Here is a 72089-nt window from a genome sequence, read left to right as displayed (position 1 = left end):
TCATGCACCAAATCAAGATAGGGAACGTCCTGAAGAGCCGCATTCTCAGCACCGGAGCACAAGATGACAAACTGCGGACCAGGTCCTTCGTATCCCCTAGGAGATTGATATCCGACGAGATCTCAAGAATACGGGACGGACCTTCTGCATGAACCACCGAACGGGTAAGACCCTCTTCAAACATCGAACATCATCAGGATCAAGGTCAGATTCAGATTCGTAGTCATCGACCACGTCATCCTTTCCCCTCTCTGCGGCCTACAAGGAAGCACGACCCGGCACTAAAGATGAAGGCCCGTCCAAAACAGTAACTACGGTCTCAGGGGTATGACCCCCAATCGCGGCAGGTTGCCAGTCAATCACAACAGCGAGGATCTCTGCCAGTGGAGCAGACACAACGGCTGGCTCTATCTCCACGGGTGGAATGACACCAACTCCCACCTTAGACCCCGTCAAGGGAAGGTCTTCCTCTAGATTTATCACAACCGCATGAGCCGCTTCAGTCCACTTGCCGCCTCTTTGATAGCCCCTCCGCTTCCACGGCATGGGAAGGTCCCTCCACTGGGTAAATGACAGGGGTCGGAGTCCTAGCTCAAGAGGTAGCCGCCGTGCGTACAACCGTAGCTGTAGATTCAACTGAGGCAGCCCTTGATGAAGGTCGGACAGTAGACGCTGAAATAGGGCGTGCAGACAATGAAGGCTAACGAATGGCTAATGAGGGAGCCCTCTCTCTCTCTCCGCACTCTCCCTGGCATCGATGAACAATACATAAGAAATAAGAAAAAAGAGGAAGGAAGAAGAGCAGCGAACGAAAATGATATTACTCACCAATAAGGGGCTTGCTTCCATATCTCTCATAGAAGGACGACCATGTGCGGACCCCCGCAGTATGAGGAAGGATGGCGTTCACCCACTCATGGATACCATCAATGGGTGTAGGAGGCAGTTTCGCAGCTGTAAAAAACATAAACAGTTTTAGTACTACTCAAAGGAAAAGTAGTCGGGTGTTATTCTGACCCAAAGTATAGGGACTTACGTGCAAAATTCCATTTCTCAGGGAATCCTGTAGGATCCGCCAAGAGATGCTCGGTCCGCACATAAAAGTAGTTCTCATAGAAGCGACGGTTGGCTCTGTCGTCCATCTTTACCACCAAGCTCTTCGACCCTCGATGGTGCATATGAACCATTGTGCCACAAATGAGTTGAGAGGAGAAGATATTGAGCATGTTCCTCAAAGTGATCTCACGACCGGCAAGCTTCGCAAAATACAAGTACGGTGTATGTTGAGCCGGGCATACCTCGTAAAAGCAGCAGAAATCTACCACCAAGAGAGGGAGATGAAGCGTGTACCCAACAATAAAGGGGTAGACGTAGAATGCACAATACCATGGGCGGTCAAAATGGACTATATTGTCCCCCACCGTCGGCAATATTTCGACATAGAGAGGAATTCCCCACTTATCCCTCAAGTCTGCAATCCCCTCCTCATTTATGACGGAGGGAGAAGTTTCTGGTTCTTCTCCGGCGGGACTTTGGAAGTCAGTCCATGCCTTCCCAGGGCGAGGTAAGATCTCAGCAACCGATGGAACTTCCTCATCTTCTGCCACTTCTACCCCACCATTGGCCGGAACATCATCTTTCTGTGCAAAGTTCGCAAAGTTAAAAATTCGAAGTATCAAGAGAAAGGAGAATTCACAAAGTTCTTTCAAGCAAAGGTAAGTAAGTGTGTCGCTCGAATGATGCACTCCTCCTATTTATAAAAGACATAAATTCCCCAAGCTCGAAACCCAAGAGTCGCCAATCGAATTTGAGGGGGCACGAAACGGTTCAATCCCTTGGGAACGTGTGTCATTATGGCGGCAACCACGAACAACGTTTCAAGATTAAATGATGTTCCGGTTCCAAAACGGCCGTAACGATTCAAAGATATCGAAAGGGTGCCAATATGCTACTTGATTCTGAAAATCATACCCAAGGGGCAGACAGTCAGATTTCTCCTATACAAGCGGAAATCATCATACTACCAGGCACGGCAAGGGACGATCCCGGTAGACGGAGGGACTAACTGTATTGGTCAAAATCTGACCGCTGTGGTCGACCCAATTGGGACCACGTCCAAACAATGGGATAAGGAAAGGCGACATCATTTACGCCAAACCACGTATTCACCGAATGACGAAAACGGATTCGGAGTGAAGGGGGCTATGGCCCAAATACATGGCAATGACTTCATGACTATATATAGGGATGAGACCTTCCCATAAAGGGGGGCTTTTTTCTCTCTCTTTTCCCCGTTAATCCCCTTAGTGAACAAAAAGTAAATCAATTTCGAATCTTCCATTGAATATGTACAACAATCATTTTCACTGATTGGGGAAAGAAGAGATGAAAGGCTTCGGTAATTTATCGCTTCTACTTCATTTTATGTATCATTTTCCGGTTTGTCTGTAGATCTGGAATTTACTATGTTTGGCTAAGATTTACCTCTTCAATTTTCTTAATTAATTTAATCAAAAAAATTTAAATATCTTTTGGTTAAACAATGATCATGTTCTTTTAGATTAAAGGCCAAATATATACATAAAGTGAAATAGGTTTACCAATTGTTGAGTTGGAACTTGGAACATAATTTTATGTATGAAAATCTTCATATATTGCCAAGACGTTCATGCGAAATCATCAAGAAACAAATTACTCCCTCCCTCATTTTTACTTGTCCATTATTGATTTTGTACATCCCTTAAAAAATAATAAATGAAGAATATAATTTACCATGATATTCATATTAATTGATGCATATTTTTAATAAATTTGAGAAAATGATTTGAAATAAATAATTAATAATATGGGTATAACAAAAAAAAAATTATGTTCTCTTGATATGTTAAAATTGGCAAATAAATCGAAAAACAAGCTTGCAATTAGGTGAAATTCATCGGTTTTGTGGACATTCTTGAGTTCCCAAATAACACGTATTTGAGTTTTATTAGTAATATTTTTCTTTTCTCACGGGGATATCGAAAAAGAAACATACCAAACGATTTGCGAACCAAAACTTCACTTATAATCGACAATAATTCCTTTATTCTGATTTAGTCCATCATAAGTTAAAAATTAACCATCAAGATATAATATACACATCAAAGTCCATTTTTTGTGAGATAACTCAAACTCATTTATCTTTGTGCGTTATTAATTAGATAGCTTTTTGAATTGGATCATTAAAGTTTTTATGATGACAAATGTACGCCATGCAATTGTTATATATACACATATATGTGTCGCCCAAGAAACCTACCATTTTCCTTCTCCTTTTTATCATCCATCAAAATTCATCCTGCCTATTTCCTCTAGTTCCTTTCTTCTACTTCTTCCTCTCCTCGAATCACTAATTTTACTATAAAATTAGTTTGGTGATTAAAGAAATAGTCTCCATTGAGGTGTTTGGGGTGATCAAGAATAGTGATGAAAATGGGGAATGATTTGTTGGCATTTGTAGTAATGGTGATTGTGCAATTAGCGTTTGCTGGAATGATTATAATAACAAAGCTAGTTATGAACGGTGGAATGAATCCTTTCGTTCAGTCAGCATATAGGCCTATTTTTGCCACCATCTCCATTGCTCCCTTTGCTTTCTTCTTGGAGAGGTATCCCTTCTTGTTACCTACAACTTTAAACTTCTTTTTTTTTTATTTAATTTTTTTTATTACATATGTGGAAAAGAAAGAGGAAGCTGGAGAAAGATGATAGTGAGAAACTCTTACTAATACTAGTAATTAAACTATGAGTTGCGGTGAATATTATCAATTAGTAAAATGACTTTTTCATCCTATTTCTGACCAAGACATGAATAATCAATTAAAACTTCCCTTTTTAATCCTACTCACGCGAACTATTCCTTGGATTAATTTTGGCTCAATTGTAGTTTGAAAAATATCTGACATAAAGCATGAACATTTGTCGAAATGCACGATTGAAGTACGTACAATAACAAAAAAGACTTATTTAGAGTCCGTTTGGACATAAGAAATTTTTTCTTTTTTTGGAAAAATCATTTGTTCATACAATTTTTAATTTTTATTTAAAGATGCATTTTGCAATTTTTCGAAAAATTGAAAAACTCCAAAAAGTTATTTCTTAAAATTTTCACTCAGATCACTCACAAAACTTCAAAAACAACCCAAAATTATATTTATGTCCAAATTAATTTTCAAATATTATTTTCACTGAAAAGTTTTTTCATTTATTTTTGAATTTTTTCGAAACTTGAAAAACTTCAAAAAAAGGCTATTTTTCAAAATTTTCACTTAGATCATTCACAAAACTTCAAAAACAACCCGAAAATATGGTCACGTCCAAACACAATTCTAATTTTCAAATACCATTTTCACTCTTTTTTTTTTTTTGGAATTTTACAATTCCACTTAGTCAATCATTTATTCAGTTCCGAGAATTGTTTCTCGGATGACGATCAAATTAAATTAGAGATGTTTTCCGAGAATTGTTTCTCGGATGACGATCAAATTAAATTAGTGCTCAAAAAAGACAGCAGCTTTTGCTTTTTCTCCTATTATCTGTTTTCTTGTTGATCAGCAATACATTTTCTAGTGGCATTTTATGGTACTAAAATATCATCTCCTATTTTTTTTGAGCCGAGGGTCTCCTGGAAACAGCCTCTCTACCCTTCGGGGTAGGGGTAAGGTCTGCGTACATATTACCCTCCCCAGACCCCACTTGTGGGATTATACTGGGTTGTTGTTGTTGTTGTATTCCTTCTGTTATTTCTGTCCTTTCTTTGTCCCCATACGTTCAGCGGCTGCATATTTATTTAGTGGATGCTCATGTTACATTCATTTATTATATTTTTAGGATGTGTCTTTTTTTATGTTGATTTATTTGACACCATTTTTTGGTCTATAAAAAAAGATTGACAGATTTTATATTGAGAAACTAATTACCTTTTGCATTATCATTTCCTACTAAATGATTATTATAGGTCCGTTGGATTCAAAGCAAATTGTTTGGTGCAGAGGGTATTTTTAGTTGTATTTAATTTATTCATAGGATTTTTTTTAATTTTATAAACGTCGAATTGAATTATACTTTGCCAAATAATTTGGGAAGAATGAAGCTCTTTTATGGAGGAACTGAGAATTAGGACATGCATGAAAGCTGAACAAACACATCTATCTGATAGACTTTCATTAATGCCATTACACTAAATTCTTCTATTGATTTCGACCTTTGAGCGTGCATATTTCTCTTCTTGTTAATTTTGTTTCGTAATTAGTTGCAGTAATTCTAAACTTGATGAGCTCACGTGACTAATGTTATGGGCAAAGGAAATACACAAATTAAAGCAAGTGGATGTTAAGATACGAGATCATTTCTCGATGAAATGAACGTTCATTTTTCAGTTCTTGGCAAATTATAGTGATGTCTATACCTTATTTGTCCCTCCAATTGGAGATAATATAGTATTTCATTATTGTCACTTGTTTCAATATATTTTTTTTGTTAATTATTTTATTTCTTCATCTTGACAGGAAATCAAGACCCAAATTGACTCGCTCTATTCTTTTCCAGATCTTTTTGTGTTCTATTTTCGGGTAAGCATTTTCTTTTTAAGTCGAAAAACATATATAATTGCATTCAACCAAAAGTTTTCTTTAAGATTAGAACTGTATATATAATTCTGTTGTTTTGCTCCTTTGTTTTTGCTCTGTTTGTCTTTATTGTTAGAAGAATACGTCGCTACGTACATGATTGAGTTACATTAGTGAAAAGTGAGAAACACATTATTTTCTCCATAGGTCAGTACTAGTATGATTTATAATTTAGGCAAAGGCAACTTTAATATTAAACTCAAACAAGCGAAATTAAATTTATATATTCTCTGATAATGTGAAGCGGTCTCTGTTCGATTTTCAAATTTGCTAAGGGTCTACATAAATGTAAATATGTAATATCTCTTGTGGCAAATTGTGTGTCATCATTCATCAAGGGCTAAGATCAGCCAACTCTGGAGATTTACTAGTCCATATAGTGTTAGGTTTGGCTATAAATCTCATGATTCCCGTTCGCCTATTATTGTTATAATAAAATATAATCTAACGGTAGACTGTAGTGCTTAATTTAGTTAGGATTGCGACGTACTTAAATAAAGTGATATGAACAATGAAAATCATATAACTGACTTCAACTTCTATAAGATTGAGCCGTAATGGTTGTAATTATACTGTCCTATTCTAGCTTGCTTTTAATTTCCTTTTTTTTTACCGTGCCATAATATGCAGGATAACAGTGAACCAATATGTATATTTCATTGGACTAAAGAATTCTACTCCAACAGTTGTTTCCGCAATTGATAATCTAATCCCAGCTTTCACGTTTCTCATAGCCGTACCCATGGGGTAATTTCAATACAACTTTAAGTACAATTCAAAAGTAAATATATATCAAATTGGAACAAGATAAATTAATAGCTGTAAATTAAAACTTTGTGGCAGGGCTGAAAAATTGGGGTTGAGAAATATAGCAGGACAAGCCAAGTTATTGGGGACGATAATATGTGTTGGAGGTGCCATGTTATTGTCATTATATCATGGAAAAGTGGTGATTGGTCAATTAGGGTTTCACTGGAAATATGCAGAAAGTACGGGCAAAGATGTTAATTCTTCTGGCCATGGCAACTTTTTTTCTGGACCTTTTCTAGTCATAATGAGCAGTCTCACTTATGCTATTTGGTTAATCATTCAGGTAATACTCATCTTCTAAAAATTGTAAATTTTTACCCCTAGCTAGTGAAGTTCTAAAAGGGCAGCCTGGTGCACTAAACTCCTGTTATGTCCGGGGTTCCCGGACCACAAGGGTCTATTGTTTGTAGCCTTACCTGCATTTCTGCAGAAGGTTATTTTGTACGGCTTAAACTCGTAGCCTCCTGGTCACATGACAATAACTTTACCAGCAGACTCCCTTTTTAACTAGTGAAGTTTTATAGTATATCTTATTTTCTTATTATTGCAAAAGAAAAAGTGCAAGTTCTTACTTTTCCCTATTTGTTCTTTTTGTGGCTTAACTAGGGAAAGGTAAACGAGAAGTATGCAGCTCCATATACATGCATAACATTGATGTGCTTAATGGCAAGTGTGGAGAGCGTGATCATTGGCTTTTGCGTTGTCCCAAAACTTTCTGAATGGGCTTTAAACCCCATTAGAGCTATCTCAGTTGTTTATAACGTATGAACTCTTATCAACTTTATAAATAATTCTTAACTTTAAAATCAGAACAAATTTTAACCTTTTATATACTAAGCCAATGCCTTATTTTCCAAGTCTCTTTTAAAAAAATCATCATTTTCTTCATTGTTGAATTAAAGAAAGACTAGAAAGTATCCTATTTATTTAATGTGTTTATGCTAATGAGTTTCATGGATTTTGACTATAGGGAGTTGTGTGCACGTCATTTGCATATTTTCTGAGCTCGTGGTGCATTGAAAGAAAAGGTCCTTTATATGTCTCGATGTTCAACCCATTGCTGTTGGTTATTTCTGCATTTCTCAGTTGGACTTTGCTCCGTGAGAAATTGTACCTTGGAGTGTAAGCAAACCCATATCCTTTTCTTTCATATCCCAAGCTAATTTCTTTAAATATTTTGCATTTAATTTTTTTGTTCATTCGATGAGATCATTTATGTATTTATTTATCTATTTATCAGAGTTGTAGGGTCTATCATAATTGTGCTTGGGCTTTACGGCTTTCTCTGGGGCCAAAAAATGGAGACACGTACAGACGACGATATTGAGGTGATGGTAAATAAAGAGAAGAATCACTCCACTAAATTTGATTTGGAATTGCAATTACCTCAAAATCCCAGCTTCAACGGTCATCCTTCAGCTGCCAAAACTGAACTATGACGGGGCAAATATGTATTTATAACTAGAAGTATTGGACTTATAATATGAAATTAATCTCTTGCAATTTGTGCATAAGATTAGTTATATCATACAATATATGAAAACCATTTACCTTTCACATGTGTAGTATTTGAGACAATTACACACTTAATGTCCTAAGTAAGATAATTTTTAAATTGAACTTGAGATCTATAATTAAATGAAGATGAATTCCCACCATCTTTACACACATATTACTTGTCTATTTAATTTAACACCAAAACGTTCGTATTCTCTGTTAAATGAAACTTTATATGTATCTCCAATAATTCTAAATATTTTTTATAATCCAATTAATTTATATGATATTGTTGGGATTCATAGCTTAGAAAATAGCTAGTATGTGTAGTCCACGCTGTAGTAGTCCAACATGTATTTAGTATTTGGGCCTCAATTTGTATTAATGGTATTTGGGCTTCTGGGTCCTATAAAGAGGCACAACTTCTAAGACTAAAATACAATAAGGAAAACAGTTTCATTTTGTAAATTGATTGAATAATGTAAGTCAGATTTTCCTCTCTCTTCGTATCTTAGAATCCTAATTGGTGTCTTCTAATTTCCTTCGATCCCTGCATCTAACATGGTATCAGAGCAACGGTGTTTAAGATCTGTTTCTCCATCGATGTGCGATGATATTGGTGAAGTTTCTCTGCAAAATTTCATTCCGATTTGGTGATCGCCGGAGATCAAAATCTAGGTTTTTGCGAAAGGGAAATTGTTGATGAAAAGGAATTTTTTCTTTCAAATTGCCGTTGTGATTTCTTGATTTGGACTGAGTCGATCTTGTTTCAACTCATCCTTTCCAAAATTTCCGTCTATTTCTTCATTTTGTCAAGGCCGTCCCCTTCCGGTAGCGAACGATGCTTTTGGTAACATCGTTTCATCTCCTTAGCTATTTGTTAGCTCGTTGCTGTTATTCCTTGTTCTGCATGTACAATTTTTTTATTTTTTTTTAGAAATTTCAAGTTCTGAATTTCACTATTGTTAGTAGTCTGGTCCAATTTTGTTGTTGTAATTGATTGTCAATATGACAAATAATTCTGAGACTCTAGTCGATGCTGTAGGGACTTCATCCCGTTCTGCTTTTTATCCGGATGATTACACCCATCCATGTCACCCACTTTATGTTCATCCCTTTGATGTTTTGGGTGCTTCTCTAGTTTCTGTTCTGCTGGGGTGTCTGGTGATGTACATATGAATAAAGTGAATAAAAATGATGTTGTTTGGCACTATAGACTAGGGCATCTACCTTTCTCTAAAATGAAGCATTTACCTGATCTTGGAACCAAATTGTCATCTAAGCAATCTTTTGTTTGCCCCATTTGTCCCTTGGCTAAACAAACCAGATTACCTTTTCCTAATAGTTCTATACAGTCAACCACACCATTTCAATTACTTCACATTGACACCTGGGGACCTTATCACACCATCACATATTCTGGTTCCAAATATTTTTTAACTATTGTTGATGATCATACTAGAGCTACTTGGACTCGCCTTTTGGGAGCCAAGAGCAATGCTTTTGAAATTCTAAAGGCCTTTATTGCTATGGTTGAAACTTAATTCCACACTAAAGTCCAAACTATTAGAAGTGACAAAGCTCTAGAATTAGGGTCCAGCTTGTCTGGATGTCAATATTTTGCTGAAAAAGGTATTGTACATCAGACTTCTTGCCCTCATACCCCTCAATAAAATGGCGTAGTGGAAAGGAAACATAGACATTTACTTGAGACTACCAGGGCTCTACTGTTTCAATCTCACCTTCCTCTTAAATTCTGGGGAGATTGTATTCTCACTGCTACCTATTTGCTAAACAAATTTCCATCCCCTTTGCTAAATCACAAAAGCCCCTATGAATTACTCTATGGCAAATTTCCTGTTTATACTCATCTTATAGCTTTTGTTTGTCTTTGCTATTCTACTATTCCCAAGCATCTTAGAGACAAATTTCAACCTAGAGTTGTACCTTGTGTGTTTGTGGGGGTATCCCTTTGCTAAGAAAGGATACAAGTTATATAATCTGGATACTCACTCCTGTTTTATGTCTAGAGATGTTGTCTTTCAAAAACATATTTTTCCATTTCTTAAACCACCCACAAGTTCCTCCAGCTTATGTCCCTTTCCCTTTTCTGTATGCTTTGATGATTTCCTTCCTACTACTAGTCCTTCTGCTCCTATCTCCCCTACTTCCACTTCTTCCACTCCCTTTCCTACTAGTCCTGCCTCTTCTCCTCCTGCTCCTTCATCGAATCTCTTCCTCTACTCTCACAGCCTTCTGCATCTCTTTCTCCTCCTCTTGTTCCTTTCCCCTCCAACTCTTCTTCTACTCATGCTCTCAGGAGGTTTTCTAGAGTTTACAAGCAACCTGAATATCTTAAAAGCTATGTCTGTCACTGTCACACCTCCTTTTTACCTACACGCCCAAAGAGATGTATATAAGGGAGTTTTTCCAATTTAAAGTGACAATCGAAACGAGATTAATTTATTTAAAGATTCAGAGTCGCCACTTGGGAGATTTATGGTGTCCCAAGTCACCGATTTTAAATTCCAAATCGAGGAAAAATTGACTCTGTTTAACAGTCCGCGAACCAGAAATCCAGGTAAGGAATTATGTTAACCCGGGAGAAGGTGTTAGGCATTTCCGAGTTCCGTGGTTCTAGCATGGTCGCTCAACTGTTATATTCGGCTTAATTATCTAATTTAAAACAATTATGAACCTATGTGCAGATTTTAACTTTTAACCGCTTTTATTTAATTTTTAAAGAAGATTAAACGTCGTTTAAAACACGTCTTTGGATCGCACCACATGAAATGCACCCGCGATCCTAAACATATTTTATTTCAACATTTTAAGAAATGATTTGGCTCACATGAACTGCACACCCGAGTTTAGGAAGGTAAATTATTAGAATAACGCGCCTAAAATAACTACGCATTTTTAACTTTGCGAGGGTTATGGAAAATTCGCTAAATGGCACAACTCGATTTCTAAATTCCAAACACATTAATTAAATGAGGGCCATGCATTTAAAGTTTATTTGGAACGTCGCACCTCAACCCCAATTTAAAAGGATGTTCAAACTAGATGTTTGAGGGCCAAAAGCTATTTCCGTTATCTAATATTGGCTCACCTCCAGTAACTAAAATAATGAAATAAGGCTTATAACTATTCCTAAACTGATGCTCAAATTCAGATTATTAATCACAACGTCAGCATTAGGCGAAACTTAATCCGTCATCATTTCCTCAAAGCTTGGGCCTGGCTTGAGGCCCAATGTCCGATTGCAAAGAAATTTCAACACCCAACGGAAAGCTAGGCATATGCGGTCCTGGGGAGAACCACATTGATGCCAGATTGACGCAACAGGGATTCGTTCATACAACTTCTGACTTTTAAACAAATATCAAATTACATTCAAAGGTCAAGACATGCTTTAAAATTTTCAATTATGATACTAAAATATGTGTATAAGTTGCCCACCATTTAATAAGACTACATGACCTTAAGCTTTCTAAAGAAAACGAGTGCGAGTATTAAAACCAAACTCACAAGTTTCAAATATGATTTTAAACTCAAGTCCTGCTTACAACCCTTTTAAAACATTTAAGAACTTATGTGTGAATATGGACAACACTAAACTTATGTACCCCTGAAATCAGTAAACCAAGTCCCAGGTTTGTGCATAAATGAATTTGAAGATGTGAGGCATAAAAGCCAGACCTAATCCAGACTTAAGAGCCCAGATATTGCCCAGGCCCAAATCAGGGAGTCAGACTCGAGTTCGAGTCCATACCAGGAGCAAACCTGCTGCATTTTAACATGATCAATCTCCCCATTCTCACTTCACATGCATGCTCAATTTAACTATAGCAACTTTACAATTAACAACATACTCTTGCAATTTGAACTCACAAACACATCATGGATCTAAAATCAATTGACACTTCTATCAATAACAAAACCTAGAGAACTGAACAAATGGAAATCAATAACTCTAACAGTAGCCCTGTTACAATTCCAACATAAGACTCAAAGTCCTCAAGCATAACTTCACGTTAAACATGCCGAGATAAGAAATTGACACTACAAGCTAAGAAAGAAACTAAAGAAGAAGAACATCTGATAACAGGAAAACATAATCTTCATCTCCCATCAACAAAATACTTCATAAGCTATTCTTTACATGCTTAAATCAGGGACATGTACCTGAAGATGGAAGGAAACAGGGATTAAGGATTAGCGGCAATAGCAAAGATCAACATCAGGAAGCAACCAGTGAACCAATTTTAAACCAAAACGATGCTCAGCCTGTCCACAAAAATAGTTTCAATCGAGTAGTAACTTAGCTGGTTTCAGTCCAAACTTAAAATAGCTAAATTCAATCCATCTCAACACCAGATGAATCAGAAATGGCTTCAGCAAATTAAAAAATCAGAGAAGGAGTTCAATAGAACAGTAGTTTTCTGAAATTCTTAGCCGTGTTTTTAATTTTCTGGATTTTTTCTCCTAGGTATCTTGGGTATGCCTTGAAAGGCAAGAAATGATGCCTTTATAGGCAAGAGAGTAGGGCAGCCTCAGCTTGCACTTTGCCCCTTTTCTAATTTTTGTTTTAGCTTAGGTGCCCTTAGTTAAATTTTCAGAATTCAAGATAGCTCCCACCCCATCTTCCTAGAAGCTTCCCCAGGCAGTTACAAAGAGATTCCCAAGACTTGACTGCCCAAACTACCCTCCACAGACCTTGAAATTACCCTTAAATCCTATCCAGGTCAAGTTGACCCAAGACCCAAACCCTGGCTTGCCAATTGTGCTAACCCTTCTTCTTTGGGCCTCTGAACTTTCAAGACCCATCAGTAAACCCAACCCTTACCAAAACAATTTGGCAAACCAGAATTGCCTTGGCATCCAAAACTAAAATTTCAACTAAACAGCAAATAAAGGATTCCGCAAACAAAAATGGAAAACAAACAAACACTAAACCAAACTCTAACTAATAGAAGAAGAAAAATGGACTAAGAACAAAATGAATGAAAAAATCTGAGAGAGAGAAGAAATAGATGAAGCTTTAAAGGAAATTGCAGAGTAAGCAATAAGGGTCCAAAATACTTGAACGGAAAAACAAACGGTGAATTTGCATGGACTAACCGGCTGTTTCAACTTGGACCCGAAATAAGTGTTATTTGGGTCTTTCTTATGAGAACAACCCACTTAACACTTGTTTCTAGTCCAAAAAGTCTTCAAGCTTGGGGAACAAACATACCAGACCTCAATGGACGAGACAGAGGTGAAGAGGGAGTTAGGGTCCCGGATTTTGATTCCAGATTCGAGGAGATTGGGACTGATTCGAGGAAAACCATATTGATATTTAGATGGAGGGGAGTGGGAGGGTCCAAGGGTGTTGATTTGGGAGTGATTGACGATAGCGCCACCGGAAAAAATGTTGAGTTTGAAAGGCGGTGTTAGGGTTCATTCTGTGATTTAAAATTCGAGAAGATCGGGCAACATTCGAGGGAAACTGACTCGGGATTTGGGAAGAGGGGGTCGTGGAGGTCCCGGGGTGTAACTTTGGTGAGGATTGGAGCCGGCGCCGCCACCGGATGGTGGTTGGATTTAAGGGCGGTTGATTAATTACTAAACACCATCCGGAAAGATTAATTACTTAGCCCAAAATTCCAATCCAATCCACTGATCTAAATTAATTCCTAATCAAATTATTCTATCCAATTTAATTGACTAGCTCTAACTAATAATTACCACAACTAATTAAATACCAAGTTAAAGAAAAACCACCAAAATTCAAAACTAAAATTAAAGAATGCATGATAAACTATTTTTTGTGATTTTTCCATTTTTATAAAACAACTAAATTACTTAATTAATACAAAATTAGATCCTAAATGCAAAGCAGAGTATTTTGTATTTTCATGAATTAAATAAAATAAATATGCACATACAAATGCAGACAATTATCAGGAAATGCCACGAAATCCACAAGAATTGCAAATAATGAAAGAAGTTATTTTGTTTTGAATTTATGGGAGTAATTCATATAGGGCAAAAATCACGTGCTCACAACTGCCCCTCTTTGCCCGAAAACACGAAGAGTTTTCGTTCAAAGACAGTGAGCGGATACGAGCGATTTTCGCCCATTTGAATACTCCATGGGAAGCATTTTTGAAAGATTTGACCGCACTCTGCTTCCGAGGTTGCCTACATATCCTTGGCTAAAAAGGAATCAGGTCAGTCTAGTTCAGGAATGTTTGGTAGCTGGGACTACCATGGAGCTGTGATTTCACTGTTGTTGTTGTTGCTGCTACTGCTTACTGCATCCCCTTATTATACCATGATAAAATAAAAAGAAGCTAGACTATGCTATGATCTATGCATTACAAAATCCTATCTGTAACATCAAACTTGCTCTTGTGGTTCTTGTTGCCTTGTTGACTTGTACTCTCCCGGTGGAATCCCCTTGTTGCCGCTTTGAATTGTAATTTGAGATGTTTTCCGCTTCTCCAAATGGATGCCTGACTGCCAACTACACTTTGAGATGTTTTTCCTTTCTCCGAGTGGACACTTGATTACTGAACTTGAATATATTTCCTGCTCTCCAGGCGGGCTCCTGACTTCAACGAAATGACAAAAACAGAGGAAATTTTATGCCCCAGTTTGGGTATCTGGGAACATATGTAAGTGTAAAACGAATCACATTACCAACTATCAATAAGAACTTGAAAGCTAAAATTTGAATTGTACTCCCTTGTTCTCCGGGTGGGCTCCTGACTTCTAACTTGTAATGTATTCCCTGCTCTCCAAGCGGGCTCCTGACTTCAACAACATAGACAAAACAAAGAAATTTTTTTGCCCCAGTTTGGATATCTGGGCACAGATGTGAGGGTAAAACTAAATCGTATCATCAAATATTACTAAGAATTTGAAAGCTAGGTCCCATTATTCAGGGGGGTCTTGACAACTCTTGACTAAATAACAATTTTAAATCTACATTATATTTTCTACAGGTGTGACTTCTGCTAAATCTTGCTATCTAAGAGGATCTTTAAACTACTCCTCATTATCCAGGAGGGTCTTAAAAATCAAAGGTCAAATTTTATCTCAAGGGTGACAACTTTCATGGCTGAATTATATTACCCTACAGCAGAGTTTACGCTACATGTTGTTATCTAATCAAAATCTTAAAGATAAGTCCCATTATTCAAGAGGGTCCTGGAAACTCCTAATTGAATCCTATCTCGAACATGCGAATTTTTAAGCTAACGTATATTCCTTTGGGATACATTATGCTAGATTATGCTATTTCTGAACTTTAAACTAGGTCCCATTTTCCAGGAGGGTCCTGAAAATCAAAAATCAAACCTGTTTGGTGACTGCCTTTCTCCGCGGAGGGTTTCTCCGAGACAACCGAAATTTCCTGCCCCTGTTTTAATCAAAGAAAATTTTTGTCAGTTTAAAATGTGGTGGTTAGTTGATGGCATTCTTGCTGAAGGTCTCTCCGCTGCATTGTTTTGTTTTGACTGGCTTCCTTGAACTGGCCCTGAACCGCTTGACTTTCCGATTAACTTTCAAAAGCCTATGACCCAGAATGACCCGAGTTTTCTATACTAGAACCGTTATTTCACACCTCTAACCCCTTTAACGGAACCTCTACATCTCCCATGAAATTACCAAATCATTTTGCCGATGGAACTCTTGCTGGCACTTTACCCCACTTTACATCATGCTATCTTTGGTATGCTCTAGCCACACTATACTTTGCAATCTTGAAGCTGGTAGTGAGCTTTGAAATTCCTTCTTATTTGCTTAAACAGAACTGACATCGGGAACATCTTAGAGAAATAAACCCAAAAGAAATGAAATGCAATGACTTTCAGAGTTAAGGATAAGAAAATCCAAAATTGGAAGACTATCTGAAGAGGAAAAGGAAAAGAGACTTATCTGAGTGGAGCAGCTGACACCAATGATCATGACATGCAATTTGGATTAATCAGCCCAATCTGTCCAACCAATCCACTTTCCATTGCCATACTTTGTTGCTCTGGAATTTCCATAACCTGACTTATTCACCCAAATCCTGACCTTGTTCATCCTGCGGTGCCTTGAAAGGTTTTCACCAATAAGACTCTCGTTTTTTGATTTCTCTCAGCTCACGTTGCCTTATGGTGCCCGTGGGGGTTTTCACCAATAAGACTCTCTCATTTTTATTTCTCTCAACTCTCATCACCTTACGATGCCCGCGAGGGTTTTCAATAAGACTTTCTCATTTTTTATTTCTTTTTCCTATTTGGACCAGAGTGTTGCCCCTGATATGAATCACCTCTACCTGCTTGACTTGGCATTTCTCGAAGACTGCTCGGAAGATCTTTCTTTGGACCGTAATGTGGCTTTTGGATGGGTTTAGAAAGAAAGAGTATAAAAAGCTCAAAACAATTCAAATGGGTTCAAAATTACAACTTTCGGAATCAGATTTCTGATAACAACCACAACTTCTGCCCCAGTTTCTTGTTTGGGGACTTTTGGATTTTTACTTTGATGGGACCGAACTGTGAGGCTGCCTACGTATCCTTAAAAGGAATCAGGTCGAACGTAGTTCATGTCATAAAAATTACTTCGTTGTTATGATTTTCTCTTTTCTCTTTCTTTTCTTTCTCTTTTTGCTTTCTTTTCTCTTTTTGTTGTTTTTTCTTCTCTCTTTTTTCTTTCTCTTTTCATTTTTTCTTTAGCTTTTGATTCTTTTGATTCTCTTTTTTCTTTTCTTTCCCTTTTTTTCTTCCTTTACTTATCTTTTGCGCTTGCATTTCTGAACTTTGCTACTGATTCCAAAAGAGGGGTACGAAAGAAAATAAATGAGGCTCAAAGGGGTAACGAGGGATAAAGTGTTTAGATAGCAGAACAAAATGCTTTCATCATTTCAATATTCGAGACATGCCAAATACAAACAAGTACAATCAAAGAAAGAAATCATACATAGTATCTCTTGACTGCATCAGAATTGATAGCCATTTCTACACATTTGCCTTCTACATCTGTCAAATGCAATGCACCATTGGACAACACTCTAGTTACAATGAACGACCCCTGTCAATTTGGGGTGAATTTTCCTTTTGCTTCAACCTAATGAGGAAGCATGCGTTTCAATACTAACTGACTCACTTCAAACTTTCGTGTACGCACCTTTTTATTGTATGTTTTTGCCATTTTCTATTGATACAACTGTCCATGACACACTGCTGCCAGTCTCTTCTCATCGATCAAACTCAATTGTTCCAAGCGGGTTTTGACCCACTCATCATCATCGATCTCAGCCTCTGCGACAATTCGAAGGGATGGAATTTCCACTTCTGCGGGTATCACTGCTTCGGTGCCATACACCAACAAATAAGGAGTCGCCCCTACTGAAGTACGGACAGTAGTGCGATAACCCAGCAATGCAAACGACAGTTTTTCATGCCACTACTAGAACCTTCCACCATTTTTCGAAGTATCTTCTTTATATTCTTGTTGGCCGCCTCAACTGCTCTGTTTTCCTTAGGGAGGTATGGGGTAGAATTGCGATGTGTAATCTTGAACTACTGACATACCTCTTTCATCTGATGACTATTAAGATTAGCCCCATTGTTTGTAATGATCACCTTTGGTATCCCAAATCGGCAAATGATATTTGAGTGCACAAAATCAATCACCGCCTTCTTGGTTACATACTTGAATGTTTTAGCCTCTACCCACTTGGTGAAATAATCAATGGCTACAAGAATAAACTTATGCTCGTTGGATGCTGCTAGCTCGATTGGTCTAATGACGTCCATTCCTCAAGCAACAAAGGGCCACAGTGCAGACATCGTGTGTAATTCAGATGGTGGAGAATGAATCAAATCTCCATGCACTTGGCACTGATGACATTTACGCACGAAACTGATACAATCTCGCTCTATAGTGAGTCAATAATAACCTGCTCGGAGAATCTTCTTTGCCAATATGTACCCACTCATGTGCGGTCCACAGACTCCAGAATGTACTTCGGTCATGATAGTTGTAGCCTGCCTAGCATTTATGCACCTCAGCAGCCCAAGATCTAGAGTCCTTTTGTACAGAACCCCTCCACTGAAGAAAAAACTGCTTGCCAACCGCCTAATTGTTCTTTTTGGATCACCTGTGGCTTGTACTGGATACACCCCTCTCCTGATGTATTCCTTGATATCGTGAAACCAAGGCTTCCCATCAAGCTCTTCCTCCACCACATTGCAATAAGCATGCTGATCGTGGACCTGAATATGCAAAGGGTCCACATAAGCCTTATCTGGATGATGTAACACTGATGCCAGAGTAGCCAAGGCATCAGCGACCTCATTATGAATCCTCGGAATATGTCTGAACTCTATTGATTGAAACCGCTGACAAAGATCATGTAAACATTGTCGATACGGTATAAGTTTTAAATCCCGTGTTTCTCACTCTCCTTGAATCTGGTGCACCAGAAGGTCCGAGTCACCCAAGACCAAGACCTCCTGGACACCCATATCCACAACCATCCTCAAACCCAAAATGCATGCCTCGTACTCAGTCATGTTGTTAGTACAGTAGAACCGAAGCTAAGCCGTAACAGGGTAATGATGCTCGGTTTCAGAAACAAGTACCGCTCATATCCCAACACCTTTCATGTTGGCGGCCCCATCAAAGAAACATTTCCATCCTAGCCTTCCACTATGTTCCAACTCTTTAATGTGCATTACCTCTTCATCAGGGAAATACGCCTTCAAAGGTTCGTATTCTTCATCCACCGGATTCTCAGCCAAATGGTCGGCCAACGCTTGTGATTTCATCGCAGTCCGGGTCACGTAGACAATGTCAAATTCTATGAGCAAGATTTACCACTTTGCGAGCCTTCCCGTGGGCATAGGCTTCTAGAAGATATACTTCAACGGATCCAAGCGAGAGATGAGGTAACTAGTATAAGATGACAAATAATGTTTCACCTTCTAGGCTTCCCAAGTTAGGGTGCAACACGTCCTCTCAAGATGAGTGTACTTAACCTCGTAAGATGTGAACTTCTTGCTGAGATAATATATGGCTTGCTCCTTCCTGCCAGTGATGTTATGCTGTCCCAACACACATCCAAATGAATTGTTGAAAACCGTCAAATACAAAATCAAAGGTCTCCCTGGTTCTGGTGGGACCAACACAGGTGGGTTTGAGAAGTACCCTTTTATCTTATCAAATGCTTCTTGACATTCATCTGTCCACTTAACCGCAACATCTTTCTTTAACAGTTTGAAGATGGGCTCACAAGTTGTCGTGAGCTGACCAATAAACCGGCTGATGTAATTCAATCTCCCCAACAGACTCATCACCTCGGTCTTGTTCTTTGGAGGTGACAACTCCTGGATAGCTTTGATCTTTGACGGGTCTAATTCAATACCTCGGCGGCTGACTATGAATCCCAACAACTTTTCAGAAGGAACACCGAACACGCATTTCGCAGGATTGAGCTTGAGATTGTACCTGCAAAGCCTTTGGAAGAACTTTCTCAGATCTCTGACATGGTCAAACTGCTTTCTAGACTTAACAATTACATCATCCATATAAACCTCGATCTCCCTGTGTATCATGTCATGGAATATGGTCGTCATTGCCCTCATGTAGGTTGCCCCAGCATTTTTCAAACCAAATGGCATGACCCGATAACAATACGTTCCCCATGGCATGATGAATATTGTCTTTTCTGCGTCTTCCTCATCCATTAAGATCTGGTGGTAACCCGCATAACAATCCACAAAAGAACCAATCTCATTTTTGGCATAATTATCGATCAATATATGGATGTTTGGCAGTGGGAAGTTATCCTTGGGACTTGCCTTGTTGAGATCTCGATAATCAATACACACCCTGGTCTTGCCATCCTTCTTTGGCACAGGCACAACATTGGCTAACCAGGTGGGATACCGGATGACCCGAATGACCTTGGCCTCAAACTTTTTGGTGACCTCTTCCTTAATCTTCACACTCATATTAGTTTTAAACTTCCTCAGCTTCTGCTTGACAAGGGGAAATGCCGGGTCAGCGGGCAATTTGTGAACCACCAAGTTAGTGCTTAGACCTGGCATATCGTCATAGGACCATGCAAAAACATCTTTATACTCAAATAGTGCTTTAATTATCTCCTCTCTGAGTTGTGGTTCAAGATGGACACTTATTTTAGTTTCCCGGACATTATCTTGGTCCCCTAAATTGATTGCTTCTGTATCACTCAGGTTAGGCTTGGATTTTTCTTCAAAATGGCTTAATTCTTTACTAATCTCTTCAAAGGCTTCATCCTCGTCATATTCCGATTCAACATTACACTCTATTTCTTGAATTGCTATTTCAGAATTAAATTGGCTTTTAAGACTGGGCCGGAGATTCCGCATGCATGTCATATCATTGAAGCCAACATAAAAAGAACTGTACAAGGAAGAAAAGAAAAACAAAAATAAAACTATCAAGAATGGAGAAAAAGGGAAATTGCATTTCATTGAATTTAAAGATAACAAGGCTTATACATCCAAACAGACGGAACATAGAATCTGAACTACAACCCTGGGATAATCCAGATAAACTGAAAAAAAATCAAAGCAAACTACCAAAACTCCTTCCTTTGGGGAGAGGAGTAGCTTCCCAATTGTTAATCTTTGCAGCGGGCCCAAAAAATTTCATATCCGCCTTGCTAGAACCCTATCCAGCTTCCACAATGTTCACTTAGTGGAATATCCTCTCGAACTTTTCCATCAAATCTCCATCCATATCAACCACCGAACTGGGAACCGTCGTCACTGGGCGCTTTCTAGTACCAGGGCTGACGAATGATCTGGAAAGACGTAGGACTGGCTTTGGAAGGGCCCATGCTCTTTGTTTCATTTTTTTGGCTCTTCTCACATCTGCGAATGTAGGCTTGAACCCCAGACCATATGTATCCAAGTTTTTGGGAAGAGAAACTGGCTGTACGATACCTTGCAGAGATGCACCCAAACCCTTGCTCGGTACAAAACCATTTTTCAACATTTCAACGGCTACCATGACTGATGCAGCAGCTACCCTTGGAGTCGGCACACACTTCCCTTCAGAAATTTTCTCTACCGATACCGTGTCAAAAACCTGATAAACCCATGGCCCCTTGTCATCTTCAAACTCTATGAACGGAACAATGGCATCATTGGGAACACACAAATTATCTTCGCCATGCACAACAATTTCCTGTCTATCCCATTCAAACTTAACCATTTGATGCAGAGTGGACGGGACCGCTTTGGCAGCATGAATCCAGGGTCGACCTAACAACAGATTGTAAGAAACAACCACATCAAGCACCTGGAATTCCATAGTAAATTCAACTGGCCCTATTGTAAGCTCGAGTACTATGTCCCCGACAGAATCTTTCCCTTCACCGTCGAATCCCTGAACGCAGATATTATTCTTATGAATTCTTTCATCGTCCACCTTCAACTTGTTTAGAGTGGAAAGAGGGCAAATATTTGCACTGGAACCATTATCAACCAGTACCTGAGTAACCACGAAATCTTCACATTTCACCGTCAGATAGAGGGCTCTATTGTGCTCAGTACCCTCAACGGGTAACTCGTCATCAGAAAAAGTGACTCTTTTACCTCAAATATCTTGTTAGCTATATTTTCCAAGTGGTTTACTGAGATTTTTTCAGGAACGTGGGCTTCGTTCAAGATTTTCATCAAATCCCCACGGTGCTCGTCTGAATGGATCAATAATGACAATAGCGAGATCTGAGCCGATGTATTTCTTAACTACTCCATAATGGAATAGTCTTGCACTTTCATCTTTCTCAAGAACTCCTCTACTTCTTCCTCAGTCACATCTTACTTCACCAACACTGGGTTATCTTTAGAGGTCTTAGCTTTTCTCAACTCTTCGGGGGCAAACCATGGGTCTCACACACTTCTTCTTTAACCTCTTTCCCCTTGTAAGTCACTATCACTCATTCATAATTCCATGGGACTGCCTTGCTATTGACTATCGGTAATTGAGTTACCAGTTTGATAATGACAGGATCTGTGCGGGCTCCCTTCACAATTACCACAGGCTTGTTCGCCACTCCTGGCACAACCACTTTTGCTCTTTCATGTTTTCCTGAAACGTCACTTGAGAACCCCTTCTTGACCTCCACAGATGGTTCGTTATTTGCCCCGTTCAACTTGGTCATAGACTTCACACTTGTTGACTTTTCAAACGGCTTGGCTTCACTAGCCTAAATCATCATGACGGTTTGCGAAGGCTTCTTAGGCTCCCCTCCCTTATGCACAATCTCAATCATATTTGTCTCATGATGGGCCGACAACGGGTTCTGGTTGATATTGGGTGCCTCCGGGGCTTGGACCTCAATCCGATTAGTATCAATGAGCTCTTGAATAGCTGTTTTCAATTTCCAGCATTTCTCTGTGTCATGACCCGGGACCCCTGAACAATACTCACAACTCATCGAGCGGTCAAGATTTCTGGGAGGAGGATTTGGTAGTTTAGCCTCGATTGGATTCAACATACCCAACTGTCTCAATCTGTGGAATAGGCTAGTATATGACTCCCCCAATGGAGTGAAAGTTTTCTGCTTCTGCAACCTCTCATTCTTAAAGGCTTGATTTGGCCGAAAACCTATTCTAGGGGGATTTCTATAGGCTCTTAGGGGTGGATGGGCATTTTGTGGGACTGGGTATGGATTTTGTGGAGCTGACGCATGCCATTGTGCGTGAGAAGGAGGTTGGGTATAGGTTTGTGCGTGATGGACGGAAAGATGAGGATCTGGCGGTGGGTAGTAGTGTTTTGGTGGGCTATATGGAGTGTGGGGGTAAGTTTTGTGATAGGGTCGAAGCGGGTTATAGTAACGTGGAAGGTTCCTGGATCCAACCCAAGCTCCCGACTCAATTGTAGCAACCTCTTTCTTCTTCTTCCCGAGTACACCCCCAGTACCGTTTTGAATGGCCTGGGTGGTCGCTTTGATTGCTGAATAACTCATGATTTTGTTGGACTTGAGTCCCTCCTCAACCATGCCTCCCATTTTTACAACCTCATTGAAGGACTTGCCCACTGCTGACACCAAGTAACCAAAATAAGTGGGCTCCAAAGCCTGCAAGAAACAATCAACCATCTCACTTTCTTTCATCGGAGGGTCAACCCTCGCTGCTTGCTCTCTCCAACGGAACCCATATTCTCTAAAACTCTTACCGGGCTTCTTCTCAATTGTTGTCAATGACAGACGGTCTGGGATCATTTCAAGATTGTACTGAAAATGGCAGGCGAAGGCTTGGGCCAAATCGTCCCATGTGTACCACCTGCTGTGATCTTGTCTGGTATACCATTCTAATGCTGATCCACTCAAACTTTGGCTAAAATATGCCATCAGCAATTCATCTCTTCCGCCTGCTCCTCTCATCTTGCTACAGAATCCTCTAAAGTGTGCTACTGGGTCGCCATGCCCATCGTACATATCGAACTTGGCCATTTTGAACCCTGCAGGTAACTGAACATCTGGGAACAGATATAAATCCTTGTAGGCTACACTTACTTGACCTCCTAACCCCCTCATATATCTGAACGACTGTTCTAAGCTTTTGACCTTTCTGATTATCTCCTTGTGTTCGGGATTCTTGGGTGGCTTCTCGGTTTCTGCCGTGAGATCAAGATGAGGGGTGTAAGAATATGGTTCTAAAACTTTGAAGGTTGGTTCAGGGGGATAATACTGGTTGTCGTGAGTTTGGAATAGAGGTTCACTGGAAGATCGGTGTAATGCAACAGGTGAAGGTGCCACAAAAACAGGTGTGATTGGTGGAGGAGGGTGCACGACTTGTCTGGGTAGAGGAGCTTGTGATGTGTTGGAAGTGGTGTCGTGGCATTGTTGGTAGAGGGGAAAGGCTGGAGATGAGTTCATAGTGGGAGGTTCCTGAGGTTAAGCCAATGGTGGGATATAAGCAGGGTTGGCGGGATAAACCAGTGGTGGATTCCCCTTTGCCCAGGCTTGGTACATTTCAGCCATCTCCTGCTTTAACTTATACATATCTTCCTTCATCGCATTAACATCCACCTCTTTTGACGGGTCGACAATACTTGCCTCCAATTCTTGGTTGGCCATATTCAGCTTGTCTTTTGATCGGGTTTTGTATGAGTGAGTTGCCAGAATGCCAATCAACTAACCACCTACTTGAACTCAATACATCAACAACAACCTTGTTAGCGATTAGGATTTTAACATATTGGTAACCGCACATTTTGGGGAATGAATGCACCTAAGCAGTTAACCGTTTCTATTATGCATTTGATCGGCTGCTTGTGTCATCCCTGTTTTTCCGTTTGCAACTTCCTTCTCTTTCTTCTCTTTATTCATTTTGGCCTTTGCTTTTCTTTGTTTTTATCCTCTCGTTTCCCTCTTGTTTTGCCATTGCTTCTTTCTATTATTTTCTCTCTTTTCTTTTCTTTTCTTCTCTTTTTTTCTCTTTTTTTTTCTCTTTTTTTCTTCTTTTTTTTCTTCTTTTGGTTATGGTCGAATCCTATGGAGATTGCCTACGTATCATCACCCCGCATGAATCAGACCGAGCGTAGTTCTGGGAGATAAGTATAAAAGTAAATAATAAAACAATTTTTGGGATTTTCAATTTTCATAAAAAGAAAATGTTGTGATTATAAAGACTCAAAACTATCAGACTCCAGAGAAACAACAGACGCAGATGAAAAGACGAAATACAGACTCCAAAAATAAATTATCATATTCCAACAAAGGAAAATACAGACTCGAAAACAATTGACAGACTCCAGCGGAAAAGAAAATACAGACTCAACACAACTGACAAACTCTTAACGGAAAAGGAAATACAGACTCAAATGAAAATTCATGAATACATTAATGCTCCTGGTGCCCGCGGGACATCATTCGGTCTCGCCGCGGGCCTATATGGAAGATCCCTTTGAAGTCGGTCCAAGTCACATATTATCTGCTTAACGAATGCCATCACTACCGCGAAGAAGGTAGTGCGAGTCATATCCTCACAGACTTGGCATTTCATAACGATGTAATCAGCGATGTTTCTAATTCTCTCTCTTATGACACCTTTTTCTTGTAGCAACCGCCCGATCTGCTGGGCCCTGGCTTCCAAAGTTTGCTCGGCCAAATGATTCAGCTCCTGAAGTTGTTGCAAATCTATTTCTAATTGTGCCAATGATGTATAACAGTGTTCTCTTTCAACCTTGAAGTCTTTCGCCTGTTTGATCATTTTGTTTTCTGTGGAGAAGACCCTTTTCTTTAATCCCGCGACCTCATCGTCGTACGTTTCTTTCAACTGCTTAACTAGGCGCGCTCGTTCATCTGCATTTTTAGCCAACTGTTTTCGAGCTTTGGCTAGTTCACTTTCTACTTTGTTCAAATCAAAACTATAGTCACTCACTTTCTGCCTCAAGTTAGCTATGAGTTTTTCATCTTTGGCACTTCGGGCTGGGTTTTCGGCCGCTATTTTCATTTTTTGAATCTGGGCTCGAAGGGCCTCATTTTCTATGGCTAGCTTTTTCTTTTCTCTTTCATCCGCCGCGGCTTGCAAGCTATTTTCAAACTGAAGGTCCCTGACTTGTTTTTCCAATTTGCTTATGGTAGCCCTGTACTCGTTTTCTTTGGCCAACCAGTCCCATTGCACCTGTGCTCCGTCGGTGAATTGTTGGATATGGGGTCTCTTTGCGGGCCTTTAGGGCTCATGTTGAACTCGGGATCTTTTACCATACCAAGAAATATAACTGGGCTCCACCTCGCCTCTAGATAAATCTCGTACTTGAGTATTATGCCCTAAGAATCTGCACTGATGCCAAATCCGGCGCACCTTTTCTTCTGGGAAGGCAACTTTTGGCTCTAACTCAATGACATGCCGACTTAAATATTCATCGTGTGGGATGGTCTGGTATCGGCCTAACTGACGTAGGACTCTATGCGGAGCATAAGGCTGAATACTCCGAAGACCCATCAACAGAAAAAAAATATGCCTCAGCCGACATATAGATTACTTCACTGATCGAGAGCCACCCGATCGACCATTCGATATTGTTTGCAGTCAGAGATCTCAAATGAGCATGCCATGCTTATGTACCATCCGGGAACTCATAACCCTCTACCCTCTTTTCATATTTTTCGATGCATTCAAGGCCAGTCATACCACAATTCAAGTATCCAGGACGGTGGCACAGGTGTTCGTCCATCCATAGTTGTTAGGCATTCTGTTAACCCGGGAGAAGGTGTTAGACATTCCCGAGTTTCGTGGTTCAAGCACGGTCTCTCAACTGTTACATTCGGCTTAATTATTTTATTTTAAACAATTATGAACCTATGTGCAGATTTTAACTTTTAACCACTTTTATTCAATTTTTAAAGAAGATTAAACGTCGTTTAAAACACGTCTTTGGATTGCGCCACATGAAATGCACCTGCGATCCTAAACATATTTTATTCAACTTTTTAAGATATGATTTGGGTCACATGAAATGCACACCCGAGTTTAGGAAGGTAAATTATTAGAATAACGCGCCTAAAGCAACTACGCGTTTTTAACTTTGCGAGGGCCATGGAAAATTCGCTAAATGGCACACATCAATTTCTAAAGAGCAAACACATTAACTAAATGAGGTCCATGCATTTAAAGTTTATTTGGCACGGCGCACCTCAACCGGAAAATTTAAAAGTATATTCAAACTAGATGTTTGAGGGCCAAAAGCTATTTCCGTTATCTAATATTGGCTCACCTCCAGTAACTAAAATAATGAAATAAGGCTTATAACTATTCCTAAACTGATGCTCAAATTCAGATTATTAATCACAACGTCAGCATTAGGCGAAACTTAATCCGTCCTCATTTACTCAAAGCTTGGGCCTGGCTTGAGGCCCAATGCCCAATTGCAAAGAAATTTCAACACCCAACGGAAAACTAGGCATATGCGGTCCTGGGGAGAACCACATTGATGCCAGATTGACGCAACATGGATTCGTTCATACAACTTCTGACTTTTAAACAAATATCAAATTACATTCAAAGGTCAAGACATGCTTTAAACATTTCAATTATGTTACTAAAATATGTGTATAAGTTGCCCACCATTTAATAAGACTACACAGCCTTAAGCTTTCTAAAGAAAACGAGTGCAAGAATTAAAACCAAACTCACAAGTTTCACATATGATTTTAAACTCAAGTCCTGCTTACAACCCTTTTAAAACATTTAAGAACTAATGTGTGAATATGGACAACACTAAACTAATGTACCCTTGAAATCAGTAAACCAAGTCCCGGGTTTGTGCATAAATGAATTTGAAGATGTGAGGCATAAAAGCCAGACCCAATCCAGACATAAGAGCCCAGATACTGCCCAGGCCCAAATCAGGGAGTCAGACTCGAGTTCGAGTCCATACCAGCAGCAAACCTGCTGCACTTTAACATGATCAATCTCCCCATTCTCACTTCACATGCATGCTCAATTTAACTATAGCAATTTTACAATTAACAACATACTATTGTAATTTGAACTCACAAACACATCATGGATCTAAAATCAATTGACACTTCTATCAATTACAAAACCTAGAGAACTGAACAAATGGAAATCAATAACTCTAACATTAGCCCTGTTACAATACCAACATAAAACTCAAAGTCCTCAAGCATAACTTCACGTTAAACATGCTGAGATAAGAAATTGACACTACAAGCTGAGAAAGAAACTAAAGAAAAAGAACATCTGATAACAGGAAAACAATCTTCATCTCCCTTCAACAAAACACTTCATAAGCTATTCTTTACATGCTTAAATCAGGGACATGTACCTGAAGATGGAAGGAAACAAGAATTAAGGATTAGCGGTAATAGCAAAGATCAACAGCAGGAAGCAACCAGTGAACCAATTTTAAACCAAAACGATGCTCAGCCAGTCCACAAAAATAGTTTCAATTGAGTAGTAACTCAGTTGGTTTCAGTCCAAACTTTAAACAGCTAAATTCAATCCATCTCAACACCAGATGAATCAGAAATGGCTTCAGCAAATTAAAAAATCAGAGAAGGAGTTCAATAGAACATTAGTTTTCTGAAATTCTTAGCCGTGTTTTTAATTTTCTGGATCTTTTCTCCTAGGTCTCTTGGGTCTGCCTTGAAAGGCAAGAAATGATGCCTTTATAGGCAAGAGAGTAGGGCAGCCTCAGCTCACACTTTGCCCCTTTTCTAATTTTTGTTTTAGCTTTGGTGCCCTTAGTTAAATTTTTAGAATTCAAGATAGCCCCCCACCCCAGCTTCCTAGAAGCTTCCCCAGGCAGTTACAAAGAGATTCCCAAGCCTAGACTGCCCAAACTACCCTCCACAGACCTTGAAATTACCCTTAAATCCAATCCAGGTCGAGTTGACCCAGGACCCAAACCCTGGCTTGCCAATTGGGCTAACCCTTTTCCTGAAGTTGTTGCAAATCTATTTCTAGTCGTGCCAATGATGTATAACAATGTTCTCTTTCAACCTTGAAGCCTTTCTCCTGTTTGATCATTTTGTTTTCCGTGGCGGTGACCCTTTTCTTTAATATCGCGACCTCTTCGCCGTACTTTTCTTTCAACTGCTTAACCAGGCGCGCTCGTTCATCTGCATTTTTAGCCAACTGTTTTCGAGTCTTGGCTAGTTCACTTTCTGCTTTGTTCAAATCAAAACTATAGTCACTCACTTTATGCCTCAAGTTAGCAATGAGTTTCCCATCTTTGGCACTTCGGGCTGGGTTTTCTGCCGCTATTTTCATTTTCTGAATCTTGGCTCGAAGGGCCTCATTTTTTATGGCTAGCTTTTTCTTTTCTCCTTCGTCCGCCACGGCTTGCAAGCTATTTTCAAACTGAAAGTCCCTGACTTGTTTTTCCAATTTGCTTATGGTAGCCCTGTACTCGTTTTCTTTGGCCAACTAGTCTCATTGCACCTGTGCTCCGTCGGTGAATTATTGGATATGGGGTCTCTTTGCGGGCCTTTCGGGCTCATGTTGAACTCACGATCTTTTACCATACCAAGAAATATAACTGGGCTCCACCTCGCCTCTAGATAGATCTCGTACTTGAGTATTAGGCCCTAAGAATCTACACTGATGCCAAATCCGACGCACTTTTTTCTTCTAGGAAGGCAGCTTCTGGCTCAAACTCAATGACCTGCCGACTTAAATCTTCATCGTGTGGGATGGTCTGGTATCGGCCTAACTGACGTATGACATTGTGCAGAGCATAAGGCTGAATACTCTGAAGACCCATCAACAGCAAAAAACATGCATCAGCCGACATATAGATTACTTCACTGATCGAGAGACACCCGATCGACCATTCGATCTTGTTTGCAGTCAGAGATCTCAAATGAGCATGCCATGCTTTTGTACCATCCAGGAACTCATAACCCTCTACCCATTTTTAATGTTTTTCGATGCATTCAAGGCCAGTCATACCACAATTCAAGTATCCGGGACGGTGGCACAGGTATTCCTCCATCCATAGTTGTTAGGCATTCTGTTAACCCGGGAGAAGGTGTTAGGCATTCCTGAGTTCTGTGGTTCTAGTACGGTCGCTCAACTGTTACATTCGGCTTAATTATCTTATTTTAAACAATTATGAACCTATGTGCATATTTTAACTTTTAACCGCTTTATTCAATTTTTAAAGAAGATTAAACGTCGTTTAAAACACGTCTTTGGATCGCGCCACATGAAATGCACCCGCAATCCTAAACATATTTTATTCAACATTTTAAGATATGATTTGGGTCACATGAAATGCACACCCGAGTTTAGGAAGGTAAATTATTAGAATAACGCGCCTAAAGCAACTACGCGTTTTTAACTTTGCGAGGGCCATGGAAAATTCGCTAAATAGCACACCTCGATTTCTAAAGAGCAAACACATTAATTAAATGAGGTCCATGCATTTAAAGTTTATTTGGCAAGACACACCTCAACCCCAATTTAAAAGGATGTTCAAACTAGATGTTTGAGGGCCAAAAGCTATTTCCGTTATCTAATATTGGCTCACCTCCAGTAACTAAAATAATGAAATAAGGCTTATAACTATTACTAAATTGATGCTCAAATTCAGATTATTAATCACAACGTCAGCATTAGGCGAAACTTAATCCGTCCTCATTTCCTCAAAGCTTGGGCCTGGCTTGAGGCCCAATGCCCAATTGCAAAGAAATTTCAACACCCAACGGAAAGCTAGGCATATGCGGTCCTGGGGAGAACCATATTGATACCAGATTGACGCAATAGGGATTCGTTCATACAACTTCTGACTTTTAAACAAATATCAAATTACATTCAAAGGTTAAGACATGATTTAAACATTTCAATTATGTTACTAAAATATGTGTATAAGTTGCCCACCATTTAATAAGACTACACGGCCTTAAGCTTTCTAAAGAAAACGAGTGCAAGTATTAAAACCAAACTCACAAGTTTCACATATGATTTTAAACTCAAGTCCTGCTTACAACCCTTTTAAAACATTTAAGAACTTATGTGTGAATATGGACAACACTAAACTAATGTACCCCTGAAATCAGTAAACCAAGTCCCGAGTTTGTGCATAAATGAATTTGAAGATATGAGGCATAAAAGCCAGACCCAATCCAGACTTAAGATCCCAGATACTGCCCAGGCCCAAATCAGGGAGTCAGACTCGAGTTCGAGTCCATACCAGCAGCAAACCTGCTGCACTTTAACATGATCAATCTCCCCATTCTCACTTCACAGGCATGCTCAATTTAACTATAGCAACTTTACAATTAACAACATACTCTTGTAATTTAAGCTCACAAACACATCAAGGATCTAAAATCAATTGACACTTCTATCAATAGCAAAACCTAGAGAACTGAACAAATGGAAATCAATAACTCTAACAGTAGCCCTGTTACAATTCCAACATAAGACTCAAAGTCCTCAATCATAACTTCACGTTAAACATGCTGAGATAAGAAATTGACACTTCAAGCTGAGAAAGAAACTAAAGAAGAAGAACATCTGATAACAAGAAAACATAATCTTCATCTCCCTTCAACAAAACACTTCATAAGCTATTCATTACATGCTTAAATTAGGGACATGTACTTGAAGATGGAAGGAAGCAGGAATTAAGGATTAGCGGCAATAGCAAAGATCAACAACAGGAAGCAACCAGTGAACCAATTTTAAACCAAAACGATGCTCAGCCAGTCCACAAAAACAGTTTCAATCGAGTAGTAACTCAGTTGGTTTCAGTCCAAACTTAAAACAGCTAAATTCATTCCATCTCAACACCAGATGAATCAGAAATGGCTTCAGCAAAATAAAAAAATCAGAGAAGGAGTTCAATAGAACAGTAGTTTTGTGAAATTCTTAGCCATGTTTTTAATTTTCTGGATCTTTTCTCCTAGGTCTCTTGGGTCTGCCTTGAAAGGCAAGAAATGATGCCTTTATAGGCAAGAGAGTAGGGCAGCCTCAGCTCGCACTTTGCCCCTTTTCTAATTTTTGTTTTAGCTTAGATGCCCTTAGTTAAATTTTTAGAATTCAAGATAGCCCCCCACCCCATCTTCTAGAAGCTTCCCCAGGCAGTTACAAAGAGATTCCCAAGCCTAGACTGCCCAAACTACCCTCCACAGACCCTGAAATTACCCTTAAATCCAATCCAGGTCAAGTTGACCCAGGACCCAAACCCTGGCTTGCCAATTGGGCTAACCCTTTTCCTGAAGCTGTTGCAAATCTATTTCTAGTTGTGCCAATGATGTATAACAATTTTCTCTTTCAACCTTGAAGTCTTTCGCCTGTTTGATTATTTTGTTTTCCGTGGAGGTGACCCTTTTCTTTAATTCCGCGACCTCTTCATCGTACTTTTCTTTCAACTGCTTAACCAGGCGCGCTCGTTCATCTGAATTTTTAGTCAACTATTTTCGAGCCTTGGCTAGATCACTTTCTGCTTTGTTCAAATCTAAACTATAGTCACTCACTTTCTGCCTCAAGTTAGCTATGAGTTTCTCATCTTTGGCACTTCGGGCTGGGTATTCTGCCGCTATTTTCATTTTCTGAATCTGGGCTAGAAGGGCCTCATTTTTTATGGCTAGCTTTCTTTTTTTTCCTTCGTCCACCGCGGCTTGCAAGCTATTTTCAAACTGAAGTCCCTGACTTATTTTTCCAATTTGCTTATGGTAGTCCAGTACTCGTTTTCTTTGGCCATTCAGTCCCACTGCACCTGTGCTCCGTCGGTGAATTATTGGATATGGGGTATCTTTGCGGGCCTTTCGGGCTCATGTTGAACTCGGGATCTATTACCATACCAAGCAATATAACTGGGCTCCACCTCGCCTCTAGATAGATCTCTTACTTGAGTATTAGGCCCTAAGAATCTGCACTGATGCCAAATCCGACGCACTTTTTCTTCAGGGAAGGCAGCTTTTGGCTCTAACTCAATGACCTGCCGACTTAAATCTTCATCGTGTGGGATGGTCTGGTATCGGCCTAACTGACGTAGGACTCTGTGCGGAGCATAAGTCTGAATACTCCGAAGACCCATCAACAGCAAAAAACATGCCTCAGCCGACATATAGATTACTTCACTGATCGAGAGCCACCCGATCGACCATTCGATCTTGTTTTCAGTCAGAGATCTCAAATGAGCATGCCATGCTTCTGTACCATCCAGGAACTCATAACCCTCTACCCATTTTTCATGTTTTTCGATGCATTCAAGGCTAGTCATACCACAATTCAAGTATCCGGGACGGTGGCATAGGTGTTCCTCCATCCATAGTTGTTAGGCATTCTGTTAACCCGGGAGAAGATGTTAGGCATTCCTGAGTTTCGTGGTTCTAGCACGGTCGCTCAACTGTTACATTCGGCTTAATTATCTGATTTTAAACAATTATGAACCTATATGCATATTTTAACTTTTAACCGCTTTTAATCAATTTTTAAAGAAGATTAAATGTCGTTTAAAACACGTCTTTGGATCGCACCACATGAAATGCACCCGCGATCCTAAACATATTTTATTCAACGTTTTAAGATATGATTTGGGTCACATGAAATGCATACCCGAGTTTAGGAAGGTAAATTATTAGAATAACGCGCCTAAAGCAACTACGCGTTTTTAACTTTGCGAGGGCCATGGAAAATTCGCTAAATGCCACACCTCGATTTCTAAAGAGAAAACACATTAATTAAATGAGGGCCATGCATTTAAAGTTTATTTGGCACGGCGCACCTCAACCCCAATTTAAAAGAATGTTCAAACTAGATGTTTGAGGGCCAAAAGCTATTTCCGTTATCTAATATTGGCTCACCTCCAGTAACTAAAATAATGAAATAAGGCTTATATTCCTAAACTGATGCTCAAATTCAGATTATTAATCACAACGTCAGCATTAGGCGAAACTTAATCCGTCCTCATTTCCTCAAAGCTTGGGCCTGGCTTGAGGCCCAATGCCCAATTGCAAAGAAATTTCAACACCCAACGGAAAGCTAGGCATATGTGGTCCTGGGGAGAACCGCATTGATGCCAGATTGATGCAACGGGGATTCGTTCATACAACTTCTGACTTTTAAACAAATATCAAATTACATTCAAAGGTCAAGACATGCTTTAAACATTTTAATTATGTTACTAAAATATGTGTATAAGTTGCCCACCATTTAATAAGACTACACGGCCATAAGCTTTCTAAAGAAAACGAGTGCAAGTATTAAAACCAAACTCACAAGTTTCACATATGATTTTAAACTCAAGTCCTGCTTACAACACTTTTAAACCATTTAAGAACTTATGTGTGAATATGGACAACACTAAACTAATGTACCCCTGAAATCAGTAAACCAAGTCTCGGGTTTGTGCATAAATGAATTTGAAGATGTGAGGCATAAAAGCCAGACCCAATCCAGACTTAAGAGCCCAGATACTGCCCAGGCCCAAATCATGTCAGACTCGAGTTCGAGTCCATACCAGCATCAAACCTGTTGCACTTTAACATGATCAATCTCCCCATTCTCACTTCACATGCATGCTCAATTTAACTATAGCAACTTTACAATTAACAACATACTCTTGTAATTTGAACTCACAAACACATCATGGATCTAAAATCAATTGACACTTCTATCAATAACAAAACCTAGAGAACCGAACAAATGGAAATCAATAACTCTTAGCCCTGTTACAATTCCAACATAAGACTCAAAGTTATCAAGCATAACTTCACGTTAAACATGCTGAGATAAGAAATTGACACTACAAGCTGAGAAAGAAACTAAAGAAGAAGAACATCTGATAACAGGAAAACATAATCTTCATTTCCCTTCAACAAAACACTTCATAAGCTATTCTTTACATGCTTAAATCAGGGACATGTACTTGAAGATGGAAGGAAGCAGGAATTAAGGATTAGCGGCAATAGCAAAGATCAACAGCAGGAAGCAACCAGTGAACCAATTTTAAACCAAAACGATGCTCAGCCAGTCCACAAAAACAGTTTCAATCGAGTAGTAACTCAGCTGGTTTCAGTCCAAACTTAAAACAGCTAAATTCAATCCATCTCAACACTAGATGAATAAGAAATGGCTTCAGCAAATTAAAAAATCAGAGAAGGAGTTCAATAGAACAGTAGTTTTCTAAAATTCTTAGCCGTGTTTTTAATTTTCTGGATCTTTTCTCCTAGGTCTTTTGGGGGTGCCTTGAAAGGCAAGAAATGATGCCTTTATAGGCAAGAGAGTAGGGCATCCTCAGCTTGCACTTTTCCCGTTTTCTAATTTTTATTTTAACTTAGGTGCCCTTAGTTAAATTTTCAGAATTCAAGATAGCCCTCACCCTACCTTCCTTGAAGCTTCCCCAGGTAGTTACAAAGAGATTCCCAAGCCTAGACTGCCCAAAATACCCTCCACAGACCCTGAAATTACCCTTAAATCCAATCTAGGTCGAGTTGACCCAGGACCCAAACCCTGGCTTGCCAATTGGGCTAACCCTTTTCCTGAAGTTGTTGCAAATCTATTTCTAGTTGTGCCAATGATGTATAAAAATTTTCTCTTTCAAACTTGAAGTCTTTCGTTTGTTTGATCATTTTGTTTTCCGTGGCGGTGACCCTTTTCTTTAATTTCGCGACCTCTTCGTCGTACTTTTCTTTCAACTGCTTAATCAGGCGCGCTCGTTCATCTGCATTTTTAGCCAACTATTTTCGAGCCTTGGCTAGTTCACTTTTTGCTTTGTTCAAATTAAAACTATAGTCACTCACTTTCTGCCTCAAGTTAGCTATGAGTTCCTCATCTTTGGCACTTTAGGCTGGGTTTTCTGCCGCTATTTTCATTTTCTGAATCTAGGCTCGAAGGGCCTCATTTTCTACGGGTAACTTTTTCTTTCCACCTTCGTCCGCCGCGGCTTGCAAGCTATTTTCAAACTGAAGGTCCCTTACTTGATTTTCCAATTTGCTTATGGTAGCCCTGTACTCATTTACTTTGGCCAACCAGTCCCATTGCACTTGTGCTCTGTCGGTGAATTATTTGATATGGGGTCTCTTTGCGGGCCTTTCGGGCTCATGTTGAACTCGGGATCTTTTACCATACCAAGCAATATAACTGGGCTCCATCTCGCCTCTGGATAGATCTCGTACTTGAGTATTAGGCCTTAAGAATCTGCACTGATGCCAAAACCGATGCACTTTTTCTTCAGGGAAGGCATCTTTTGGCTCTAACTCAATGACCTGTCGACTTAAATCTTCATCGTGTGGGATGGTCTGGTATCGGCCTAACTGACGTAAGACTCTGTGCGGAGCATAAGGCTGAATACTCCGAAGACCCATCAACAGAAAAAACATGCCTCAGCCGACATATAGATTACTTCACTGATCGAGAGCCACCCGATCGACCATTCGATCTTGTTTGTAGTCAAAGATCTCAAATGAGCATGCCATGCTTCTGTACCATCCGGGAACTCATAACCCTCTACCTTATTTTCATGTTTTTCGATTCATTCAAGGCCAGTCATACCACAATTCAAGTATCCGGGACGGTGGCACAGGTGTTCCTCTATCCATAGTTGTTAGGCATTCTGTTAACCCGGGAGAAGGTGTTAGGCATTCCCGAGCACCGTGGTTCTAGCACGGTCGCTCAACTGTTACATTCAGCTTAATTATCTGATTTTAAACAATTATGAACCTATGTGCAGATTTTAACTTTTAACCGCTTTTATTCAATTCTTAAAGAAGATTAAATGTCGTTTAAAACACGTCTTTGGATCGCGCTACATGAAATGCTCCCGCGATCCTAAACATATTTTATTCAACATTTTAAGATATGATTTGGGTCACATGAAATGCACACCCGAGTTTAGGAAGATAAATTATTAGAATAACGCGCCTAAAGCAACTACGCGTTTTTAACTTTGCGAGGGCCATGAAAAATTCGCTAAATGGCACACCTCGATTTCTAAAGAGCAAACACAATTAAATGAGGGCCATGCATTTAAAGTTTATTTGGCACGGCGCACCTCAACCCTAATTTAAAAGGATGTTCAAACTAGATGTTTGAGGTCCAAAAGCTATTTCCGTTATCTAATATTTGCTCACCTCCAGTAACTAAAATAATGAAATAAGGCTTATAACTATTCCTAAACTGATGCTCAAATTCAGATTATTAATCACAACGTCAGCATTAGGCGAAACTTAATCCGTCCTCATTTCCTCAAAGCTTGGGCCTGGCTTGAGGCCCAATGCCCAATTGCAAAGAAATTTCAAGAACCAATGGAAAGCTAGGCATATACGGTCCTGGGGATAACCACATTGATGCCAGATTGACGCAACAGGGATTCGTTCATACAACTTCTGACTTTTAAACAAATATCAAATTATATTCAAAGGTTAAGACATGCTTTAAACATTTAAATTATGTTATTAAAATATGTTTATAAGTTGCCCACCATTTAATAAGACTACACGGCCTTAAGCTTTCTAAAGAAAATAATTGCAAGTATTAAAACCAAACTCACAAGTTTCACATATGATTTTAAACTCAAGTCCTGCTTACAACCCTTTTAAAACATTTAAGAACTTATGTGTGAATATGGACAACACTAAACTAATGTACCCCTGAAATCAATAAACCAAGTCCCGGGTTTGTGCATAAATGAATTTGAAGATGTGAGGCATAAAAGCCAGACCTAATCCAGACTTAAGAGCCCCGATACTGCCCAGGCCCAAATCAGGGAGTCTAACTCGAGTTCGAGTCCATAAACCTGCTGCACTTTAACATGATCAATCTCCCCATTCTCACTTCACATGCATGCTCAATTTAACTATAGCAACTTTACAATTAACAACATACTCTTGTAAATTGAACTCACAAGCACATCATGGATCTAAAATCAATTGACACTTCTATCAATAACAAAACCTAGAGAACTGAACAAATGGAAATCAATAACTCTAACAGTAGCCCTGTTACAATTCCAACATAAGACTCAAAGTCCTCAAGCATAACTTCACGTTAAACATGAGATAAGAAATTGACACTACAAGCTGAGAAAGAAACTAAAGAAGAAGAACATTTGAATACAGGATAACATAATCTTCATCTCCCTTCAATAAAACACTTCATAAGCTATTCTTTACATGCTTAAATCAGGGACATGTACCTGAAGATGGAAGGAAACTGGGATTGAGGATTAACGGCAATAGCAAAGATCAACAGCAGGAAGCAACCAGTGAACCAATTTTAAACCAAAACGATGCTCAGTCAGTCCACAAAAACAGTTTCAATCGAGTAGTAACTCAGCTAGTTTCAGTCCAAACTTAAAACAGCTAAATTCAATCCATCTCAACACAAGATGAATCAGAAATGGCTTCAGCAAATTAAAAAATCAGAGAAGGAGTTCAATAGAACAGTAGTTTTCTGAAATTCTTAGCCGTGTTTTTAATTTTCTGGATCTTTTCTCCTAGGTCTCTTGGGTCTGCCTTGAAAGGCAAGAAATGATGCCTTTATAGGCAAGAAAGTAGGGCAGCCTCAGCTTGCACTTTGCCCCTTTTCTAATTTTTGTTTTAGCTTAGGTGCCCTTAGTTAAATTTTCAGAATTCAAGATAGCGCCCCACCCCAACTTCCTAGAAGCTTCCCCAGGCAGTTACAAAGAGATTCTCAAGACTAGACTGCCCAAAATACCCTCCACAGACGCTGAAATTACCCTTAAATCCAATCTAGGTCGAGTTGACCCATGACCCAAACCCTGGCTTGCCAATTGGGCTAACCCTTCTCCTGAAGTTGTTGCAAGTCTATTTCTATTTGTGCCAATGATGTATAACAATGTTCTCTTTCAACCTTGAAGTCTTTCGCCTGTTTGATCATTTTGTTTTCCGTGGCGGTGACCCTTTTCTTCAATCCCGCGACCTCATCATCTTACTTTTCTTTCAACTACTTAACCAGGCGCGCTCGTTCATCTGTATTTTTAGCCAACTGTTTTCGTGCCTTGGCTAGTTCACTTTCTGCTTTGTTCAAATCAAAACTATAGTCACTCACTTTCTGCCTCAAGTTAGCTATGAGTTTCTCATCTTTGGCACTTCGGGCTGGGTTTTCTGCCGCTATTTTTATTTTCTGAATCTGGGCTCGAAGGGCCTCATTTTCTATGGCTAGCTTTTTCTTTTCTCCTTCGTTCGCCGCGGCTTGCAAGCTATTTTCAAACTGAAAGTCCCTGACTTGTTTTTCCAATTTGCTTATAGTAGCCCTGTACTCGTTTTCTTTGGCCAACTAGTCCCATTGCACCTGTGCTCCGTCGGTGAATTATTGGATATGGGGTCTCTTTGCGGGACTTTCGGGCTCATGTTGAACTTGGGATCTTTTATCATACCAAGCAATATAACCGGCCGTCTCAACTTGGACCCGAAATATGTGTTATTTGGGTCGTTCTTATGAGAACAACCCACTTAACACTTGTTTCTAGTCCAAAAAGTATTCAAGCTTGGGGAACAAACACACCAGACCTCAATGGACGAGACAGAGGTGAAGAGGGAGTTAGGGTCCCGGATTTTGATTCCAGATTCGAGGAGATTGGGACTGATTCGAGGAAAACCATGTTGATATTTAGACGGAGGGGAGTGGGAGGGTCCAAGGGTGTTGATTTGGTAGTGATTGACGGTAGCGCCTCCGGAAAAAATGTTGAGTTTGAAAGGCGGTGTTAGGGTTCATTCTGTGATTTAAAATTCGAGAAAATCGGGCAACATTCGAAGGAAACTGACCCGGGATTTGGGAAGATGGGGTCGTGGAGGTCCCGGAGTGTAACTTTGGTAAGGATTAGAGCCGGCGCCGCCACCGGATGGTGGTGGGATTTTAGTGCGGCGGGCTATTAGGGTTTGAAGTTTCTGAGGGGTGAGGAAGACGAGTGAGGGGTAGGGGCTGTTTGGACAATTATATACCAGGTGTCCCCCACTTTTGAGTCGTTAGATCGGTTAACCTCGACGGCTCAGATCTATCCTGACTAAACGGTATCGTTTTGGTTTAAGGGGGAGTGGGAACCGGGTAATGGGGCGGGTTTGGGCCGGATTAGGGCGGGTTTGGATGGGTTTTACATTGGGCCTGAAAAGATTAATTACTTAGCCCAAAATTCCAATCCTCTTTCTTCTTTTCCTTTTCTTTTCATTTTTTTAACTTCTTTTAAAATAAATCTAAATTAATTCCTAATCAAATTATCCTATCCAATTAAATTGACTAACTCTAAATAATAATTACCACAACTAATTAAATACCAAGTTAAAGAAAAACCACCAAAATTCAAAACTAAAACTAAATAATGCAAGATAAACTATTTTTGTGATTTTTCCATTTTTATAAAATAACTAAATTACTTAATTAATGCAAAATTAGATCTTAAATTCAAATGCAGAGTATTTTTGTATTTTCATGAATTAAATAAAATAAACATGCACATATAAATGCAGACAATTATCAGGAAATGCCACGAAATCCACAAGAATTGCAAATAATGAAAGAAGTTATTTTGTTTTGAATTTATGGGAGTAATTCATATAGGGCAAAAATCACGTGCTCACAGCTGCCCCTCTTTGCCCGGAAACACGAAAAATTTTCGTGCAAAGACAAAGTGAGCGGATGCGAGCGTTTTTTGCCCGTTTGAATACTCTGTGGGAAGCATTTTTGAAAGATTTGACCGCACCCTGCTTCCGAGGTTGCCTACATATCCTTGGCTAAAAAGAAATCAGGTCAGTGTAGTTTAGGAATGTTTGGTAACTGGGACTACCATGAAGCTGTGATTTCACTGTTGCTGCTGCTACTGCTTACTGCATCCCCATAGTACACCATGATAAAATAAAAAGAAGCTAGACTATGCTATGATCTATGCATTACAAAATCATATCTATAACTTTAGACTTGCTCTTGTGGTTCTTGTTGACTTGTACTCTCCCGGTGGAATCCCCTTGTTGCCACTTTGAATTGTAATCTGAGATGTTTTCCGCTTCTCCAGGTAGATGCCTGACTGCCAACTACACTTTGAGATGTTTTTCCTTTCTCCAAGTGGACACTTGATTGCTGAACTTGAATGTATTCCCTGCTCTCCAGACGGGCTCCTGACTTCTAACTTGAAATGTATTCCCTGCTTTCCAGGCGGGCTCCTGACTTCTAACTTGAAATGTATTCCCTACTCTCCAGACGGGCTCCTGACTTCAACGAAATGACAAAAACAGAGGAAATTTTCTGCCCCAGTTTGGGTATCTGGGAACATATGTAAGTGTAAAACGAATCACATTACCAACTATCAATAAGAACTTGAAAGCTAAAATTTGAATTGTACTCCCTTGTTCTCCGGGTGGGCTCCTGACTTCTAACTTGAAATGTATTCCCTGCTCTCCAGGCGGGCTCCTGACTTCAACAACATAGACAAAATAAAGAAAATTTTCTGCCCCAGTTTGGATATCTGGGCACAGATGTGAGGGTAAAACTAAATCGTATCATCAAATATTACTAAGAATTTGAAAGTTAGGTCCCATTATTCAGGGGGGTCCTGACAACTCTTGACTAAACGACAATTTTAAATCTATATTATATCTTCTACAGGTGTGACTTCTGCTAAATCTTGCTATCTAAGAGGATCTTTAAACTACTTCTCATTATCCAGGAGGGTCCTGAAAATCAAAGGTCAAATTTATCTCAAGGGTGACAACTTTCATGGCTGAATTATATTACCCTACAATAGAGTTTACGCTACATGTTATTATCTAATCGTAATGGTAAAGCTAAGTCCCATTATCATTTTGAAAAGATAACATGATTAGTGTACAATCTTAAAAACGACATTACAAATTATGACAACACTTCGTCCAGTTACGCAAACGACATTGCAAATTATTAGAACACTTCGTCCACTTACGGTTTGTTTGGCGAAACAATTCTTTACATATTTTCGTTCAATATTCCTTTCCTAGCTCCACCCTCTTTTCACATCACTAACACAACAATCGTTTTCCTTTCTTTTTATTTCTTTTTCTGGAACGGACACTTCCTATCGAATACTCCATTTAATTGCTTCACTCATGTTCTTGTCTTTAATGAATTCCTTTTTTATAACTTTAGTCCTTTAACGTTAGTTCTTGCTTTGAACTATATATGGTAGGGAGTAGGGTATATCCTTTTTAAAAAGTCACATTTTTAGACTTTATGATTTCCCTTTAATCAAAGGAAATAATAGATGCGATTTATTTGAAAAATCATTTTTGTTATGCTTTTTAATGATGCTTTAGAACTGTTTGCTACAATACGTCACTCAGAGTTTAATTTTCAGAATTTATGTTTTTTTTTTTTTGGCTATGCAAACTTATAATAGTAGTAAGTTGTACGACATCACTTCACGATAGATAGTCCACTATTAAAGTGCTGGTCAACCTCTTTTTTAAAACCTTTTTGAATTGTTTGATTGTCGAGCATTAACTTATCCCTGTCCTGTGCAGTCTAATAGTAAGTTCCCTGCGCCCCTAGTTAATTTGCTGTAAATATTGTATGTAGGGCTGATCTAGATAGAAATGAAATTAATATATAATATTAGAGGAAATTCATCTTTGATCGGGAATCAAACAAAAATAATAAATGACGCTTAGGGATGCATATTTCGGGTAATACTGATTCCGAACCTAAAAGACATTATTAGATTATTAATATCGATTTATTGGGTTAACGATTCAAAAAATTTTATTTCATTGTTGGGTTATCAGTTTGAGGCTTGATTTACTGGATTTTCTTAACGGTTAACCAATATGCCAATCATCTTTGTTAAAATTATAATTTACCCTTGGATAGATAACGTCACCTTCTTTTGTCTCCATACCAGTAATTTATGATTAAATGTGTCATGCTATTGCTCTATTGTCCCTTCTTGCTTTTGCTAAGTGACAACTGTCACATCTCGTTTTTACCACCCTAGAAAAGGTATAAAAGAGTTTTTTTAAATTTAATTGACAATCGAAACAGAATTATTTATTTAAAAATTAAAATCGCTACTTGAGATAATTTATGGTGTCTCAAGTTACCGGTTTAAAATTCCGAATCGAAGAAAGTTGACTCTTATATATGGTCTGCGAATACAGAAATCTGGGTAAGGAATTCTGTTAACCCGGGAGAAGATGTTAGGCATTCCAGGATTCCGTAGTTCTAGCACGGTCGCTTTGATCATACTTGGCTTAAACGAATTGTCTAATTACTCATTTTAGAACATATGTGCATTTGCCTCTTTTAATTAAGAAATTATCATAAAACACGTCACGCATACTGTAAATGCCTAATTTTCGCCTTATATATAATATATATATATATGTGTGTGTGTGTGTGTTTGTTCTTATTTGTGTATGTATATATTTTAAGAGTTGAGTAATGGTTTGATAAATGGGGTGGGGTTTGGGCTAGTGTAATTTAATTAAAATTGTGCCAAAATTGGCCCAAAATTTGAGCCCAAAGAGCCCAAACCCGGTCCAAAAGGGGGCTGCCAAGAAGAGCTTAAAACGACGTAGTTTTGTCTTGAAACTACGTCGTTTTGGTTAAGTGACAAGATTCAATCTCATCCACCCATTTTGATTTAATCCAACGGTCCTAGTTTGATCTTCATCCTAGGTATTTAAAGCCTAAAATCCCCAAAAAATTTCCCCATTTCCCCCTTATTTCCTCTCTCTTCTTTCCCTCTCCTTCTTCTCTCTTCTCTCTCTCTCTTCACTCTCTCTACGTCGCCCAGTTCCGCCCACCGCCGCCCCCGGCGGACCACCTCCAAACACCTCCAAATTCACACCACGTAATCTCCACAACTTTCTCTTTCCATATCTCCAAACCAAATCCTAAAAAAAATCCCTCAAACTCTTTGAATCTTAGATCTAGAAAACTTTCCCGTCACTTTTTTGCCCAAATTCTTGAAGCTCCAACCACTATCACCCCAAAATACCTACATTAATGGATAGATCTCCTCAAGACCTAGCTATTGATGTCAATTCTACCCCAAAATCTGGCGACCAAAATCCGGCCTAATTCCGGCGACCTCCCGGAACACCCTCTTTGGCATACCACCATTTTTCGGCCTTTTGATGTGTAAAATGGTAAAATACTATTCTTTTTCATGGCTGATTTTTTATTTTTATTTTCATTTTTAATTTTTAGATTTTATTATTGTCTATTATTAATTATTTTAGCATTAGTTTTTGAAGTTTGAAATGTTAAATTTTCTGTTTTTGCACTTGTTGAAGTAGTAAAATAGTTGTGTATTGATAAAAGTGAGGTAATGAAAAACTTAAGAGTATATGGTACTTGTTTGGTTGTTTGTTTACTTCTTCAAGACTCTTTGAGTATAACACTCAAAAGTCAAATTGTTTGGTAAGAAAATGTAGACCTTTGGACATTATTTGAATAAAATTTATCTTTAAATAGTGGAGAGCAGATTTTGTTTGAAATACTTGACAAGATTTGAACTAGAAAGTCTTGCTTTTTGAATTTAAGAGCAGATTTTGTAGAAAAATCTGTCAAAAAGATTGATTTTTAATTTTTTGAAATAGCTGGTTGTTTTGATATATAGAGGGGACTCCATCACACTTCCAGGGGCATTTTTTATAATTGCTTTGTCACAAAAACAAAAAATAAATTCAGCAGTTGAGCACATGAAAAGTAAGCTGAAATGGTGAGCTTTGGGAGTGAATCTTAGAGTGCAAACTTTTAAAAAAGTATAAGTCCTCTTTAGAGTTCGTTTTTGGGTTCCCTCTCTAAGTTTTCGGGTTGTTTTAACACAGATTTGCTGCTAGTTTTACCGCTGTTTTCATGCTGCTTTAGTTGCGGAACTATTGTTTATTCTTTTGCTACCAGGTAATCCTTTAAGACTCGTAATGTACGTATTTTCAGCAATGGGAACAATTTGAACATGCTGCACCAATTAAATGTGTTTGATGTGATGAATAGTTTGACAACAAAAGAGCTTGTATGTTATTGTTATGTATCAAGCATGTGATAATGTGAATATAGTCCGTCATAATACTTGAATATTGAGTTGTAAGTTTTTGAATGTGATATGTAAGTCGTTTATGGATTTTTTTAAGCATGTTTTCAAGCTATTATATCCGAGTAACAATGTTAAGTATGTCATGAATGACTTTAGGTGTATAACACATAGCATGAGTTAGTTTTAGTTGCTGAAATTTCACTGCCAACATATGCTTCTAGGAATGCTGTGATAATATCTTTGTGAATCTGGCCATTTTGCCGGATTTGCAAAAATGGCTATTTTTGTAAAGTGGGCGTTTATACAATTGTGACTATGTAGTTAATGGTCATGAACTCAAACTAAGTAAAGAGCTAAGATTGTATCAACTTTGGGCCTTATTGAATCAAAGATAAAAGTTGGCCCATTTACCTTTAAACAACAAAATTACCCCTTTTCTTCTATATAGCATTGGGCCAATTGAAATTCATTTCTTGGCCCATTTTAATAATAAATTCCAGCAGCCCAAAAGCTCCATACAAGCTGGCCCATTTTTTTTAACAAGAAGTTGACTCATTTCTTTTAAAATAGATAAAGTTGGTCCAACATTTATGCATAATTTTTCCCAACTATAAAGCTCAAAAAAATAATAATAATATCAGTTTTTTTACTATTTTAATTAACTGGTTTTCCTTTAATTAATTTAAACGTTAGGCAAATAGTAGGTGCGCTTTAACTTCACGGACTCACTTGTGTAGCGTGACGCTTAACTTTTAATAAGTTAATTCATCAATTTCATGTCATATTCAATAGTTTTAATTAATTTACAAATCTTTTGTCATAATCACGGATTCGCTTGCGTAGAGTGGTAGTGACATTTAATAAATTTTCTGAAAAAAGAGGGTTAATGTTTCCTCCAACACAATTGCAGCAATTTTTCAAAAGTAAATAACGTGCTAACAATCGCCTGTCATGACTGTGGATTTGCTTGCGTAACGCCGTTATGACTAAATAATAAATTTCGTCGATCACGCATTCGCTTGCGTAGTGTGGTTATGACATCTTATTATTCAAAAATATTCTTTAATTTTTTCTAATAATCAAGAGATAAAAGAGGATAGGTAAAATATGAAAATAATATAAATCACAGTTTGTCCAAAATTAATTCAAGCCAAGTTTAAGTCAATAAAGCGACCGTTCTAGAACCACGGGACTCGGGGAATGTCTTATACCTTCTCTCCGGTCAACAGAATTCCTTACCCGAACTTTATTTTCGCGGACTGATTAAAATAAAGTCAAACCTTCCTTTACTAGTGATCCAAATAAATGGTGACTTGGAACACCGAAAAAATCAATTATAAGTGGCGACTCTGAACAATAAAATAATCCCTATTCAATTTTTGTCACTTTAATTGGAAAAACTCTTTGGCCCATACACATATTATTATTATTTTGAGGGGTAGAAAAGGAGGTGTGATAGCTCTGGCGACTCTGCTTGGGAATTACATAAGAATTCGAGCTTGTACATGTTGACTTTTTATTTGGCTTTATTAATTTTTTAAATATTGTGATTTATTTGTGCCTAATGTGCTACCTGTTCGCTTTTTATCATTTTGATATTGTTGAACTGTACATATAAACCGTTTTCTCACGCACCCCCTCTGAGTCTTTTTGAAATTTAAAATTGGGCATTTGCTTGACATAGCCCGCTTTCTTTGAGATAGCCGAGGTGTTCGTCACCCGGTGAAGGATTTTAGTCACACCTGTTTTAGGCGGGGAGCACCACCAGTTAAGCCGGAAAGCAATGCTACTGGTACACTGATCCACCTCGGCTCGAGTTGTCCGCTCGAGTAAGCCAGTCTAGATACCTTCTCCAATAGGATCTAAACCTAGAAGAACAAGTCTCATGCCGGATATCCCTAGTAGGTTCGCTTTATTTGCATCACGTGCATTTGACTTAGCGAAACTCGACACAGGGGCCGGGTCCGTATAAGACAGGTATCCTCTTTGAGACCATCATGTTCACGCATGTGTTACTTGATACATCATTTGGAAGGCTTACTTGCATTGTCGACCGGTTTCAAAAAAAATTAGTGTAATTATTAAAAATAAAAATAAAAAGAATAATTCTCCTAGTTTAGTGCAAATAAACCTTTTTTATAATATATATATATATATATATATATATATATATATATATATATATATATATATATATATATATATATTGTAGTAGTCTGGTGTGAGTTGTAAAGATTAATTTTCATTAAAAAAAGGGAGAGTACCCTGTTTTACTGAACTACGCGGGTTTGATTCTCACCGGATGTGAGATACGTAGGCAACCTCTATCGGGTTCAGCCCACATGTTTCAAAAAAAGGGAGCATAAAATTTTCAAAAAAAAAAGGCCTATTTTGGTCACCTTTTACTGTCTGGCCCTCATGTTCCAGCTGTTTTGCCAAGACAGCCTTAAAATCTTCTTGGAAAGTGCTAAAGGGCCATTTTTGTAAAAATAGTTACTTTATCCATATTTATTCACCTTTTACTATTTTGTCTTTATGTCTGGCTATTTTTGTCGAAGCAACTTTAAACATTTCCGGAAAGATTATTTTTGCAAAAAGTAGCTATTTTTATCTGGTTATACTCATATTGCAAAGGGTCATTTTCGTAAAAATAGTTTTTTTATTTATTATTTTGTCTATTTTTATTGTTTTGTTCTTGTGTTTGGCTATTTTTGCCGAGACATCCTTTATGCCTTCTATGGAAGTATTAAAGGGCCATTTTTGTAATAATAGCCATTTTTTTTGCTTTTATCATCTCAACTTTTGTGTCCGGTAATTTCAGAATATATATTGTAATTAAAAAAATAAATAGATCGAGTCCTAAATTGATCAAAAAATAAAATATAATAATGAATGATCATAATTTGCATATAGTTTAGGTAAGTCCTAACCTTTTTTTTATCTTATTCTTAGGATCACCATGAGTTCTCCACAAAGAAGCAGTCAGAAAAGGGTAAGGGATGAGACACCTCTTATGTTCTTGATCAGAGATAAGCCCCCCAGTAGTCTCTGTAATTGGTGGGCTAATTTTGCTACATGGGAACAGAATCGAGTATTTAAGCACCTCAAGTTCCTCACCAACCTCATGGGAATTAAGCCTAACAGAGATTTAATCGATGCTCTAGTAGGTTTTTGGGACCCCGCAAACAATGTCTTCAGGTTCAAAGATTGTGAAATGACACCCACATTGGAAGAATTAGGTGGGTTCACCGGATTGGGGAGAGACCTTCGTGGGAAAAGGCCTGCTGCTCCGAGAAAAGTTGGTGTGAACAACTTTTTAAAGAAGTTATGCCTTCTTCGAATTCCAATGGTTTGCTTAAATGAAGGTTGGGTTCCGTCGGAATATTTTTATGACAGATTTGGGGAAGAGAAAGGGTTTGAGAACTTCTCGGGCACAGAATTCGTCAACCAGTTGAGTTACGACGCTTGGAGGGAGTTGAGAATCTTCGCGTTCATGATATCATTTCTAGGGATCATGGTCTTTCCGGAGCATGGTGGGCGCATCAGAATTCGATTGGTTGCGGTAGTCTCGTATTTGCAAAGTAGCGAGGATCTTACCATTCTTCCCATGATTTTGGGAGATATTTTTCGGGCTTTGACCCGTTGTCAAGAAGGTGAAAATTACTTTGAGGGATGCAATATTCTGCTGCAGATGTGGTTCATAGAGCACCTTTATCATCATCCAATAGTAGTAAATTTCAATGATGATTGGCTGAATTACATTGGATGTCATCCAGACAGAGCTGCGAGTTGTAATCTTCCAGTGGGGGTGAGGGCTTGGCGGACATTACTTGGTTCATTGAGTGCTGATAAAATCACTTGGAACTATTATTGGTTCCCTTCTGCTAGGGTGATGCATATGTCGACGTATCGCCCATTCTTCATACTCATGGGTTTTAGGGGTTTCCAACCCTATGCGCCTTTACGCGTCATGCGCCAGTTAGGGAGAGAGAAAAAGAGGCCCCCGATTGAGGACATGCGCCCGTTCATATGGGAATTCAAGGGAGAGGAATCTCCAAGGGAGTCATATGCACAGAAGATTTGGTTTGGTAGTCGATTTTCCGATTTAGACGAGATGGTAGCTGATCGTGAACGTGGGGAGGTAAGCCTCGCATACTTTGAGTGGTTTCACAACCAGGCTATCCCCAAGCAATGGACAGAGAGATCCATATGGCACGCAGTTGATTGGGAGAGAGAGATCGAGGTCAGAGTTAGAGAAACCAGAAGGGAAGTGGCGCAAGAGTTCCAATCTCGTATTGACACTTTAAAAGAAGATAAGGGCATTCTGGAGATAGCCATTGACGTACAACAAGCTGATTTTGAGTGGGAAAAGGCTCAGTGGGCACGAGAGAAACAATCACTCAAAGCCCAAATTTGAAAGAAGAACATAGTCACAACCGCTCAGCAGCAAGAAGAGAAAGAAGCCCAGTTCAAGGTAGTCCGTGATCATGAACGTAGCGGTTTCGCTTCATTAATCCAAGGTCTGAAGGATCAGATAGGGGGAGTTGAGTCAAGCAAAGAGAGCCAGATCACGGAGTTTGAAATAGAAAGACACCACTACCAAAAGGTGATCAATCAATTAGAAGCGGAGTCGCTAGAAGTTCGGCACCAGAAAGATATGGCCTTGGACCGCGAGGGTAATGCGCTGGATCTAGCTGAGACCCGTGGTCGGCAGAATCAAGAGCTGTACGTGGCTCAGGAATACATTAAGGGAAAGATCCTCGAGGTAGCCTCATATACCTCAAGAGCATGCAGGATTTGCCAGGGCATGACGCCCGAGCGGTTTGCAGAAGTATCATTTAACGTTGCTCGTCATATATCTGCAGACTTGGAGAGGATATACCGCAATGTTGGGGGTCAGCCGCATGAACAAGAGCCTTGATTACAGTAATGCTGGTGGATTCTACTACAGAGATCAAAGTCTTCATTTAGTTATCAGTCCTTTTCATCATGCTTTTGTTGTTTCTAAGTCTATAAGAGTCTTTTGGTGTTGTTTTGACTTTTATTCTAAAAAGACTATTTGAGTCAGGTTTGGTCTCGTTTATCTTTATGTAACTCTTGATTTTTGAGTCTTGTATCAAAATATTATATCGAAAATCAATGAAAAAGTTTTTGATGTTTGTTTTGTAAAAAAACAAAATCAAGTGTCTTGCATATCTGAACTACGTAATGATCTGATTCATGCGGCGACATGATACGTAGGCAACCCACAAAAGGCTCGATCAAGTATTCATTTTAAAATGGCTCTAAAGTAAGGGATCAAATAAGGCGAGTGAAAAAAAATAATAATAAAAAAAAGAAGGAAATAACAGTGTCAATAAGCAACAAGCTGATAGGCCGGAATGAAACATTGAAGCCTTCCAAAAGCATTTTAGAAATGGTGGCGATGTTAGGAGCATGACATATTACGTGTAATTCATATCTATAAAATGCCTAACCCTAACACGTTTGTTGTCTCTTAAACCAGTAAGTTTAAGGTGGTTGGTTTGTGGTAAATCTGGCAGCACATCATTACTTCACAAGATCTAAGGGACCAGTAGTAATGGATAACAGTGATGAAATCGAGTTGGTCAGTGACAATCCGCAGGGTCAGTCAGTTGAGCAAGAGTCTGAGGAGATAAGAAAATTGAGACAACAACTGTCAGATGTATACCAAGCTTGGGTTTCCGGTTGACCTCCACCTCAGGGGCCCTCAGAGGGAACTTACACCATACCCCAGGCTACTCAACCACCGCTCCATGCAACGAGCGACCCCATTCTACCACCAGGGTATGTGCCGAACTACAGCCTCCATGCTGCCCCCAGTACCTCTAATATGCGACCTTCAGTCGCACCAGTCAGGAACACCCCTCTCGTTATGTCTGGCGCACCGGTATATACAATCCCGCCACCACCTTCTGTGACGAGGCCAAATAATGAGTTATCATCTCATGCTTATGATGGGCAATACTATTCTCCAAATATGGCTTTTGGGGTCTCAGCTCCATACAATCAGACTCCTCGATACGAATCACCAGTGGAAAATGAAATGCTTGCCACGACCATTGAGCCAGATGAGATGGCTAGGAAAATGAAAAGTCTTGAACAGAATATAAAGAACATACAGGGACTAGGTGGTCACAAAAGTGTTTCATTCAGTGATCTATGCATGTTCATATCTATTTGCCACGAGGGTTCAAAACCCCAAAATTTGAGAAATATGATGGACACGATGACCCTATCGCTTACTTGAAAAGGTACTGCAACCAGTTGAGGGGTGCAAGAGGAAAGGAGCTGCTGATGGCTTACTTTGGGGAAACCCCTGTGGGGGTAGCTTCCGAATGGCTCATTGACCAAGACATCTGTCACTGGCATGTTTGGGATGACATGGCTCAGGCCTTCGTCAAGCAATTCCAATACAACATTGATATTGCACCAGACCGCAATTCCCTATCCAATATGAGGAAAAAGTCGACGGAAAGCTTTAGGGAGTACGCCATAAAGTGGAGGGAGCAAGCGGCCAGAGTTAAGCCGCCCATAGATAATCATGAGTTGATCACTATCTTTTTGGAGGTTCAAGAGCCTGATTATTTCCAAAACATGATGGGCCTTTTGCTGAAGCAATCAAGATAGGGAAAATGGTCGAAAATGGCCTAAAGACTGGCAGAATTGTAAGTCAGGCTGCTCTCAAAGCCACCACCCAAGCGATCCAAAATGGGTCAGGAAGTTTTGCAAATAGGAAAAAGAGAGATGAAGGTTCTATGATGACCTTGGGATCTAGGGAAGTTCAAAGAGAGGCATCGCACCCTTATATGCAAGTTCAGCAGGGGCGATCCAGCTACCCTCAACATTACTATCCCCCGCCAATTCCTTAATACTCTGTGGGCCCACCACAATATATAGTGTTCAATGCTCAATCATATGCTCGGCCTCCCAATCAGCAGGTACGGGCACCAGCTCCAAAGGGCCCCCGACCTTAGCAACAAAATTTTCGGGCACCCTACAATGCTCGTCCCAGGTAGGATTATGGTCGAGAGCAGAGGCTGGTAGAAAAATTCACTCCATTGGCTGAATCATACTCTAGTCTATTCCAGAAGCTGAAGAAAATGGGCATGATTGGACCCATTGCTCCCCACCACATGTATCCGAATTCACATGGATTTCAAGCAAATGCTAGATGTGAATATCATTCAGGTGCCCCGGGGCATAGCACCGATGACTGTTGGACTCTGAAAGGAGCCATAGAAAGACTCATTTTTGAAAAATTAATTGTAGTAACGAATGGCGAGGACCCTTCTAATGTGACAAACAACTCGTTGCCGGAACACAACGATGTTCATTTAGTGGGAATGATTTGCCGAGATCAAGAATACAAGCCGGTCGACCAAACAGAAATGACAGTGAGAGCAATTCAAGAAGGAACAAGTCTGGAAGTAAGACCAAGCCGAGATGTGTCGTTGATTGTGAAAGGCGCCCCGAACTCAGAAAAGGTAACTTTATTTATGCCCAAGGTCTCAAGGTTAGAGGTTCGCTCCAATGTTCCAAGCCCAAGGTTGTATGTCCTTAGAGGCCACCCCGTCACAAGGCAGAATCGGGGTGGTACGAATGGCATAACAGAGCCGATCATAATCAAACCTACCGTGCAACCCCATATGACAAACATAAAAAATGTTCCTTAGAACTACAACAAAACTGTGATGACCTACAAAGGCAAGGAAATCATAGAGGAAGTGGGGGAAACTGGAGGTTTAACTCGATCGGGGAGGTGTTATTCTCCAGAATAGTTGATGAAGGCCAAGCAAATCAGAGGAGGCCAATTGCCAATAAAGAAGCTAATCACTGAAGCAGAGGCAGAAGAGTTTTTGAAGAAAATGAAAGCTCAGGATTACTCAATCATTGACCAACTAAGAAAGACTTCTGCCCAAATCTCTCTACTATCTCTGCTCATACATTACAAAGAGCATGCCCGTGTACTAATCAAGGTCCTGAATGAGGCACATATCTCAGAGGAGACCACAGTGAATCAGTCAGAGAAGATGGACAATAGATTTTTTGAGGTAAACAGAATCTCATTTACCGATGATGAACTTCCCGAGGAAGGAGCCGGGCATAATAGGGCTTTGAACTTGATGGTCAAATGTGAGGGACATTATGTAAAGAGAGTCATGGTTGATGGAGGCTCAAGTGTAGATGTATTCCCTCTCTCTACTTTGCAAAGCATAAAGATCAATACGGACAGAATCCGACCCAACAATGTTCGCATCCAGGCTTTCGATGGCTCAGTGAGAGATACCATGGGGGAAATCAACCTCACCATGACGATTGGGCCGGTGGACTTTGAGATTGTTTCCCAAGTAGTAGACATAGTCACTTCTTATAACTTTCTTCTTGGAAGGACATGGATCCATACAGCCCGAGCTGTGCCATCCACCTTGGACCAGATGCTCAAATTCGAACATGACGGGCAAGAAATTATTGTTCACGGAGAAGATGAGTCTTCCATTTATAAAGACCCATTAATCCCCTGTATTGAGGCTAAGGAAGGGTCTGAGTCCATTGTCTATCAGGCTTTTGAAGTGGTTGTTGTGGACCATGTCGAGGAAGGAAAGCCCATTCTGCATCGTCGTCTTTCCGCCACATCTGTAATGGTGGCTACGGATATGATGAGAAAAGGTTATGAGCCAGGAAAAGGTTTAGGGGCATCATTGCAAGGAATTTCAGAGCCTATTGCTCCATTAGGCAACTGGGGTACTTTTGGCTTAGGCTTCAGGCCAACACAAGCATACAAAAACAAATCCAAACACTGCAAAAAGAGTGGATGGGTCTTGCAACAACCTATCCCTCATATTTTCTACACTTTTGTCAAGCCACGACTTCGAGAGGGTCAAAATTCCTCGGCGCGCAAACATTGATGAAATTTGCCCTGGCCTCAGCGAGATATTTTCTGAAGTGAATATGATCCAGGCTGGTGAAGGCACTAGTCGTGCTGATGTGCAGCTAATAGACCCAAACACCATGTTCACCAACTGGGAAGCAACTCCTCTCCCACAAGGAAGGAGTCTTAGTAGTCTGCTTTTGCAGCTTCTTTTTTGTATTTTAGGTTACTTTCAGGGTTGTAATCCAAATATCTGAGGATGATTGTTTTGTTTTGATGTTAACCCTTCTATCCTTTCGAATTCAATAAAATGCAGTTCAGTTTCCTATTAAGTTTCCTATCTTTTCCTTTTCCTAATTCCTGTCATTTTATTTTTATTTCAGTTTTGTTAATGTCGGCTTTAATAACATGACATGCATGTGGAATTCATGCCCAAATCTTGAAAAGTTGTCTAATATCGAAATAACACATCAAGAGGTTGAATATGAGGAAGATGAGATTGTTGAGGAAATAAAAAGAGAGTTGGAACAATTTGAAAACAAGCCTAAGCCAAACCTCAATGAAACTGAGACGATTAATATCGGAAGTCCTGAAGAAGTTAGAGAAACGAAGATAAGCATTCACACTGAACAAAAAACCAGAAATATCTTGATTCAACTTTTATTTGAATACAGAGATGTGTTTGCTTGGTCTTACGATGATATGCCGGGTTTAAGTGGTGATCTGGTGGTTCATAAGCTTCCTACATATCCTGGTTTTCCACTAGTCCAACAAAAGCAACGAAAATTTAAAACAGACATGAGCGACAAAATAAAAGAAGAAATAATGAAGCAACTAAGCGCCAATGTGGTCAGAGTTGTCCGATACACCACCTGGGTGGCAAATGTTGTGCCCGTGCTAAATAATGATGGAAAAACCAGAGTTTGTGTCGACTATAGGGACCTGAACAAAGCAAGTCCAAAGGATAATTTTCCTTTGCCAAACATCCACATTCTTGTAGATAATTGCGCAAAGTATGAGATCCAATCATTTGTGGATTGCTATGCTGGGTTCCACCAAATTCTAATGGATGAGGATGATGCAGAAAAGACCGCTTTTACCATGCCATGGGGTACTTATTGTTACAGGGTCATGCCATTCAGTTTAAAGAATGTAGGGGAAACTTACATGAGGGCCATGACCACCATTTTTCACGACATGATGCACAAAGAGATTGAAGTATATGTCGACGATGTCATCATAAAATCAAAAACACAAGCCGATCATGTGTATGATTTGAAAAAGTTCTTCGAACGGCTTCGTAGGTATGACCAAAGCTTAATCCAGCCAAGTGTGCATTTGGGGTCTCATCTGGGAAACTCCTCAGTTTTATAGTCAGCCGGAGAGGCATCGAATTGGATCCATCTAAGATAAAGTCCATTCGAGATCTGCCACCCCCGAAGAACAAAAAAGAGGTCATGAGTTTGCTCGGGAGGTTGAACTACATCAGTAGGTTCATTGCTCAGCTTACAACCACGTGTGAGCCCATCTTTAAGTTGCTGAAAAGGATACCGCTGTCAGATGGACAAACGATTGCCAAAAAGCTTTTGACGGGATCAAAGATTATCTGTCAAAACTCCCTGTACTAGTCCCACCTGAACCTGGTAGGCCTTTGTTTTTATATCTATCAGTGATGGATAATTCCTTTGGATGCGTTCTAGGGCAACATGATGCAACAGGCAGAAAGGAACATGTAATATATTATTTGAGCAAGAAGTTCACCGATTATGAGGTTAAGTACACCCTTTTAGAAAGGACATGTTGTGCCTTGACTTGGGTCGCTCAAAAGTTGAGACATTATCTTTTGGCATACATTAATTACCTCATATCCAGAATGGATCCCTTGAAGTACATCTTCCAAAAGCCAATGCCCACTGGCAGGCTCGCAAAATGCAAATCCTGCTCACAGAGTTTGACATCGTCTATGTCACTCGCACCGCGATGAAAGCACAGGCTTTGGCAGATCATTTGGCAGAGAATCTAGTTGATGATGAGTACATTCCACTTAGCACATACTTCACGGACGAAGAGGTCAACTCGATAGAGGAAGTGGTTCCAGACGATCACCCTGTATGGAAAATGTATTTTGATGGGGCTGTCAATATCAAAGGAGTTGGGATCGGGGCAATCCTCATCTCACCTATTGGACACCATTACCCTGCAAAGGCCCGACTTCGGTTCTTTTGTACTAATAATACGGCAGAATATGAAGCTTGTATCATGGGTTTGAAAATGGCCATCGATCTGGATGTGCGTGAACTATTAGTTATGGGAGATTCTAACTTGCTTATCAGGCAAGCCCAAGGCGAATGGGAGACTCGAGACATCAAACTTATTCCGTATAGACAATGTGTGCGAGACTTGAGCAAAAGATTCAAATCTATCGAGTTCAGGTACATTCCCCAGTTTCACAACGAGCTAGTTGATGCATTGGCTACTCTAGCCTCGATGCTCCCTTATCCAGGCAACACTCATATTGATCCAATAGAAATCCAAGTTCGGAATCAACACGATTACTGTAATACAATCGATACAGAACCAGATGGTGAACCATAGTATCATGACATAAAACGATTCCTGAAAACAAGAGAATATCCAGAGCATGCCAAAGGAGATCAAAAAAGAACTATAAGGCGACTCGCCAGTGGTTTCTTCCTGAATGGGGAAATTCTGTACAAGAGGACCCCAAATTTAAACTTGTTGAGATGCATAGATGCTACAGAAGCAGAGCGGATCATGAGTGAAGTGCATTCAGGGGTATGCGGACCTCACATGAATGGATATGTTTTGGCAAAGAAGATTCTACGGGCAGGGTATTACTGGCTTACTATGGAGCGAGATTGCTTCAGAATTGTTCGCAAATGTCACCAGTGCCAGATTCACGGTGACCTGATTCACTCGCCTCCTTTGGAGTTGCATCCCATGTCCTCTCCTTGGCTTTTCTTTGCTTGGGGAATGGATGTTATTGGGCCGATCGAGCCAAAGTCTTTAAATGGGCATAGATTCATTTTGGTTGCAATTGATTACTTCACCAAGTGGGTGGAAGCCGTCACTTTCAAAGCAGTCACCAAAAAAGCAGTGGTAAACTTTGTTCACTCCAACATCATTTGTCGCTTTGGTATCCCAAAGACCATTATCACTGACAATGCAGCCAATCTAAATAGTCATTTGATGAAGGAGGTATGCGAACAATTTAAAATCATGCATCGCCATTCTACCCCTTACCGGCCAAAAGCCAATAGAGCAGTTGAAGCGGCAAACAAGAACATCAAGAAGATTCTTAGGAAGATGATCCAAGGTTCCAAGCAATGGCATGAAAAGTTTTGATCTTTTGGGATACCGTACGACTGTTCACACATCTGTTGGTGCAACTCCATATCTGCTTGTATACGGAACTGAAGCTATAATACCCGCTGAAGTTGAAATTCCCTCTCTCCAAATTATTGTGGAATTAGAGATTGAAGACACTGAGTGGGTCAAGACCCGATTACAACAACTGATGTTGATCGATGAAAAATGGCTAGCAGTAGTGTGTTTCGGCTAGTTATACCAACAAAGAATGGCACACGCTTACAATAAGAAAGTGTGCCCAAGGCAGTTTGAGGTAAGCCAGCTGATTTTGAAACGCGTCCTTACGCACCAGGTAGAAGCTAAAGGAAAGTTCGCCCTGAATTGTCAAGGACCCTACATCATCAAGAAAGTGTTACCAAAAGGGGCCTTGCACTTGGTAGATGAAGAAGGACAGGTTCCAGACATGACTATTAAGGCGATGCAGTCAAAAGATATTATGTCTGATATATACCCATTGTAGAATTTTCACGCATTGATTTTCTCAGATTGAAGTGGCGAAGGCTATCATTTGCTCGCTATTCCAAATAGGTGTCACCCTTTTTTTTAATCCTTTTGAGCCGTATTTGTCTTCCTTGTTTCTCACTTCTTGGAACTTGTGTACTTGTAAAAAAAAATAAGAACAACAACAACAATAAATCTCTGAGTCATTGAACTACGTCCGACCTGATTCCGAAAGGATACGTAGGCAGCCTTACCCTGGGTTTAGTCCCATTAGAACAAAAAATCCATATTCCCAATACTCCAAAACTGGGGCAGAAGTTTGTTTTATTTCACGGTTTTTTCTGTAAAAATAATTCCAAAAGTTGTAATTCAGTTCAAGGTTCATTTCGCCTTTTTATCTTTCAAGAACTTCTGATCGATGTTTTTTAAGAATGATTGAAGTCCCCATGCCAAGGCATTGGATAACCTCCCTCATACAGTATCTTAATAAAAAAATGAGAGAGTTTTATCAGTGAAAATCCGTACGGGCACTATAAGGTGATAGCGAGCAGAGAAATGAGAGAGTCTTATTGGTGAAAACCCAGATGGGCACCATAAGGTGACAGTTAGTAGAGAAATGAGAGAGGTTAGTTAGCGAAAACTTGCAATGGGCGCTACTAGCCGAATAAGGGTCTTTGATTCTCCGGCATGAGCACAACCAAGAAAAATTCAAGATGAACATTTGCGGCGGATTTTGAGAATTACACAGCTCAGATAGATCAGGCATCCAGTCCAAAATGCATGTCATGATTCATTAAAGTCGGCACATACCTCCAGATAAGTCTCCCTATTACTTTTCCCGAAAGGGACACCTTTTATTTAAGCACAATTCTTTTTCGCTTCCAATTATTATTCTGTTTTTACCCATAATTTTTCTTTGAGTCCCCTTCGGTCTAATCCTGCATCAAAATCGAAGCAAAGAAAGGGCTGCAAAACTGGCTACAGCTTCCCCGTAATGTCGAGCACAATTTGGGGCATATATGGCATTGATGAAGGCACGAATCCATCTCTGATCTCATTCAATAAGACAAACAAAGTGTCTAAAAAAATAGCTGAAAAGGTCGCCTAAGCAAGACCTACTTTATAAGAAAAGTTGATGAGCACTACGGACACAAACTGATACTGGGGTAAGACAACTGAGTTTGATTTTAGAGAAAAATGCATTGCCTTAGAGATAAGGGTAGCGGTACCATGGACATCTGGGTATAAAACAGTTGGGGTCAATATTGTGAAGCTAAGGTCTCTAGAAAATGATACAGAGCAGCATAACATCTCGGTATCACGCTACAGAATTGGTTCTTCGACAGTAGTGATCGTGAATCAAGCTACTCAGGGCATCAAGGCCACAAACCAACCACCACTTTAAAAACTCACAAGTTTTTCTTTGTTTAAAGCAGGAACAAAGGAGTGCAGAATGTTGGTCCTAAGTGAACGAATGTCACCAAACGTAAGATCCTTAAAATCTCCATTTTTCTTTTATTTTCAGCATGCATCACTATTGTTCACACCTCCTATTTCTAAAGCTTAACTCAGGTAGAACCGTTTCGCCTAGGGGGATCCAGCTCATAGTTTCCGAGTAGAAGTACTCTTCACTTAGGGTGTTTTTTGAAGCTTAACTCAGGTAGAACCGTTTCACCTAGGGGGATCCAGCTCATAGTTTACGGGTAGAAGTACTCTTAACTCAAGGTGTTTTACGTAGCTTAACCCAGGTAGAACCATTTCTCCTATGGGGATTCAGCTCATAGTTTCTGGGTAGAAGTACTCTTCGCTCAGGGTATTTTCTGAAGCTTAACTCAGGTAGAACTGTTTTGCCTAGGGGGATCCAACTCAAAGTTTCCGGGTAGAAGTACTCTTCACTTAGGGTGTTTTACGTAGCTTAACCCAGGTAGAACCATTTCTCCTATGGGGATTCAGCTCATAGTTTTCGGGTAGAAGTACTCTTCACTCAGGGTATTTTACGTAGCTTAACCCAGGTAGAACCGTTTCGCCTAAGGGGATCTAGTTCGTAGTTCTGGGTAAAAGTAATCTTCGCTCAGGTTGTTTAAATACAGTTTAACTCAGATCGAACTGTTTCGCCTATAGGGATTCAACACTTTATCGATAATACATGGTGCTAACACCATATTCTATTTCCTTCCAGTAAGAGAGGGTACCAGCCTATGATTACATTTCCTTTCAGTTGCACAAGGTACCGATCCCTGGTTAAACTACCCTTCGTTACCAAATTTTATCTCTTTCAGTTAGTTTATACTACTGTTTCTATCTGCCTTTTCAATAAATTAGATAACTTACAGATTTCTCTAATAACTCACAGAATTTTCCTAGTGCCAGACTGGGGCAGAAAATCTTTATTCATTTTGTTTGTCTTTGATGGCTTTGCAGGCTCTGCCGTATAGCACAAGTGGCGATTAAAGCTTGCAGTTTTAGTTTCTCATCAGAAGAAAGAAATCATTCAATCACAAGATAGTCGGAGTTTAGCTTTGATAATGTGTCAGCAGCCCAGCTTCTCAAGATTCATCTTCTCAAATTCTGATCCAGAAAGCAAGCAATAGAGATTGAGTCATAATCTTTTCTTCAAAAGAATTAAGATCCAATCTAAAGTCAACACAAGCGAGTAGGTCAAGAATCAAAATTTGACTCTAGAAGACACGTGGATAGGAATTTTTGTACTCTTAGTTTGATGACAAATGTAGTGCTCTTCTCTTTTTCTTTTGATGTAAGAAGCAGTAACGGTAAGAGTAACAACAACAGCAGCAGCAACAGCAGTCTTAACTCCAGTGTCTAGTAGTCCCACCTACCAAATTTTCCCAGAACTACACTGACCTGATTCCTTTATAGCCAAGGATATGTAGGCACTCTCAGAAGCAAGGTACGGTCATCACCTTTTTCAAAATGCTTCCACTAGAGTGAATGTGAGCAAAAAATTATCCATGACATTTATTTGTCTTTGCACGAAAACTCTTCATGTTCTCGAGCAAAGAGGGGCAGCTGTAAATGCATAATTTTCGCCTTATATATATAATATATGTATGTGTGTGTGTGTGTGTGTTCTTATTTGTGTATGTATAGGTTTTAAGAGTTGAGTAATGGTTTGATAAATGGGGTGGGGTTTGGGCTAGTGTAATTTAATTAAAATTGTGCCAAAATTGGCCCAAAATTTGAGCCCAAACCCGGTCCAAAAGGGGGCTGCCAAGAAGAGCTTAAAACGACGTAGTTTTGTCTTGAAACTACGTTGTTTTGGTTAAGTGACAAGATTTAATCTCATCCACCCATCTTGATTTAATCCAACGGTCCTAGTTTGATCTTTATCCTAGGTATTTAAAGCCTAAAATCCTCAAAAAATTTCCCCATTTCCCCTTATTTCCTCTCTCTTCTTTCCCTCTCCTTCTTCTCTCTTCTCTCTCTCTTCACTCTCTCTACGCCGCCCCAGCTCCGCCCACCGCTGCCTGCCGAAAATCGCCGCCGCTGGCGGACCACCTCCAAACACCTCCAAATTCACACCACGTAATCTCCACAACTTCCTCTTTCCATATCTCCAAACCAAATCCTAAAAAAAATCCCTCAAACTCCTTGAATCTTGGATCTAAGAAACTTTCCCGTCATCTTTTTGCCCAAATTCTTGAAGCTCCAACCACTACCACCCCAAAATACCTACATCAATGGATAGAGCTCCTCAAGACCTAGCTATTGATGTCAATTCTACCCCAAAAATCCGGCGACCAAAATCCGGCCTAATTCCGGCGACCTCCCGGAACACCCTCTTTGGCATACCACCATTTTTTCGGTCTTTTGATGTGTAAAATGGTAAAATATTATTCTTTTTCATGGCTGATTTTTTTTTTAATTTTCAGATTTTATTTTTGTCTATTATTAATTATTTTAGCATTAGTTTTTGAAGTTTGAAATGTTAAATTTTCTGTTTTTGCACTTGTTGAAGTAGTAAAATAGTTGTGTATTGATAAAAGTGAGGTAATAAAAAATACTTAAGAGTATATGGTACTTGTTTGGTTGTTTGTTTACTGCTTCAAGACTCTTTGAGTACAACACTCAAAAGTCAAATTGTTTGGTAAGAAAATGTATACCTTTGGACATTATTTGAATAAAATCTATCTTTGAATAGTGGAGAGCAGATTTTGTTTGAAATACTTGACATGATTTGAACTAAAAAGTTTTATTTTTTGAATTTAAGAGAAGATTTTGTAGAAAAATTTGTCAAAAAGATTGATTTTTAATTTCAGCAGATGAGCACATGAAAAGTAAGCTGAAATGGTGACCTTTGGGAGTGAATCTTAGAGTGCAAACTTTTAAAAAAGTATAAGTCCTCTTTAGAGTTCGTTTCTGGGTTCCCTCTCTAAGTTTTCGGGTTGTTTTAACACGGATTTGCTGCTGGTTTTGCTGTTGTTTTTATGCTGCTTTAGTAGCAGAACTACTGTTTATTTTTTTGCTACCAGTTAATCCTTTAAGACTCGTAATGTACGTATTTTCAGCAATGGGAACAACTTGAACATGCTGCACCATTTAAATGTGTTTGATGTGATGAATAGTTTGACAACAAAAGAGCTTGTATGTTATTGTTATGTATCAAGCATGTGATAATGTGAATATAGTCCTTCATAATACTTGAATATTGAGTAGTAAGTTTTTGAATGTGATATATAAGTCATTTATGGATTTTTTTAAGCATATTTTCAAGCTATTACATTCGAGTAACAATGCTAAGTATGCCATGAATGAATTTAGGTGTATAACACATAGCATGAGTTCGTTTTAGTTGCTGAAATTTCACTGTCAACATATGCTTCTAGGAATGCTGTGATAATATCTTTGTGAATCTGGTCATTTTGCCGGATTTGCAAAAATGGCTATTTTTGTAAAGTGGGCGTTTATACAATTGTGACTATGTAGTTAATGGTCATGAACTCAAACTAAGTAAAGAGCTAAGATGTATCAACTTTGGGCCTTATTGAATCAAAGATAAAAGTTGGCTCATTTACCTTTAAACAACAAAATTACCCCTTTTCTTCTATATAGCATTGGGCCAATTGAAATTCATTTCTTGGCCCATTTTAATAATAAATTCCAGCAGCCCAAAAGCTCCATACAAGTTGGCCCATTTTTTTAACAAGAAGTTGGCTCATTTCTTTTAAAATAGATAAAGTTGGTCCAACATTTATTTGCATAATTTTTCCCAACTATAAAGCTCGAAAAAATAATAATAATATCAGATTTTTCTACTATTTTAATTAACTAGTTTTTCTTTAATTAATTTAAACGTTAGGCAAATAGTAGGTGCGCTTTAACTTCACGGACTCACTTGTGTAGCGTGACGCTTAACTTTTAATAAGTTAATTCATCAATTTCATGTCATATTCAATAGTTTTAATTAATTTATAAATCTTTTGTCATAATCACGGATTCACTTGCGTAGCGTGGTAGTGACATTTAATAAATTTTCTGAAAAAAGAGGGTTAATGTTTCCTCCAACACAATTGCAGCAATTTTTCAAAAGTAAATAACGTGCTAACAATCATCTGTCATGACTGCGGATTCGCTTGCGTAGCACCGTTATGACTAAATAATAAATTTCGTCGATCACACATTTGCTTGCGTAGTGTGGTTATGACATCTTATTATTCAAAAATATTCTTTAATTTTTTCTAATAATCAAGAGATAAAAGAGGATAGGTAAAACATGAAAATAATATAAATCACAGTTTGTCCAAATGTAATTCAAGCCAAGTTTAAGTCAATAAAGCGACCATTCTAGAACCACGGGACTCGGGGAATGCCTTATACCTTCTCCCCTGTCAACAGAATTTCTTACCCGAACTTTATTTTCGCGGACCGATTAAAATAGAGTCAAACCTTCCTTTGACTAGGGATCCAAATAAATGGTGGCTTGGAACACCGAAAAAATCAATTCTAAGTGGCGACTCTGAACAATAAAATAATCCCTATTCAAATTTTGTCACTTTAATTGGAAAAACTCTTTGGCCCATATACATATTATTATTATTTTGAGAGGTAGAAAAGGAGGTATGACACATACTTGTACCCATTTATTTGGTGCGTCAAAAATCATGTCACACGAACGTGTCCACAATTAATAACACTTTATTATTATTAAGAATATTTAGTCGAAGTTGCGCGAACGCATACTCCGATTTTGTTTTAAAAATCGTAACCATGTCACGCGAACGTGTCCACAATAACGACGATAGATTAATTCGTGCATAAAACAAACTACGAATATTCATTTTTAGAAGTCGCAATCATGTCACGCGAACGTATACATAATCACGATAATAAATTAAATGCACACCTAAATATTCTACATTGAATTATTTTCTACTTTAAGATCATTGTATCGTGAGGCTCAAAATTCAAAAGAAAACTAAGTCTCAATACACTTTATCTCTAAAATTGTTTGGTCCAATTAGTTCCAACTACTCCTACAGTCAAACTATTTTATGATTAATTTAAACCAAATTAATTCTTTAACAATGTCTAGCAATCTCGATGCCCATTTATTATCAATTAATTAATTTCAATGCCTTGACCCCACTAGCTATTCAGGTTACGAGCCAACTTGTAATAGAAGATTGCAGCTAGGTTAGTATTAAATAAGAGCTGGGCTAAGGCTTGACTATCTCTATCTCAAGAGGCACCACACACAAATTTAACATACACGTTTGTTGAAAATTTAAGAAAATAATATCCTAGACTACAGCTCATGGCAGGGATTTTCTTTCAAATTAAAATAATACATCAACTATGCTATATCCATCAGGATGCATGAAAGAGACCTCGCTCTCATCTTTCTTTCATAATAATAACCACGCAAAAGCACAAGCAACCAACAATCCAAACAACTACTCATTCGAGCAACAACAGGAACAAATTAAGGAATTAACAATACAGATGAAGTTTAGAATTGGACCTTCAATAGAGTAGAGCCTTTCATAGATTAACAAATAATTTCCAAACTAAGATTAACGAGACTCTAAGAATATGGTTTGAATATCAAACAGAACACAAAGAGCCAATATCATGTTTAACACCATCATCACATAAGCAGAAATATAAGTGTAAAAGAAAATGAAGTAGAGAAGTTGACTAGGGACCTTTATCGACAACGGAACAGGAAAAGAAGAAGTAAGAAAGGAGTCCCAGTAATTCAAAACCCCAGATGACTTCAAATTTTCAGCATTTCAAAGAAGAACCAAAGATGATTTCAACACTCATTTCAAATTCAAACTTCAGCAACAAAAGGACTCACCAAAAACTCGTTCCTGAACATTTGAAGTAAAGCACAACTTGACACTAATTTATACTTGAAGACAAGACTCGATGCTAGTTCATATAAGAACAAGCAAGGAACTCAGAAGATGATTTTTGATTTCATTTTTTAAAACTATAATTTAACCAAACAAAACAATGATGTTCATGAGAAAACAGGACGAGCTATCACTGAACCTTCATACAATGACCTCTAACTTGAAATAAGCATGTTTGAGCAAGTTTAAGCCTGAAAATGACACCAAGATTACTCTAAGAGAATTATGGAATCAAAAATCATGATGGAATTCAATTGAACATATTCAAAATGAGCAAATCCAAATTTAGAAAATGCTTTAAGCACAAAGCTGAAACAGGGCTCGATCAAAATCCAGAATCGACACCATTCGAGACTCACAAATAAATGCTTCTATTAAACCTCAAACTCAACATTTATTTCTAATCTTTCATCATATTTTGCACACAAGAAACAGTAGCAAAGGAAAGAAATAAACATGCAATTGATACGTACAAAATAGCAAATTAATCTCGAAACCGAAAATCGTGACCTTCGAACAAGCCTCTGCTCTCGAATTCAATCCAAACTCATAATAAAAGTGAAATTTTCTGAATTTAAAGATGAAGAGAACAAAGATGCTAATACAAACTAAATGAAACTTTTTTTTTGTGTTTTTCTAATGTGACTGGAATTAAACAAGAAAAGATTGCAGATGAACAAAAGAGAAGACGAGAAACTTTCTTAGAACCCTAATTTTTTCCAAACGACCTCTGTCTCCGACAAATTCTCCCTCAGCCTCAAACCAGACCTGGTATATATACCCCTCTCTCAAAGTTTCTCCTCTTTTTCACAAGGAATCCGACAGAAAATCTCTTTTAGAACGAATCCTGACAGATGGAAGGAGAGGATTGATCCCAAAATCAATCCACGGCTCCCATTTTCGGAATTCATTCTTCAGAAATTCCAAACGAGTCCAGCACATGGGAGAGAAAAAATTGTCAGAAACCGTTAGAATCTTTGGTGACGTGGTGAAGATGGGGCCCGTGTGATTGAACCTGCCTGAGTTTCAGGCTAGTTGGGAACGATTTTGGGGTGAAGAAGACGATGAATAGTCCTAGGGCACCGTTTGGGATTAGATTTAGGGTTGGATATATTGTTTATAATGTGTATCATATATTTGGGGCGGGTCGGATCCGGCTGGTTGGGCAGGTTGGGGCGTTTTGGGCTGGTTGAGGGGGCTGGCCAGGTTTGGTGATTGGGCTGGTTGGGGGAATTGGGTTAATTTAAATCATCGCCCAATTGGACTTAAACCCACCTTTTCCAATTTCATTTTTCTTTTGTTATGTTTGTTCTTTTATTCTTTTTAAAAATCCTAAATTAATTTAAATTGTAAAATTAGGATAATTATCTAATTATAAATTTCAAACAATTACTTGATCCTAAACTAAAAGAGAAAAATCACTGATTTAAGAATTAAAAACGATAAATGTAAAAAATGAGCCATTTTTGTGATTTTCATTTTAGTAAAATAATTAACTAACTAATTAATCCTAAAGACATGGAAACAAAATCTAAGTGCAATGCATGGTATTTTTATATTTTTCTATGGTTTTAATAAAAGTAAACATGCACAGAGATGCTAACAAAAATCCTACAAAAATCTTATAAAATTGTAAATAATTGGGAAAATTTTATTTCTTTAATTTGTAGAAGTATTTCACATAGGGAAAAAACACGTGCTCACAGCTACCCCTCTTTGCTCGAAAACACGAAGAGTTTCGGGCAAAGATAAAGTGAGCGGATACGAAAGATTTTTCCCGTTTGAATACTCCGTGGAAAGTACTTTTGAAAGATCTGACCGAACCTTGCTTCCAAGGTTGCCTACATATCCTTGGCTATAAAGGAAACATGTCAGTGTAGTTCTAAAAAATGATGGAAGGATGAGTTGTAGAGTCGAGTAAGGTGTCGTTCCGTCGAGGTTCCGGTCCGCGGTCCTGTTATTACATCAACATCTAAAAGAACTAACTAAGTCTATCAGCTATGAGTTACGAAACTCCTATCTATATGTCTTCAAAACATGATATTGAACCCTTTATAGCTTTGCAGTGCATCTTGAACTATTGGCTCGCACTTTCAAGGCGAGCTTCTGTTGTTGCTAATTCGAATGAATTCTGAAATGAATTTCTTTGTTTTCCAGGTGGGTGCCTGATTGCCAAAACTTGAACTGTATTCCCTTCTCTAGGTGATCGCCTGATTGCCAAAACTTGAACTGTATTCCCTTGTTCTCTAGGTGGGCGCCTGATTGCCAGAACTTGAATTGTATTCCCTTGTTCTCCAGGTGGGCTCCTGATTACCAAAACTTGAATTATATTCCCTTGTTCTCCAGGTGGGTGCCTGATTGCCAAAATTTGAACTGTATTCCTTTGTTCTCCAGGTGGGCGCCTGATTACCAAAACATGAACTGTATTCCCTTGTTCTCCAAGTGGGTTCCTGATTGACAAAACTTGAACTGTATTCCCTTGTTCTCCAGGTGGGCGCCTGATTACCGAAACTCAAACTGTATTTCCTTGTTCTCCAGGTGGGCGCCTGATTGTCAAAAACTTGAACTATATTCCCTTGTTCTACAGGGGGCGCCTGATTGCAAAAACTTGAATTATATTCCCTTGTTCTCCAGGTGGGAGCCTGATTACCAAAAACGTGAACTGCATTCCCTTGTTCTCCAGGTGGGTGCTTGATTGCCAAAACTTGAACTGTATTCCCTTGTTCTCTAGGTGGGCGCCTGATTGTAAAAACTCGAGTTATATTCCCTTGTTCTTTAAGTGGGAGCCTGATTACCAAAAACTCGAACTTTATTCCCTTGTTTTGTAGCTGGGCGCCTGATTTCCAAAAAATGTTAACTGTATTCCATTGTTCTCCAGATGGCACCTGATTGCCAAAACTTGAACTATATTCCCTTGTTCTCCAGGTGGGTGCCTGATTGCCAAAACTTGATCTGTATGCTCTTGTTCTCCAGGTGGGCGCCTGATTGCAAAACTTGAACTTTATTCCCTTGTTTTCCAGGTGAGCACCTGATTGCCAAAAACTTGAATTGTATTTCTTGTTCTCTAGGTGGGCGCTTGATTGCCAAAACTTGAGTTGTATTCCCTTGTTCTCTAGATGGGTGCCTAATTGTCAAAACTTGAATTGTATTCTCTTGTTCTCTAGGTGGGCGCCTGATTGCCAAAACTTGAATTTTATTCCCTTGTTCTCCAGGTGGGCGCCTGATTGCCAGAACCTGAATTGTATTCCCTAGTTCTCCAGGTGGGAGCCTGTTTGCCAAAACTTGAACTGTATTCCCTTGTTTTCCAGCTAGGCACCTGATTTCCAAAAACTTGAATTGTATTCCCTTATTCTCCAGGTGGGCGCCCGATTTCAAAAACTTGAGTTGTATTCCCTTGTTCCCTTGGTGGGCGCATGATTGACAAAACTTGAATTGTATTCCCTTGTTCTCCAGGTGGGTGCCTGATTACCAAAAATTGAATTGTATTCCCTTGTTCTCCAGGTGGGCGCCTGATTGCCAAAACTTGAACTGTATTCCCTTGTTCTCCAAGTGGGCACCTGATTACCAAAACTTGAATTGTATTCCCTTGTTCTCCAAGTGGGCGCCTGATTACCCAAACTTGAATTGAATTCCCATGTTCTCCAGGTGGGCGCCTGATTACCAAAAACTTTAAACGTATTCCCTTGTTCTCCAGGTAGGCGCCTGATTACAACAAAACAGACAAAACAAAAAAAATGTTTTTGCCCCAGTGTGGTATCTGGGCACATCTGTGAGTGTTAACCGAATCATGTTATCAAAGGAGCTATAAGAATTCAAAGCTAAATGCCATTATTCAGGAGGGCCCTGAAAATTTCAAACTAAATCTCATCTAAAAGTGATGAACTTTGAAGCTAAATTATATTCCTAAAGATAGAACTTACGCTAAATCTTGTTATCCATGAAAGTCTTGAAATTTAACTATGTCCCATTATCCAGGAGGGTCCTGAGAACCTTTAAAATTGAATCACATTATCCAGGAGGGCCCTGAAAATTTTAAACTAAATCCCATTATCCAGGAGGGTCCAGAAGATGTACGGTCAATCTGTCTGGTACATGCTTTCCTCGCGGAGGGTTCCTTCGGAACAAATAAAATTTTTTGCCTCTGTTTCAATCAATGAAAATTTTATCAGTTTAAAAATGTGGTGGTTAGTTTGTAGCATTCTTTCTGATGGTGGACTTTCCACTGCCGTGCTTGTTCTAACTCGCTTCTTTGAACTAGCAAAGAATTGTTTGACTTTCTGACTGAATTTCAACCGTAGGACCCTGAATGACCCGAGTGCTCTGCACTCAACCCATTATTTTACATTTCTATCCTTCCTATCTGAACCTCTGTATCTTCCACAAAATTCACAAACCTCTCGACTATTGGAACTTTCACTAACACCTTATTTTCCATTTTGCATCATGCTATTTCTGGTATGTTTTGGCCGCACCTTGCTTCGTGCAATTTGGAAGTTGGTATTAAGCTTTGAAATCCTTTCTTACTTGCTTAAATGAGGCTAACACTGGAAAAGCCTTAGAGAAATAAACCCAAAAGAAATAAAATGCAATGACTTCGAGAGTTAGGAATAAAAAAGAAAATTCGAAACAAGATGATTATTTGAGGGAGAAAAGGAAAAGAGACTTATCTAAGTAAGGCAGCTGGCACCAATGATCACGAAATGCATTTCGGATTAATCAGCCCATCCTGTTCAACCAATCACCTTTCAGTTGTCATATTTTATGCCCCGGGATTTTCATATTCCAATCTCTTTGCAAAGTCACCAACTTTGTTCGGCTTGCGGCGCCCTAAAGGGTTTTCGCCAACAAACCTCTCTCATTTGTTCATCTCTCAACTCACTATCGCCTTATGGTGCCCGTGAAGGTTTTCACTAATAAGACTCTCTCATTTTAATTTCTCTCATCTTTCTATCGCCCTACGATGCCCGCGAGGGTTTTCACCAATAGGACACTCTCATTTGCTCATTTTCCTTGTGCAGAACGGAGTGTTGTCCTTGATGTGAATCGTACCTTTATCTCGCTTGACTTGGCATTCTCAAATATTGGTCAGAAGGTCTTTCTTTGGACTACAATGTGGGTTTTTGGATGGGGTTAGAAAGAAATGATATCATAAAGGCTCGAAACAACTTGAATGGGTTCAAAATTATAACTTTTGGAATTAGATCTTTTACAAAACCACAACTTCTATCCCAATTTCTCTGTCTGGGGACTTTTGAATTTTTATTTTGATGGGACCGAACCGTGAGGCTGCCTACATATCTTTAAAAGGAATCAGGTCGATCGTAGTTCATATCATAGGAATTGCTTTTTTGTTGTTACTTTTCTCTTTTCTTTTTCTCTCTATTTTTTTCTTTTCTTTTCTTTTTTTTTCACTTTTTTCCATTCTTTTCTTTCTCTTTTTCTCTTATTTTTTCCTCTTTTTCTTCTTTATTTATCTTTTGTACCCGTATTTCTGAACTTTGCTACTGATTCCAAAAGAGGGGTATGAAAGAAAATAAATAAGGCTCAAAGGGGTAACAGAGGATAACGTGTTTAGATAGCAGAATAAAATGCATTCGTCATTCCAATCTTCAAAACATGCCAAGTACAGACAAAAATTAGACAAACCAAAGAAATCATACATAATATCTTTTGACTGCATCAGAATTGATAGTCATATCTACACATTTGCCTTCTATATCTGTTAAATATAAAGCACCTTTGGACAAACACTCTTGTTACAATGAACGACCCTGCCAATTTGGGGCGAACTTGCCTTTCGCTTCAGTCTGATGTGGAAGGATGTGTTTCAATACTTGCTGACCCATTTCAAATTTCGGGAGATGCACCTTCTTGTTGTATGCTCTTACCATTATCTTTTGATACAACTGGCCATGACATACTGTTGCCAATCTTTTCTCGTCAATCAGACTCAATTACTCCAAATGGGTTTTGACCCACTCATCATCATCAATTTTAGCTTCAGTAACAATCTGAAGGGATGGAATTTCAACTTCCGCGGGTATCACTACTTTAGTGCCATATACCAACAAATAAGGAGTTGCACATACTAAAGCGTGAATAGTAGTGCGATAACCCAGCAAAGCAAAGGGCAACTTTTCATGTTATTGCCTGGAACCTTACACCATTTTCCGAAGTATCTTTTTTATGTTCTTGTTGGCTGCCTCGACTGCTCCATTCACCTTGGGGCGATATGGGGTGGAATTTCGATGCGTAATCTTAAACTGCTGACATACTTCTTTCATCAAATGACTGTTAATATTAGCACCATTATCTGTAATGATCAACTTTGGGATTCTGAATCGACAAATGATATTTGAATGAAGAAAGTCGATCACTGCCTTCTTGGTTACAGATTTGAAAGTCTTAGCTTCAACCCTTTAGTGAAATAATCGATGGCCACCAGAATGACCTGTGCCCGTTTGATGTCGCGGGCTCAATTGGTCAAATGACATACATGCCCCAAGCAACAAAGGGCCACGGTGCAGACATTTTATGCAACTCAGATGGCGTAGAGTGAATCAAGTCTCTGTGTACCTGGCATTGATGACACTTGCACACAAAGCTGATGCAATCCCGTTCCATGGTGAGCCAGTAATAGCCTGCTCGAAGAATTTTCTTTGCCAAAACGTACACACTCATATGTGGCCCGCAAACCCCAGAATGCACTTCTGTCATGATAGTCGTGGCTTGTTTAGCATCTATGCATCTCAATAGTCCAAGATCTATAGTCTTCTTATATAAGATTCCCCCGCTTAAGAAAAATCCACTAGCCAAACGTCAAATTGTTCTCTTTTGTTCACCTATGGCTTGTACCGGATACACCCCCATCCTGATGTATTCCCTGATATCATGGAACTACGATTCACCATCAAGTTCTTCCTCAACCACACTACAATAGGCATGCTGATCGCGAACTTGAATATGCAGAGGATCAACATAAGCTTTGTCCGGATGGTGCAACATTGACGTCAAGGTAGCAAAAGCATCGGCAACCTCATTATGGATCCTTGGGATATGACTGAATTCTATTAACCAAAAACGTTGACAAAGATCATGCAAACGTTGCCGATATAGTATGAGCTTCAGATTCCGTGTCTCCAGTTCTCCTTGAATCTGGTGCGCCAAAAGGTCCGAGTCTCTCAAGACCAAGACTTCCTGGACTCCTATATATACCGCTAACCTTAAACCTAGAATGCATGCCTCGTATTCAGCCATGTTGTTAGTATAATAGAAATAAAGCTGGGTCGTAACAGGGTAGTGATGCCATGTTTCAGAAATGAGTACAACCCCTATTTCGACACCTTTCATGTTAGCGGCTTCATCAAAGAAAAGTTTCCAACCTGGTTTGTCATCATGTTTCAATTCGTCATTATGCATCACCCCTTCATCGGGAAAATAAGTCCTCAATGGCTCATACTCTTCATCTATAGGATTCTCGGCTAAATCATCGGCCAATGCTTGGGCTTTCATCGCGGTCCGAGTCACGTAGAT

At 39.1% G+C, this 72089-nt stretch overlaps 2 protein-coding genes and 1 long non-coding RNA gene across 3 annotated transcripts; all 3 read left to right on the top strand.

The window, feature by feature from the left end:
• Positions 1-3296: 3296 nt before the first annotated feature.
• LOC104219105 (WAT1-related protein At1g09380-like) lies at positions 3297-8033 on the top strand. Its single transcript, XM_009769736.2, has 7 exons — positions 3297-3647; positions 5547-5609; positions 6297-6413; positions 6510-6759; positions 7083-7238; positions 7447-7598; positions 7717-8033. The coding sequence occupies exons 1-7, from the start codon at positions 3466-3468 to the stop codon at positions 7913-7915; spliced, it is 1119 nt and encodes a 372-aa protein (XP_009768038.1). The 5' UTR covers positions 3297-3465; the 3' UTR covers positions 7916-8033.
• Positions 8034-43145: 35112 nt separating this feature from the next.
• Positions 43146-44568, top strand: LOC138880362 (uncharacterized). Its single transcript, XR_011402994.1, has 2 exons — positions 43146-43566; positions 44324-44568. It is a non-coding gene; the product is annotated as an uncharacterized lncRNA (long non-coding RNA).
• A 10761-nt stretch (positions 44569-55329) lies between these two features.
• On the top strand, positions 55330-55944 carry LOC138874558 (uncharacterized). Its single transcript, XM_070153209.1, has one exon. The coding sequence runs from the start codon at positions 55330-55332 to the stop codon at positions 55942-55944; it is 615 nt and encodes a 204-aa protein (XP_070009310.1).
• Positions 55945-72089: the final 16145 nt, after the last annotated feature.

Source organism: Nicotiana sylvestris, chromosome 1 (genome assembly GCF_000393655.2).
Source record: "Nicotiana sylvestris chromosome 1, ASM39365v2, whole genome shotgun sequence".
Taxonomy (NCBI): Eukaryota; Viridiplantae; Streptophyta; class Magnoliopsida; order Solanales; family Solanaceae; genus Nicotiana; species Nicotiana sylvestris.
This window is presented reverse-complemented; position numbering and strand designations above follow the sequence as displayed.

What these genes read in the sequence shown, in the direction of transcription:
- LOC104219105 (XM_009769736.2), top strand. Translation starts at nt 3,466, where the DNA reads ATGAAAATGGGGAATGATTTGTTGGCATTTGTAGTAATGGTGATTGTG. An exon ending in TTTGCTTTCTTCTTGGAGAG is followed by an intron (nt 3,648 to 5,546) that starts GTATCCCTTCTT and finishes TCATCTTGACAG; the next exon opens with GAAATCAAGACCCAAATTGA. An exon ending in GAGAAATTGTACCTTGGAGT is followed by an intron (nt 7,599 to 7,716) that starts GTAAGCAAACCC and finishes TCTATTTATCAG; the next exon opens with AGTTGTAGGGTCTATCATAA.
- LOC138874558 (XM_070153209.1), top strand. Translation starts at nt 55,330, where the DNA reads ATGAAAGCACAGGCTTTGGCAGATCATTTGGCAGAGAATCTAGTTGAT.